Source organism: Hakea prostrata, chromosome 3, assembly GCF_041222555.1.
Source record: "Hakea prostrata isolate BN-2017 chromosome 3, UWA_Hpros_2, whole genome shotgun sequence".
Lineage (NCBI taxonomy): Eukaryota > Viridiplantae > Streptophyta > Magnoliopsida > Proteales > Proteaceae > Hakea > Hakea prostrata.
The window spans coordinates 22,388,141-22,450,275 of record NC_142602.1 but is presented as its reverse complement, the minus strand read 5'-3'; the positions used below and the strand labels follow the sequence as shown (position 1 = coordinate 22,450,275).

At 37.1% G+C, this 62,135-nt stretch overlaps 5 protein-coding genes, 1 long non-coding RNA gene and 1 other non-coding gene across 8 annotated transcripts; 4 read left to right on the top strand and 3 right to left on the bottom strand.

Moving 5' to 3' along the window:
* Positions 1-1,417: 1,417 nt before the first annotated feature.
* On the bottom strand, positions 1,418-23,986 carry LOC149021617 (CwfJ-like family protein / zinc finger (CCCH-type) family protein). 2 transcript variants are annotated; one of them, XM_089149834.1, is made up of 10 exons: positions 23,787-23,986; positions 23,419-23,692; positions 23,198-23,325; positions 22,969-23,090; positions 21,454-21,571; positions 18,778-19,220; positions 18,266-18,551; positions 15,574-15,670; positions 12,744-12,889; positions 1,418-1,982 (listed from the first exon to the last, which is right to left on the bottom strand). In XM_089149834.1, exons 1-10 carry the CDS (start codon positions 23,862-23,864, stop codon positions 1,854-1,856), a joined length of 1,821 nt encoding a protein of 606 aa, XP_089005960.1. In that variant the 5' UTR covers positions 23,865-23,986; the 3' UTR covers positions 1,418-1,853. The 2 variants fall into 2 exon arrangements, with proteins under 2 accessions (XP_089005960.1, XP_089005962.1); XM_089149836.1 differs by lacking the exon at positions 12,744-12,889 and having other exon boundaries at positions 1,863-1,982.
* A 9,395-nt stretch (positions 23,987-33,381) lies between these two features.
* LOC149021616 (pathogen-associated molecular patterns-induced protein A70-like) lies at positions 33,382-34,083 on the top strand. Its single transcript, XM_089147471.1, has one exon. It carries the CDS (start codon positions 33,382-33,384, stop codon positions 34,081-34,083), a length of 702 nt encoding a protein of 233 aa, XP_089003597.1.
* Positions 34,084-36,277: 2,194 nt separating this feature from the next.
* Positions 36,278-36,351, top strand: TRNAV-CAC (transfer RNA valine (anticodon CAC)). Its single transcript has one exon. It is a non-coding gene; the product is annotated as a tRNA-Val (tRNA).
* A 6,234-nt stretch (positions 36,352-42,585) lies between these two features.
* Positions 42,586-43,856, top strand: LOC149021614 (NDR1/HIN1-like protein 13). The gene has a single exon (XM_089147150.1). The coding sequence runs from the start codon at positions 42,922-42,924 to the stop codon at positions 43,711-43,713; it is 792 nt and encodes a 263-aa protein (XP_089003276.1). The 5' UTR covers positions 42,586-42,921; the 3' UTR covers positions 43,714-43,856.
* A 2,127-nt stretch (positions 43,857-45,983) lies between these two features.
* Positions 45,984-47,300, bottom strand: LOC149021613 (LOB domain-containing protein 4-like). Its single transcript, XM_089147470.1, has 3 exons — positions 46,794-47,300; positions 46,568-46,705; positions 45,984-46,466 (listed from the first exon to the last, which is right to left on the bottom strand). The coding sequence occupies exons 1-3, from the start codon at positions 47,298-47,300 to the stop codon at positions 46,440-46,442; spliced, it is 672 nt and encodes a 223-aa protein (XP_089003596.1). The 3' UTR covers positions 45,984-46,439.
* A 5,566-nt stretch (positions 47,301-52,866) lies between these two features.
* LOC149021612 (uncharacterized) lies at positions 52,867-53,646 on the top strand. The gene has a single exon (XM_089147469.1). The coding sequence runs from the start codon at positions 52,867-52,869 to the stop codon at positions 53,644-53,646; it is 780 nt and encodes a 259-aa protein (XP_089003595.1).
* Positions 53,647-54,690: 1,044 nt separating this feature from the next.
* Positions 54,691-59,615, bottom strand: LOC149021611 (uncharacterized). The gene is made up of 3 exons (XR_016172014.1): positions 59,489-59,615; positions 58,431-58,684; positions 54,691-55,454 (listed from the first exon to the last, which is right to left on the bottom strand). It is a non-coding gene; the product is annotated as an uncharacterized LOC149021611 (long non-coding RNA).
* Positions 59,616-62,135: the final 2,520 nt, after the last annotated feature.

Genomic DNA, 62,135 nt, shown 5'->3' with positions numbered 1-62,135 from the left:
TTTATAGAGTTGCATATTTCACAGATAAGTTTGTTCATGTCATCAGTGCTTTCAGATACTTAATGAGAACTGCCCCTCAGAACCAACTCTATGTATGGTTGATTTAAAAGCGAGTAAGAAGAGTCTATAAGAAGAGTCTGTCATAGGGATCATAGGTTGCTTGAAGATTTAGGCCAACCCAAACCAAATCCAGGGAAAATCAGGGCATTTTTATCTCCAGTTACCACTTTAGGAGTAGAGGCATCATAACAGTCTAGAGACTGGACCACTTCAGGAGTAGAGGCATCGTCAGAATCCCGAATGCAGTATGTGCTATCATCTTTTCTTGTAAAGGATTTGTAATGATGGTGATTCACTCTGTGAGATGCTGCAGCATCTGTTTCTCTGAAATTGTTTCAGTCATGCGCAATTAGGGTCAAAGAAAATTTTGAACTGTTGGATCCAAAATTTTGAACGAAATTTGAATTTCAACAGTAGAATCTCAATGATCAAGATCAAAATATCAACAAGATCTCGATCCGACAGGCCGAGATGTACACCTCGACCGTCCTGCGTATTTAGGACTAAAGCAAGTGTTGTTTCTCCCTTGTGAAAGGTAGGCAACAATCAAGTAGACCTGTGAGCTAGCTAGTCTCAAGTTGCATGTAGTAGGAGAGTCCCTAGGGCCTTAACACAGAAAAATAGAGTCCTGAACATCTCTCATCTTTTCTTTTCTTTTTTGTCAAAACGGAACATCTGTCATCTTTAATGCCCTTATGCAGTTATGCTTATGCATTATAGCCAAGATAACTGTAGCAATTTTATTACTCCTTTAACCTAATTTTATTTTACTATGGAAAATACTTTTATTTTCTTCTTTCTCCGCATTGGCCAGGAAGTTTGGAACCATAGCAAACCTAACATTTCTTTCAGGAGTGGAATTCCTAGCTCGTCACAAAAACAAACAAGAAAACAAAAAACAAAAAATGACGCCGGGTACAAAAGGGCATTAAAGATGACAGCAACTGTGACTACATCCATGATCTAATAGCAATAAGAACGAGCCTAATTTGACTTTTCTTGATTGAAAAGCCCTCCGTACCGCCGTTTTTTTCAGTGGAAAGAAAGTTCTTGTTGCTAATGGAAAGTAAAATTGTGCAGTGTAGCCTTCAGGAATTTGATATAGCTTTATACATACAGCCATAGCGTGTGACCCTCCATATTTCAGAGGACCTCCCATAGTTCTATTATAAGAACGGTTCATGAACCAGAATCAGCATCAAATTCCAATCGAACTGCTTCAATTTGCTGTCAATCCGGTTTCTGATTCAACTTGTATTAAACAATCTGCAGATATACAAAGTTCATACAAGCAAAAATGAGAATTCTAGACTACTTTGCAGTGCCACCCCCCACCCCCCACCCCACACCCCCCTTCCCCCAAAACAAAACCCTGGAAAATAAAGAGCCGCTTAAAATGGTGACAAGTGAAAGATGAGTCAAGACACAAACCACGTCTTGGTGCCATCCTACCATCTTTATAGTAGAAACGATAAATTCTATGGCCAAAAAGGACTTTCATTGGGGAACACCAATGCTGAAGGAGGACCCTCTCACATGACCACTCATCGTCACCACCCACCATGGTGAAACCTCACATCACAATGGCTACGTGAATCTAAAATCATGTCCCAGTTCAGCTACTGGACACTACTTGTTAATTCCTTTCAAGTACTAACTAAAGTTACACAATTCATCTAACAGAAAGCTAGCCACTAAACAAGGATTCACGAGGAGCAACCTCCATGACAAACGCCAGTCTTCTTTTGGAAAACAGGTGGCCGAGAAGAGCAATTTCACCAACCATGACAACATCAAGAATTTGGATCAAATTTCTCAAAACGCTTCTTGAAACCTCCTACCATCTTCACTTCATCTTCTTTGCTAAGTTTACAATTCCTCCAATCTGCCTTATCCATTACATTCAACAAACCAGCAAGAACCTGCACAACATCTAATAGGTATTACAAACTGCCTAACTGAATATTCAATTAATAAATAGCCAATGAAGACTAGATCCTTGAGAGGACTCAATGAAGTGATTGATACATCAGCAATTCAGCATGCTCTCTATTTTTATCATATTTCTAAACCAAAGAAATTTCATCAAATTAACCATATCCACATTTTTAAGCAAGCAAATAAATCAGCCTAAAGACAAGATTGTAGCAGTTCCTAGTTTCGTCTAACCTTAAAAATGCCAAACAAGTAAAACAAGATATGGGTACACCTTTATACATGGAACACATGCAGAGGGAAGGACCAACACCTAATCGGTCAATGCCACAGTAATAAATATGCTAACATCAGAATCTGACACAAGTGGGGAACACGTTTCTTTCTAGGCAATATTCTGAATTCAAGTTATATCCCAAAACATAATTGGCTTCATATTCTAGACATGTTCAAATTAAATTTCATCACAAGTTTATGCAAAACCTTTTTGTTAGGGCCCCAGGATCATACCATGTGGAGGAGAGAGAGGATTGGTATTTTTAGGGGATTATAAATAGGGGGGAATTGAGAGGTGTTGGTTGAGTTCTATTAGGAGTTCAAGTTTATTAGGAGTTTTAGTTCGTATGTTTTCCATTTTTTGTTACTCAGGTAAGGGTATTTATGTAATATTGTTCTTTCCACTTCGCTATAAATAAAGGTCATGGGATCACACTGATGATTCAAGCCATTCTACCAACATCATGTTTCTAAACATGGTATAAAAGCCTAAGTTTGATTAGGGAAGAGAAGAAAGAAAGGGGGGGGGGGGGGGGGGGGAGGAAAAGAAAATCTCAATCTCTCTCGCTGATAAAGACCTACCTCCACCGCCGTTGCAACTACTCCATCGTCCAGACCTGCAACTTTTCCAGAAGCCATTGCCGAGACTTCCCTTCACCTACAACTGCTCCAGAAGGCATCACCCAAACCTGCAATTGTTCCAGAAGCCATCGCCGAGACCTCTCTTCATCTGCAACTACTTTAGAAGGCCTTGCCCATACCTGCAATTGTTCCAAAAGCCATCGCTAAGACCTCTAGGATTACCCAAACTGTCCCACACCTATCTTAGAAACCTTCACCCAACCCTGCTTCCACCATCAACCAAAAGGGAGAGGAGAGAGGGGGGAAAAAGACCAAGGCCATTGACCCTGCTTCCACCTTTTGTTCACCTTACTCCTCTTCTTGAGCTCCATCACTTTTCAAGACCTACATAGGCCACGATCTCCTTTTTCTGCACCTTTACCTAAACTCAAGGACGATGCAACCTTTACTTGAACCATACAGTCCATACATGAAGATTTCAGTTTTTTACCTTATAAGCCTCTGTTTAACCTGTAATAACCCATTAGCCCATCAGCTTCTGTTATTTGCATTCTACCCCTCACCACCACCACCCCAAAAAAAGGGGGTTATTTCTTGCCCTGTGAACCCTTTAATCCTATAAACCCTTAGATTTGTTCGGGTGGTCAAGCGAGCTATACCATTCTACGACGTCTTAGTTGTTTCAAAAGGGTGATGACTAAAGAACTGCAGACAGTTTTTTGACATGATAACCACCAATAGTACTACTGCTCTCATTAGGTCCGAACATTATCCCACTCTTCCTCCTCTTTCAGTATGATTTGATGGAACCAATTATTTGATTTGGTCTCGATCTGCAAACCTGACTATTGCCAAAAGAAGACTTGTAGGACACATTATGGACACCACTATTAAACCTACCACCATAGGTGTTACTCAAGATAAATTGATCTCGAATGACTCCCTTATCATGTCATTCCTTTTGAATCCATGCATCCAAATATTGCCCGTGGATACCTATCACTTGGTAAATACGAGTACAAGTATTGAGCCGTTCTCCCTTTCCTACACTTGAACAGTCTTATGCCCTTATTCAGTTTCAGGAAAGCCATCGATTAGCTATGCTTTATGCTCATATTGTGGAGAAATCAGCCCCACAGTTTGTTAGCACCAAATCTAATTCAACTAAGGAGATTGTAAAGCGTGAGCACTATCACAAACCATATTATACCAAGGCCAACTATTAGAAACTCCATGTGAAGCCTGCTAATTTTGAGCAGAAAAGGGCACAACGAAGGGAAAAACCGAAGGCTAATCTTTCTGAGACTGTTCCCCCAACACCCTCTGCTAACATTGGCTTTTCACAGGAAGAATTAGCTACTCTGCAACGTATTATGCAATCTTCTACTACTGGCGCAGCCTCTACTAGCTTCTTCCACTACCCATACAAATTCCTACCTTACTACTTTTAGATAAAACTTTTACAAGCTTCCATGTTTCTTCGGTTTCTACTCCTTAGATCATTGATACAAGAACCACAGATCATGTGACAGGTTCATCCTTTTTTTCCTTACATTATTCTCCAACTTCGGGGAAAGATAAAGTTCGAATTGCTGATAGCTCTTATTCTTCAATTGCTGGAAAGGGGACCATTCAGCACTCTCCATCACTTTCTTTATCTAAAGTTTTATATGTTCTTTCTCTACTAACTTGTAATCTATTAACAGTCTTACACATGACTTGAGTTGTAAAGTGACATTTTTTTTATCTTACTATGTCTTCCAGGATCTGGAGACGGGGAATGAGATTGAACGTGGTAAACTAAACAATGGACTTTTATATGCTATATGCTAGAGCCAGTTGGAGGATCTACTTATGTTGTGGCTGCATCATCTCATCAAATCCATTCAGTAATGCCAGACCTTCATTAGTGGCAATAAGAACTCTTAAGAAAGTATTTCTTGATTTAGTTTCCTCTTGTAATAAGGACAATTTTTTTTTTGTGATGCCTACATTTTTGTAAAGCAAACTCATTCTTATTTACCTTCTCTTCGTAATAGAAAATTTATTCATTTGTGCTAATTCATATTGATGTATAGGGTCCTTGCCGACGTGTGTCTATTACTGGTTATATACTGTTACATTTGTTGATTGTCACTCTCATTCTACATAGATTTATCTTTTAAAACAAAAAAAAAAAAAAAAAAAAAGGGGTTTTTCATTGCTTTTTTGTGATTTTCATAATATAATTAAAACTCAATTTAATGCCACTGTGAAGATCCTTTGCAGTGACAATAGCACGAAGTATATTGATCTTGAATTTCAGAGATATCTTTCTGACTCTGGCATAATACACCAAAGTAGTTCTGTTGATACAGCTATCCAGAATGGGGTTGCTGAAAAGAAGAACCGGCATCTATTGACTAGCCAACCGTCCGCACTTAGCACTTTCTTGCACTAAGTCCCTAAACCCCTGAGGTAAAACTTGCTCAAGAGACCGAAACTTGTATTGCTCACTTGTTTGATGCTTTGTACAATGTCCCTCCCTTATTTATAGGTGGGTGGATACATATGGTTTGTTTGTCAGTGTCTGATCTAATGGTTGGTTTCTTGGGTCTGTATTTCTAGGGATATTTCTGGCAAGATACTTTATAGATGTAATTCCTCTGAATCTCCCTCCCTTCTGATTGGCTGTGTGCCCATTGTGTTATTTCTGTTGGCTCCCTGTGTGGCCCTGAATATTATACCATTGGGCCTATGATTTCTTGTCATTCTCCCCCACCTATTCCGTCGCGTCCTCGTCGTGTTTTCATCGTGGAACCTCCTTATATTTCTTGGCGCCCTCGTTTTCGGTTCCCACTTGCTTCGCTCTCGGCTCCCTTCCACTTCACCAATACTCTCGACTCGGGCCCCCCGTTTGCGCTTCTCGATCCGCCATTTTGTTCCGCCTCCTTGTCTGGATGTTGTTTGCTTGTGGTGCCCTTGTGAGTCCCCGACTGGTCCTCCGCATCTCCTTGGTGGCTTCACATCTTGCTGGGCGGGTGTCTTGGCTTTGGTGGGAGGTCTAGTTGGTGACCTTACCCACTTTCTTCACGTTTTGACGGCCCTTCTCCCGCCGTCCTTTGTGCCCTTTCGCGGACTTGTTGTTGGGGTGTACTTCACCTGCCTGTCCCCTTTGCGGTTTGCGTGTCGTCTTCTATGTCGGCCCACTTCTTCATCTTCTTCGTGGCTTTGTCTGTGACTTGCCACTCCACCTTTCTCGCCACTCCTTGGCGCTTGTGCGGGGCTCTTTCCCGTTCCCTCACTATGTGTGTGGTGTTCGGTTGTTGCCTGGCATCTCTGGGCTTTGGTTGGTGGCCTCGCTTCTTTGGGTTGTTGCCGGCCCTCGCCTTGGCCCATCTCGCTGGTTGGCACTCCGTGCCTCGTTGCTCCGTGTTGTTGACCGTTCGGTCTGTCCTCCGTTTGGGGTGGCTTGTCGTCCGCTGTTCCCCACTGCATTCCCCCCTCCCGGCGTCCTCCGTGTTGATTGTCCCCCCATACTTGACCACATTCTTTAGGAATAGCCTAGCTGCTTCTTCCGTGTGCAATCCTGGTGCTGCCCAACGTGCCATTTTGGTAGCCGATCTACCACCACCATGATTGACCCACATCCTTCGCTTGGAGCCTGTCCTGACACTCTCCCGCCGACTTGGTGTGGCTGTTCCACCCCCGTGGTGGATGTTGTTCCCCTTGTCTTGTTGGCCCGCAGTCCTTCTAGCCTCACATCATCCCTCATCCGGCCATGTGTCGCTTCCAACATGCCGGTCTCTTTGCCCTGGATGACCAGCCCACTTGGTGTCGTGGCATTCACGAATGGTTCTTCCTCGGGTTGTTCCACTTGGACAAAGATCCTCTTCTTCTTGGCATGAGACACCATCCTCTTCCCAAACCCCTTGTTTTGCCTTCCTTGGCTGGGTGAGCGCCCTTAGCCATTGGGTCATGCTCGTATCCTCCCTTGATAAGGCTCAACACTTCTCCTTCCGGTTGGCTAGGTGCCAACTCCGCCTTTCGACTTAGTGCTCCCACCTCGTTTGCTTTCCGGGTTTATACTCGGTGAGTCAAATTCCGCTAGGAAATCTTGCCACCTAGCTTGCTTCGGACTCAACTTCTTTTGGGTTTGGAAGTAACTCGTAGCCACATTATCCGTCTTTACCACGAACCTCGATCCCAACAAATAGTGTCGCCATGTCCTTAGACAATGCACCACAGCGGTCATCTCCTTCTCGTGCACCGTATAGCGCCGCTCGTCTCGTTGAGCTTGCGACTCTCATATGCAATAGGGTGTCTTTCTTGCATTAACACCCCTCCAATTGCAAAGTCGGACGCATCCGTATGTACCTCGAACGGTTTGCCATAGTCCGGCAATGCAAGCACCGGTTCTTCCATTACCGCCTTCTTTAAATCATCAAAGGCGTCTTGACAAGCGTCGGACCACTCCCACGCCTTGTTCTTCTTTAGTAGATCTGTGAGTGGAGCTGCCCTCTTGGAGTATCCTGCAATGAACCTTCGGTAGTAGTTTATAAGGCCTAGAAAAGACCTCAACTCGCCAACCTTAGTAGGTGCCTCCCATTCCCGAATTGCTTTCACCTTGCTCCCGTCCATTCTCAACATTCCGCCCCCTACTTTATGACCTAGGAACATCACCTCTTCTTGTGCGAGTCGCACTTCTCTTTCTTCACATATAGTTGGTTCTCCTTTAGGGTTTGAAGAACCAACCTTAGATGTTGTGCATGTTCCTCCAATGTGTTACTATAGATGACGATGTCATCCAAGTACACGACCACGAACTTGTCAAGGTAAGGGTGAAATATCTTGTTCATGAGGGTGCAAAATGTGGCTGGTGCATTGGTGAGGCCAAAGGGCATTACTAAGAACTCGTATGCCCCATATCGCGTCACGCAAGTAGTCTTCGGTTCGTCACCCTCCGCGATGCGGACTTGGTAATACCCGGACCGCAAGTCTAGCTTGGTGAAGTATCTTGCACCGCCAAGCCTATCAAAGAGATCATCAATCAAAGGAATGGGATATTTGTTTTTGATAGTTACCTTGTTGAGTGCCCTGTAGTCGATGCATAGCCTTAACGACCCGTCATGCTTTCGTTGGAACAACACTGGTGCGCCATATGGTGCCTTCGACGGTCGGATGTAGCCTGCATCCAATAGCTCCTTGAGTTGCTTCCTTAGTTCCTCCAACTCCGGCGGGGACATCCTATATGGTGCCATTGCTGGTGGTTTGGCACCCGGCTCCAACTCAATTGCATGATCCACCTCCCTCATTGGTGGTAGTCTTTTGGGTAGCTCCGGGGGCATCACGTCCTTGAACTCCTTTAGAGTTCTCTGGATCTCCTTCGGTAATGCCGTCTTGGAGACATCCTCCTTGTCTTCCAAGAGTGCCGCCAAATATGTGACCTGCCCCTTTTTGACTCCCTTCTCCAGCTGCATGGCCGAAAGAAGTTTTGGCCCCTCCTTAGTCCCTTGTACCGTCGGGACCATACATGGTGCTCCTTCCTCCATGATGCACACCTTGCTTATGAATGGCATGGGTACGGCCTTGACCCGTCTCATGAATTCCATGCCAAGCACCAATTCGAAGTCATCCATTGTCACACGACAAATCCACGGAGCCTTTCCATGCTCCAATCGTCATCTCGACTCCCTTGGCAACTCCCTCAATAGGGCGTGCCTTCGAGTTGACTGCTTTAAGGCTCCCTCTTTCCTTGCTCATCTTGAGCCCCAAACGCTTTGCCTCCTCCGTCGAGACAAAGTTGTGTGTTGCCCCCGTATCAACCATGGCCCTTACCACCTTGCCGTTGATACGCGCCTCCACGTACATCAACCCCTTTGGCGATGTAGGAGCTTTGTCCCCCTTGGCCTTATGGCACCAAGCTGCTGCACGATCCCACGTGCGCCTCCTCTTCACCATTATCTTCGGTGTGCACTTAGGGCCTTCCGTTTTGGCAATCCCTAGCCCAATGTGGTCCATCACAAAGGAGCACTTGTCTTTGGGCTGGAATTTCTTCTTCTTTTCTTGCTTGCCCCCTCCTTGTTCGAAGAGACTTGTTTGTGCCTTCCCTTGTGTGGTCGGTCTTGACCCCTTCTCTCCCCCACCTTGCCATTATTGCTCTTCTTGGCCTTAGCTCGTCCCTTCAAACTCTTTAAGGACTCCCCGCCGCTTGCCGTAGCAAGATCTTGTCCCTCGCGTTGTAGCTCTTGCGACCCATTTTGGAGCCCATCCATGAGTCGGGTTCCTCTTCGTCATACTGACCTCCAACATGTGTTGAGAACTCCTTCCGTAGTCTCGAATCGCCCCGTGTGCTTTGCCTCTTGTGTTCTTCGCCAGTGCGCATTCTCCGATAAAATTGTTTCTTAAGCTCTTTCTTGAAGTCTTCCCATGTGTCTATGGTGCACGTCCTCTTTGCATGTCTTGTCCTTCGTCTCCACCTGGCTGCGTCTCGTGGGTGGTTCCGTCTTGTCTTGGTAGCTCGTCCTCCACGCGTAGCCTCTCCGCTCCATGTGCCTGGAAGTTGTCACCTCCCGAGCATCTCTTGTTCCCTCGTGCCTTGGCTTTGGCCCTCCCCCTTGGTGCTCCGCCACACACTCCCCCATCGTGGTTCTCCCGCCGTGCTCCTCTCTACTCCTCTGCCCGGCTTCCCCCCTCCTTTCCACCACTTGGGTTTGGGCATCCTTGTTGTTGTTTTGCCCTGGTGTGGGCCCCATGACTCCTGGCTCGTCCATCCGCCATCGGCCCGGTCCTTTGCCCCCACGTCGGCGTTCCCTTGCCTCCCCGCCCCCCCCGCGTGCGCTCCAGTTGCCTAACTTCCGCTCTCCTTGCCCTCGCCATCCTTGGTGTGTGGTCTCCCCCCCGGTTTAGCCCTCTGTGCCCATTGCGCCGCTCGCTCGCCGGTTCCCACACGCTGACACCCCAACCGAGCTCTACCACAATGCACGGCCTTAGTTATGCTGCCCCGTCCCCTGCCTTTCTTGCCAGTCCCTAACCCCGAGGGTGAGCTTGGCTCAGCCGCTTGCTCCGTTGCTTTGTCGGTCCCTCCCTTTTGTGGGGTCGTTCTTTTCTGTCTCGTTGGTTTCTGTGGGTCTTTTCTTTTCCTCTTTGTTCCCCTCCCCCTTCCGCCTTGTGTTTCGTTGCTGCCTGGGGCCCTTTTCCGGGCCTTAAAGCCCCCCCCCCCCTCCCCCCCCCGCCCCCCCCCCCCCCCCCCCTTTTTTCCCCCCCCCCCCCCCCGGGGGGGCCCGGGGGGGGGGCCCCCCCCCCCCCCCCCCCCCCCCCACCCCCCCCCCCCCAAAAAGAGTTTGACCAGGGGGAGACTTCAACCAGTATACCGGAAGACTCTAGTTCTCCCCCACCATTTTCTAAACCATTTAAAGAACCTAGTCAAGGGAAGACCACTCTTGTGAGGCACACCATTGAGGTCTTTCTAAACAATATTGACCAAAATAAGGAGATGCAAAATTATCAGAGGAAAAATTACAATCAGCCAAAGCAGAAAAACAAAGGTGACATGTTATCACTTTAGTCTCTTGCTCTAAAATCAGATTCTACTGTTCTCCTTGAGGTACCTTCTTTTGATATTCCTATTGTTATTAGAAAAGGAACTAGATCTTGTATTAAACATCCCATAGCAAAATATGTTTCTTATGACTCTTTATCTGACTCTTACTATTCTTTTATATCCTCTCTATCATCTGTTTCTATTCCTAAAAGTTGGCATGAAGCATATGCTAATAAGAGATGGAAGACAACTATGATAGAGGAAATGCAGGCAATGAAGAAAAATGATGCTTGGAAGCTGGTTGCGCTTCCTCAAGGAAACAAACCCGTGGGCTGTAAATCAGTGTTTGTGGTTAAACAGAATATGGATGGATCGGTCAACAGGTTGAAGGCTAGACTAGTTGCAAAGGGGTTTACCCAAACCTATGGGGTTGATTATTAAGAGACTTTTGCCCATGTTGCAAAATTGAACTCAGTTAGAGTTCTATTATCTGTGGCTGTGAACAAAGACTAGAACATGCACCAACTAAATGTAAAGAATGTCTTTTTACATGGAGAGTTGGAATAGGAAGTCTATATGAAGATCCCACATGGTTTCTCTAATGACAACATTGCTGGGAAAGTTTGTCGGTTGAAGAGGTCAATTAATGGGTTGAAGTAGTCTCCTAGATGTTGGTTTGGAGCCTCCATAAGGCAATAACCTCTATTGGGTACAAGTAGAGCAATGTTGATCATACACTGTTTGTCAAGAAGTCAAATGTCAATATCACACTTCTCATTGTTTATGTGGACGATATTGTCATCACAAGAAATAATGGTGATGAAACACAAAGGTTGAAGGACTTTCTTAGCAAATTGAGATTAAGGACCTAAGGAAGTTACAATACTTCCTAGGAATTGAGGTGGCTCGATTAAAGAAAGGTATATACCTATCCCAGAAGAAATATGTTATAGATTTATTATCAGAAGTGAGAATGTTGGCGTGTAAAGCATTTGATACCCCTATTGAGGCTGGAGCTAAACTTAAGGAGAACCAGTGGATAAAAGAAGATATTAAAGGCTGGTAAAAAAGCTTATTTACTTGTCCCATACCAGGCCAGACATTGCTTATGCGTAGGAATAGTAAGCCAATTCATGGATAATCCATATGAAGGTTGTTACCAGAATATTCCAGTACTTAAAAGGGAACTCCTAAAATAGGAATACTTTTGTCACCCACCAATAGCCTAAAGGTAGAAGCTTACACTGATGCTAACTGGGTTGGATCTCCTGATAGGAAGTCAATTTCAGGTTACTGCACCTTTGATAGAGGTAATCTAGTCACCTAGAGGAGTAAGCAACAGAATGTGGTAGCATTTATCTAGTACAAAAGTTGAATATAAAGCTATGGTTCGTGGAGTTTGTGAGCTGCTATGGTTGAAAGACCTGCTAGAAGATATTGGAATTCAAGTTCCAAATCCTATGATGTTGTATTGTGACAACAAGGCTACCATTAGTATTGCCAATAATCCTGTGCAACATGATCGAACTAAGCACATTGAAATTGATAGATTTTTTGTCAAAGGAAAGCTGGAACAAGGGCTGATCTGTATGCTTTTTGTGAGATTTGGAGACAAAGTGGTAGATATTTTTACTAAGGGTTTGAAGGAAGGAAATTTCCTTCATATTCTAACCAAGTTGGGCATTACTAACATCTATGTCTCAACTTGAGGGGGAGTGTTGGTTGAGTTCTATTAGGAGTTTTAGTTCGTATATTTTTCTATTTCTTGTTACCCAAGTAAGGGTAATTATGTAATAGTGTTCTTTCCACTTCATTATAAATAAAGGGCTTGGGATCGCACTAATGATTCAAGACATTCTACCAACATCCTGTTTCTCAACATGAGGAGAGGCCATCGAATGTATATGCAAGTGGTTTTTGGGCAGCCTATGGCTGGGGGCAGGCATTGAACGTTGTGGGGTGAACAGCACCATTAACCAGATAACGTTGCCAATCACCCCCACAGCATTCAATGCTGCCCAAAAACAACTCACATATATATATTCGATGCCCTATATTCTCAATTCTCCCCTATTTATAATCCCCTAACCATACTAATCCTCCCCCCCCCCCCCCCAAGATAGTATGATCCTGGGGCCTAACACTTTTTGATAATACATGGTAAGAAATTCCCGTCGACTATGAACTGCAATAATATTTTTCAGCACTTACAATTTAGAAACTAGAATTCTATTTTGCAGTTTCAAGCAGAACCCAAGAAAAATAAGAAAATGCAGATCAAGTTTATTATAGAACCCTGACAGACTGTGAACTAGAACCCTATCTTGCACACCCCACACCCCCCACAAAAAAAAATCATGCTCTTTACCTCACGCCCAAATTGGACTGGGAATTTCTCCCTATCCTTGACAGAATGTGATAGAATTGTACCATCTGGAAGTTCTACAACGAAGAAACTCAATTTTCCATCAAATTGTGACCTAAGTAGTTCTCTTCCTTCAGAAAAATTACCATCTGCAATCAATATGAACTTATGAGAAATATAAGGGGTGTAAGCATTTTAGAAGCCATAACAGAAACAACCCAAAGAATTACATTACCCAAACCACCTTAGCCTCAAATAATTACATTACCCGAACCACATCAACTGAAATGGTTATATCCTCTTAATGGTCCACATATTGAGCATAAGGCTAATGAAAATATCGTCATATTTTTTTTTTCAGTTTGAATCAGCATAAGCCCACCTTCTATCTATTAACACTAAAAAAGAATTTTCTGATGCAGATCTGAAGACTAACACTCATCATCAGAAGAAACCAAAGTACTTGTTTAGTTTTCTAGTACATCCTCATATTTGGTTTCAAATTTATAATTTTGTGTTTTAAATTGAACTGGTCCATAGCTGTTTTGAAGCAGTGGTTAAATAAGTGAATCTAGTAGCTTGTCTTCTAAGTTTTGTAACTGTAATTTGGACCTCACCCCTCTCCATGTTGTTTAGAGAGGGTGTGCTTTGTAATTGAGTCAGTTAGGGCGGGCTCCATAATGCAGTTTAGAACTCAGATATGAGCATCTGAGGCCTCCTTTTTACCCATCAAATTTTGAGAACAACTCTCGAAGCTGCTGCGCTGCACTGCACCTCTCACTTCACTGTTCAAGATATTTGTCCTGTACCTATTCTACCCTCAAGAGGGTATAAACAGGCTTCTATCAGCCCCACAACTCATAAAAGGAATAGGAATAAACTACTAAAAGAAATAGAACTTGAAAACCTACCATACCAAGTCCTCCTAAAAAACTTAAGACTTGGACGCTTAAAAACTGGAACAAAGCACGAGAAAAATATTCTAGCCTTTATAACTTAAGTTGGGCAGAATTTACATAATTATACTAATTGAAATCCTTAACAAATTACTTCCCTATCGAACATAGACAATCATCTTTTAGGCCCATAGGCCCAAAACCCATATCCACCAACCAGAGGTTGATTTCAAAGGGGAAAAGGTCTAACTGGTGCTGGATCTGCATCAACAGTAGTTAAACCACATCAGCAGCAACTAAAACTTTGAAAATTAAGGAGAACCAAGGGATTCCTGCACAACCTAAGAAAGTCATGATTAAACTGTGGGGCTGGATTTTAAAAATAGTCAATCCAAACAACACCCTACCATATCCAACAGTTAGAAGACTCAGAAAGGCTGAATCACCCATTCATGTTGTACAATTAAGTGTGTTCGTCCACCAAATTTTCTAGGCCTGCCCATCAAGAAGCTTTTGCCAAAGGATACTGTTACTTTGAAAATATAATACTAAAAAAATCCACTTCTACAACTCTATGTGAAGGGCAAATGGAATAAAATTGCCAATATGAAATTCAAGTCCATTTGTGAAGTATGTGCTCTAACGAATTTTATTATTATTCCTAATGATAAGACTCTTAGATACTACCAATGAACCACATGCTTCTCCCTGTGGATCAGTGCCTACATTTTGAATGCTGTCCCAAACGGTTGTACACTATACTAAGGAAGGTCATGTTGTGAATGCTGTCTTAGCAGATCGCTAACCACAAGGCCTTTAATGTCTTCCTTGGTTGCACGGGGTGAACCTGCTAAATATGTCCGTATTTCCAAATTTGGACTAATAAGTTAAGTAGAATATGATTTGGTGGCCTTATCAGGTATATGCTCAGTAGTTTGATGCAAATTTCTGTTACTTTGCTGGTTTTGCATACCACAGCTCCTCCAGCGTTAACATCTCTTCTATCATTAGTCATTATTTAAATTTAATTAATGTTTTTATTTCAAGTGTGAAACTACATGATTGTTGGGAATCTGCTCAACATTACATGAAGCAATTTAAAGCTCTTCCAAAAACAACAGAATACATTTAGGACACTAACACCTATATTTGTACCCTACAGAGCACTGCAACCTAACAAGACTAAACAACGCTTAGTTATATACAGTATCACTAAAAAAAATTATGAACGAGGAGACAACATGTAGCATCCAGACTAATATCACATGACAGACATTACAATCAGGTCCAACCCTAGAGGCAACAGTACATGAAATACTTTAGCCAGCATCCACAGCTCCAGGATGATTGGAAAAATAGTACAAAAACCGAAAAGTGCCCCGTAAAAAGAAGAGGAAGCATCCATTTATTTGATATATAACAAAATTAACACCATGTGTTGAAACCTATTATGATTTAAGCTACATCAAAATCAACTGTACAAATTTACAGTTGTCACTATAGTAGTAAACCCAATAAAAAACAAGGAATTGACAAGGTTGTAGATGCAGATATAGCATCCAAATGAAAATCCTTCGTAATACACAAAAAATAGCCACCACTTTTGTTTTATGCCCCATTCTGGACTAGTCATAGCATATTCTCAAGGACTCCCAAGAGCCAAGCCAAACACATTGCAATCCAAATGGCACATTACAATTCAAGGATATTTACTTGCTTGAACATCAAACCTCACAGAGTGTGACCCAGCCATGGAGCCATACTTTATATGTGTGTATACCCTTTTAGAGTGAAAATTGAACTATGCAAGTAGGCATTGTGACATATCATAAACTGCTAAATGCCACAATAGCAGATATGAAGTGCTTTTAAACATCATAACCTAACAACAACTTGCACATAAAAAAAAAAAAATGAAAGTTTTCATCAGAACTTACTTGAATTCATGACTCCAAATTCAAATCCTAACTTTTCAGCAGCTGAAGTGAAACAATCTTGAACAGTAGATGCCTTTGATAAAGGAATGGGAATAACCTGCAGAAGAAATAACCTTTCAGAATGCCAATGGATAAAAAGAAAGAATGTTGTCAGAGAAGTAAGCCCATTATCCAGTGACCCAAATCCTGAATCCAATTTGGCAGCTTGAAGCATTCTTCAATTAAGAGTCCGTAGTAGAATCAAGCAGCAGAGCAAACAAAAAGAAAGAACGAGAGTTTAGTATTTGCCCTCTTGTAAAGATTAGAGCTCTATCACTCTGACATCAAGGGAATTCTTCAAAGAGGAATTATTAACAATTACTCATAGCAATGGGCTTACCACATAGGTCGCTAGTGTATGTAACTATACAACTGGAACAGAATTATGATGGTGATATTTATATAAATAGAATTTGATGGGAGGCCACGTTACATGGATAAGTAGTACCGATAGATCACAGGATGTAGGCCATTGCCAGGTGAAGGCATTTGCAGTAGATTTTACTAGGGACAACATACATGGTTTGTATCACACAATATAAAAGATCAGTGGGATATACATAAATTTCGAACTAAGAGAGGATTGGAATAGATTGTGCCTTGTTGTGCCACTTCCTTCTTGTGGGAGTGGAGGTTCGTTGATCAGCTGAGCATTCTTGTTAGGATCGGGATCATCTCCCTGTCGGGGGAGCACTTTGCTCCCCGACGGCTTCCCAACCACAAAAAAGTGGGGCCCACGGGTGAAAAAAAAAATTTAGAAAAATTATTTCTTCCAAAAAGTGTTTTTCACCATGGGCCCCACTGTTTTTTGTGGTCGGGAAGCTGTCGGGGGAGCTGATCCAGACTCTTCTTGTCATTGGTGACAACAGTAAGTCATACTGGTGATGGAGCAGTATACATGAACGACTTGGCAGAGGTCATATGGCAGTAAACCCCCTCCATGCAACTTCAAAGAAAAAAGGCCCGCAGTCCCTTGTTTCTAGCCCTGAAAGCACTTGCAAAATGCTAGTCTTCAATCTAACAACAAAGATGTCTTATAACTGCCATTAGCACTTGAGAATGAAAGCAGCATTAGAGGGGTAGCCCAAGTCTCATTCCTTTTGACTTTGGTTACTAAATTGTGATTTTATTCATCTACTTGATGTAGTTTGGCTGTCTAAACCATTCACAGGTATAAGGATTTACCTACGCCATCATTTGAATAGATGTAGGGATTCTCCTTACACCAGAACTTAAGTTGTCCAAGTAGTTCAATTTGGCTCCTATTTGGAGTTATAATCCTAATAAGGATTTGACAATGCATCATGATTGGGAATTAGTTATAGCCCTAATTCTATTTTGAGTCTTGGTTTAAGTTTTACAAGTGACAATAGATACAATAATAATGGCATAGTTCAGCCCATGATTTATTGACTTGGAGTTTTTATCTGAGCATTGCTGAAGTGTTGAGATAGATAATCAATTCAGTAAGTTGAACCATCCCTAACTGCAATCTTTCTTCTCCTAATCCTCCAAACCTTAAAGCATAGCTTTTCCCCATCTCCAAACTTAATTCACATTTTTCACAAACCCTAAAAAAAAAATTCCAGCCATCAGATCACACCATAATCGGATTGAACTACCAATTTACCACAACCTTCAGAGTACTTGATCCAAACCCCTGGCCCAAGATTCTCAGCTAAATCCTCAGAATCATAACTGTCACAGAGTCGAAGTGATCAAAGGGATTTTAGGGCAATCAAGGCGCTTAGGCGGTAAGGCGCCCACAAAGGCAGTGGCAAGGTGAGGCAATTTAAGTGTACACACCCCCACCCTCTTTTTCCCCCCTTCTTTTCTAACATAAATACACCATACCTAGGGAGTCGACCTTTTATCCTTCTGATATTATTTTTTTCACCAAATCTATTGGATTCAAAATATGGGATATTTTCTAATTTACAAATGATATCTTAAGTAAATGAAATATAAGATATGAAAACAGTTTCTTAAATGATATTTGGCATAAGCAAATCCCAGATTTTGGTGGGGTACCAATTAAACTAGAGTAAGCACCTTACAATAAGGTGGTAGCCGCCTAAGCCCTATGGATCAGCTTGTACACCTAAGTGGCGCTTTGATCATGCCTAGCAATGCCTAAACAACTATGCTTGGAATCCACTATTATTCTTCCCCCAAACCTGGAAACCTAAACCTAATTTCTGTTACTTCAATTCCAGCATACTTGCACCACAAAAACATCACTAGACCTTCACTATTAGATTCCTCTAGACTCACTTGGCATAACCCCATCATCAAACCTTAGGTCCTCCCAAACCCTAACCTTTTCTAACAAAAAACTCTAATTTTGACCTAGCAAAATTTACAAGTTCATAGTAGATTACTCTTCACACCACAAAAGCAAATTAGATTCATTTTCATCCTTCTCTTCTCCCACGTTGATTTCTATGTTCAAGACCCTACTAAACTTAATGCACCTGTAAGGCATTCTACAAAACAGGGAAAGCTCAATAAAAGGATTAAAAAGGAAGCTCGAAACAAAATAAACGCTAGGTGAATGTAGTGGTGAAAGATTCCCAAGTTCTATAAAATGTCATGATACTAAGGATTTCCTTACAGGATAGCATGACATCTGAGGGGGGGGGGAAATTTTCACCTGAAGATTTGCATGAGTGCCATGCTTGAAAATCCACTCAAAGAAAACTACATCATTGCCTTGGGTGTTGAAATACCTCTTCAAAGCATTTTTCAATCTTACTAATTCCACATCGGTTTCTGGAGACAGAGAAAGGGTATGAGGCATGTGCTCAATTGGTATTATTAGCACATGATCTTGACTCAGTGGACCTTTAGCTAGAGCGCAGTAATAACTTTCTCCGACACTTAAGATGAGATGTGACTCCACTTTGGGGCTTGACAAACAAAACCAGCAATCTTTTGACCTGAAACTCAGTTGAAGGTTATTACAATTAGTGAAATGATACTGAAACTCTATACACTGGAAGAAATCTCAGGACATTATCAGGAGAAATGGATAGCCCAGACAAAGTTCAAAGCAGATAATGAAGAATGATCATATGCTACAATTTTTATAAAGCCAATAAAAATAAACAAAGAGAAAATAAATAAAAAATAGAAAAATAAAAGATAGATGCACACTACACCAACCTGTCAGTGTTGTCAGATCTTTGTCTCTTGCGAGAAATGCTCTCACTCTCATCAGCTAAGCTATGCCTAAAGTTGCAATCAGGACCACGTTCACATTTTCCTTTGTTAAGGAAATCAAAGCAAACATTTCTCAAATATTGCTCTCTTGCATCAGTATCATGCCGAAAGTTACACTTTTCCCCATGTGCACATGACCCTGAAGATGTAAATTTGAAACAAAGCCTTTCACCATCACTTCCTTGTCTTTGCCGTTTTTGAGAAACATCATATCGCCAATATTGCGTGTCTGAAACACCGTCACTTGGTCCCTTTTCAGTTTCATTAGGCTGAAGTGTTTTCTCTACAACTGCATATGGGGATACAGTGGTATCTGGTGGCTTTGCACAGATCTCATCCACAGACATGAGAGAGGCTGGAGTAGGAGAAATTGCATGAATAAATTTCTGAGAACAAGTATATTTAACACAAGTTACAAAACGCCAACAAGCAGAACCCAACTGTCAATAAATAGACAGGACATAAAGTAAATGTTCAACAGTAGAACCAACAGCAAATTATTTCAGTTTGTAAGCCAAATGTACTTGTTGCAGGAAATTTTTGGGTTTTTTGGCTACTTAGGGTAAAATTTTGGGGCAAGGTTTTATGTCATTGAATTACCTATTATAAGAATGTAACAGAGTTCTGAAAATAATGTTCAGACGAAGTAGATTTTGTATGAACAGCAATACTTGGCAATACTTTTATAATTTTCAGGGTTTTGGGCCGTTGGGCTTTATATAAAAAGTGTTTTTATGAGAACTTATTTTATGAGAATTCAATGGGTTAAATACAATTCCTTTATGGCTTTAGATACAGTGACTTAAGTATTTATTAAGTTGTAATGTTTTTAGTATCAACTAACAAGATTCTATTTGGATCTTAACAATCATCTATACGTAGGCACAGAACCCCCCCCCCAAAACAAATCAATGAAATAATCCCCCTCCCCCCCCCCCCCCCCAACAAAAAAAAAAACAATTTTGCATAACTGCTGGCTGGATTCATAGGCCTCTGTACTTCAAGTTCTGGAACAGTTGTTTTCTCCTTTAAACTCCAAAAAACAACACCCAAATTTTGTACAAGCTTTGTTCCTTCTAACCTTCACCTCTTCATGCACTTTTATACCTGTTGTAATATGGGTATGAGGGCAGACTTGTCCAAAAGGCATTACTATAGTTGTACTCATTAATCTATTCTACGACTAACAAACCTGGCCTGTCACATTGACAATCCACCATTCCCTAAATAACAATTCAAAACATGTTATCAAGGTAAGATCCTCCTTGGGATCCAAACCCTAATACCAAAGAACCCCCACCAACAAGCCAAGAGTTGTTCAAGGCCATAGGTGGTGATTTTCTTCTCACTAAGGGTTATTCCTCTTTTCTGATCTCTCCTACCTTGCTTCTATAGGTCTTAGAATTTTCAGGTGACCCTTCATTTTTACAATGAAGATCTAATGTTCCTGCACTTTACTCAGGTTATTCGAATTTGTTCTGCTTGCTATTCTTGCTATAGCATGTGTTATGAGATTTTTTTTCCTCAAAGCTTCACTTGAGATCAACAAACATGTTGGACATAACAACCGCATCAACTGGAAAAGATGAAGTAGGTCATCATGACTTTCCTCAATTCCCTCTTTTGCTCTATCAAGTTGGACAGAAGCATTCACCTGATGTGGTCTTGGTTTTGCTATCCTACTATTCATCTATCAACTCCTATAGTTTTCAGGCATCTGACAAGTGAATTTGAGAAGCCCACCACTACTGGTTGCTCTTCAAAGAAGTAGAGTTCGGAAGATTCTCTGATAATATCCTTATCAATTTGACACCACTTAACCCTTCTCAGACAATATCACCAGCTGGGCTGACTGAGCTTTGCTTGAACTGTTCTGGTCCAGTGCTGGTCTATTTAATCATGCTTTTATGATCTTGTTTCTTATTCTTCTTCTATCCAGCCTTCGGTTTTGCATCAATTTGTCACATTGACAAGCCATCAATTCCCAAATCAGAGCAATACCCTAGTTATTGTACAACTTTTCATTTTACCTTCTAATTTCTGTCCCAGCATGTCAGACCATATTCCAACCTTTCAACCAAACATTACACTTTCCAACCCCAAAAACTCTTTCCTACCTAAGCCTCTATCATCATTCCTCCTAAACCATAACCCTATTCTCACCTTGAAACCTAGTTTCCCACTTATGTTCACGCATATTACATATTCAAAATGGCAAGCTTTTTCTGTCCTTATTCAGCCAAGTCCTAGCATTAATTGACTGAATTCCCATGGAGACTATCTCATATTCTGTATCATTTCTGTATCATAAGAATAGTTTGACAGGTACAAATAGGATCAATAGCAAAGGTCCCAATCCAATCCATAGTCCATACAATGAAGAAACAAAACACAAGTGCTCTACTTCCAAAGTCGCTCTTTTTAGGAGTGACTCCAAGCTACAGCGAGAAAGATCAAGTTAAGAAAATTGAAGTTAACAGAATGGATATGTAAAAAGTCTTTAGCATTCAACTTACCAAGATCAATCTTGCAAAATAAGAATATAAGGTAACTACCACATCCAAATTAATGCAAAGATAATTGATGAAATCATTTAGATCAGTCAGAAAAGAACCACACCTGTTTATCCTTATTTCCAACTGATGCAAGACCCACAAAACGAGTTACATGGACAGCATTGTCATTAGAGTATGGTTCACGTGCATAAAACACACCTTTAGTACCTGCAATATGATAGCTACAAACAAGACAACAATTACAAACACGAAACAACTGTCTCAGCCTGAACATTGACAATACAGTCATCTTAGACTTGAACAAAAGCCATAGGAAAGACACAAACCACAATTTGAAGAAAATATTACACCTATTGTTCAGTGCCAGTAAAATCAAGCAAAGAATAATAAGAAGTTGACCATAAATTAACAACCCAAATAAATAAAATAAATTATCAATGTATGGAATAGAAAGAAGAGGAAATAATTTGCTAAAAACAAACAACAATAAATCATGAACAAGAATGGAAACAAATCAATGCAACACAAACTGGCTCACATACCAATGCGATGTGCTATGTCTATAAGCAAAGAAGATTTTTCACTATGTATTGAAGAAGATTACAATGGAGATATCTCACCAGTTGCCCAAATGGCATTACAAAACTCTACAAAAGAGTTATGTGTATGTGTCAATTAGGTAAGCAAATCATTCGGGTCTTCCACCAAAATACGTCTGTGCGGGTCATTCTTCAAACCCAGGTACCAAATGTCATTTCATACATAACATTACTAAACTAAAATTGCAACAACAAGAGCAACATTAGAAAAAAGGAAAGAAGTACACCCCAAAACATTCCCATGCAAAAATAGACATCTTAGGGCCCATCACATCATTTGTTGACCTTAGAATTAGGAAATAGAATAGGTTTTCTTATGACCACTCCCATTATTTGCCTACATTAAATTTATATTCACTGTGGCACTCATGGTTCTTCTCTTTTACTCCATCAACATATAGTATACTGTCATTCACTTGGCAAGACAGCCTGGCCCTTAGATTATACACCAAACTTGCACAAAATAAAAAAACCAATAGGCAATACCTTAATATTTAAAGTGGGTAAACAAATCAAAAGTATTGCACATTCCACCTGGGTATGGAATTATATTTGTTTCTCCTCTCCTATAACCACTGGATATCCATTCATAAAATTCTAGGTTACCGCTTAATCATTAGAATATTGAAGTTTCAGTAAAGTATATGCTGCTAATAATGGATAAGAATCACTCTAGTTGACGCCTAGGTGTCAGTAGTACAAGGAATAGTAATGTATGTGTTTCATAAAAATAGAATACCCGAATCCCTCATTTGATGGAAGAAAGAAAGCAAAAAATTAGTTGGCACAAAATTTGAATTAACAAATCAAAGAATATTGAATAAACTAACATGAATAGAAACACCCGCACTCCCATACTTTCCTTGTGGTGTCATTGGTAATAATCATTTCAGATTTGAGTGAGCATTCACATAATAGTCAACAGGGAGGAAGAAACAACAAACAATGTTTAGCAACTTCAATTGCAACAGCTATTTGCATGCATATTGATTATCAAGAAAACAACAACCATCACATACCGAGGTTTGATCTCAGCAACTAGCTCTGATACAGTGGCATCAGTACCAGCCGAATCCAAGATCTCAGGTGGAGCTTTAGATGTATTAGCCCCGTTCAAGATTCCACTAGGCCATTCATTAGTGCTAGCCAGTCAAGGAAATGAAGGTATAAACAAATTTCGAAACCAAGCCTACTCCAGCAAACATAAAAATTTGACAGCCAAAGGAGATCAGATATTGAAGGATATGTCAGAAACAGATCAGCTATTCCAGGCTCTTCAGCCAAAGCTCGTAACGCATCAATATCATCTTGACTATACGTTCCAAATGGTTGACCATCAGACGAATGCTTGCTCGATAAGTAGAACACGGATAATCCTACATGAACGAGTTCAACAGATCAGCGTAACAGAAAACCATTGATGCTTCGCAAATGGGAGTTCAAACTCTTGTTAATCGACAAAAGAGTACCATGGAGGTTGAATTTCCCACTTCCTTTAAGCCAGTATAAGCCCTCAGTTATCTTCAAGCCGTCCATCTTGAAACCTTTATTCTCTGGATTCTTTAAAGCAACAGTGAGGACCTTTGCAGCACCAATGCCGTAATCACCGATGAAGTAAGTTGGGATAGGGACTTTCGAGCGCCCTTCGACATACTCCATGAGCTCATCGAGTCGATCAGATGAATCCGCAAAGAACTGTCCCACGCAGAGAAGGGCATCGAATGGGCCGGTTGATTTGTTCAACTTCAAATGAATTCGAACCAAATGAGAGTGTCAATAAAGAGTAAAATCTACGAAGAAACCCTAGAAATGATAACAGAAGATTAGAAATAGATACCGATGAGACTCGCTTGAAAAGCTGATCGAAGCGACCTAGAACATCTCCGCATAGTAAAATCCTTGGAGCAGTTGCCATGATAATTCCAATTAACGCATCAAGAGTGAGAGTGAGACAGTGCGCGAGCGCGGGAGGCGAGAGGTAATGAAAGGCGGGAGGGTGACGCTTGTCGAGAACTTTCAAGTTTCAGAACCAACGCGTTCAGCTTCTGCCATGGGTTTCAAACCCTAAACCGAACCGATCAAACCGACCGGACCTGTTTTAACTGACCGGGCTTTATTTTGGTTTGTTGCCAGGATAATCTGAAATAAATACAATAGGGATAATTATTTTTACCTCGTGTAAGATAGCTTAATTACTAAAATGACCCTATTCTTTATAAAATTACTATTGCCCCCTTATTTTTAACAATGTTACGAGACCATTATAGTTGCATGTTTAATGTCTATTTTGTCATTGTAAAATTAATAAATCAAAACATAATATTGCCCTCATTTATTAAAAAAAAAAAAAACCATATCATTTAATCAAAAAAAAATCATATCAGGTATCAATTTTAGAATTGTATTCTTATTATTTTGAATTTCAAAAAATACTACATAATTGAGAACATCAAATTAAAAATTATTTTGACAGGTCTATCATGATGGTTAATTCGAGAAGAAGAAAAAATCCTCGTTGTTGTATAAAGGATCCCATACAAAATATTTAATTAAGTCCATCTGTTATGATAGTAAATGACATATACACCTAGGGTATTTTTAATGTTCTCGAAATATGAAATCAAACTAATAAAGTAATAATATTGCCTACCCAAGTAACCCAACTTAAATTAAAATTGTGCATGTGTAGGTTGCTTTCAATAATTGGAGAATGGGAATTATAGAGGGTTTCCAACGAACATATATGATAACCAAGAGAATATAGGGTAGTTCATCTACCATGACAGAGGCAACCCTCCTATTATTAACCAAAGAGTCAACTACGCTATTCATTTTTACAACAAAATAACTCTGCTATTAATAGGTCAATGTGATCAATAAACAAATGTTGAGTATATAAATATAAAGGGGGAAAAAATTGAATAACACAATGTATTAAATAACCTGATGACATTTTGGTCCTTTCACGTTCGAAATTTGAATATACTTAATGGTAACTAATGGTGTTAGTTTGTTTGGGACTCACACGTAATATATAACACTGAGAGAACCTAACATTAGTTTGTGGTCCGCTACGAGGACTTACAAGTAAAAACCTAAAAAAAAAAAAACTAGGGATAATTATTGTTGTCCCTCTGTATTATAGCTTAATTAGTATTTTATCCCTTATGCTTTGTGAAATTACTAATTCAATCTTAGATTTTACCTATGATTATTATTGTCCCTACGGTTTTAGTTAAGTGATGATGTGGCAATTTTTATTTATTTTTAAAATAACCATAAGATTTTATTATACTTATTTACATTTTATATTAAATTATATTATTATCTTAATAATTAATAATTTATTTTTTTACGTGTGGATCCCTTGAGTTAACCATAAATTAATATTGAGTCCCCTTAATGTAATATATTATGTATGGTTCAAAGCAGACTAAATAACCTGAGGGCATTTTGGTCCCTCAACTTTAAAATTTAAATATACTTAACGACAACTAAGAGGACCCACATGTAAAAAACTCTTAAGATAAAAATTAATCATAATTTAGCAGCTCTTTATTTTTTACTTTGGTGTTATTTTTTAGTTTTTGTTATTTCCTTCCTAATTTGATATTATCAATTTTAAGAAATTCTTATTCTATTAGGTTCTCATTTATTTTTTATTTAATTTGACATCATCAATCTTAAGAAATGCATTTTCTTAGCCAAAAAAAAAATAATAATTTAGGTAACTATTTTTGGAATTCAAAATGATAAAAAAACAATTCTAAAATTGGTACTTGATATGATTTTTTTTCCCCTTAAATCAATACAGTATTGTGTTTTGACTTCTTAAGCTTAGACTGACACAATAGATATTAAACATTCAACTGTATATAACTAAGGGGAGTAACATTAATTTTATAAAAGTAGGATCTTTTTAGTAATTAAGTTATAATACAAAGAAGCAATAGTTATTATTCCAAACTTTGTGTAATTTTAATGTTACTTGAAATAGATGCTTGATATTTTCATATACAAATAAGAATAAAAGGTTCCAAGAATATGAAGAGAAAGGAAAGCGATGTGCCATGGTCCCCCATTCCACCATATATATGTCCATCTATGTCAAGAACAAATAGTGTTCTGATTTGTGTGCTATGGTCCATCTTTCTACCAAATATGAATAATACATCCCACAACCAAGGGGTGGTTATTAGATTAATGACATCTTATGTCTTTCATCGAAGACTCGAAATTGACAATAATAATAATAATAATACAATAAATAGACAACCAGTAAAGGACCACCTCTTAGAAAATCATTTTTTAAGCTTGACAGCGATTGGGCCCACAAAACAAAAAGACACATCATTGATCATTGTTACATATTTTGGCGAAATGCCCAAATGGTTTTTGTGGTTCTCCTAAACCTCAGATGATACATATGGTAAGGATTTGTCATTGGTTTCAAGAAGATTTGATATCTTGATTTGATATATGAAAGAATGGTCTTTATCAAGGTTAAAGAGAAAATTCTTCACAATACTATGGTCATCATATATTGATCCACACTAGCAAAATAAAAACCAAAAAATACAACTATGCATGATTTTTTCCCGTATTTTCAATCTATGCACAATGGTCGTTGCATACTAATTGAAGTTCTTCGAGTGCTGCTTTTCAAGAATAATAATAATATTCCTTTTCAAAAAATGATAACTCTAAATATAAATCTTAGCTAAATTAAAATTATTTATTTATCCAAGATACAAACCACAAATGAGGCACATTTATCATGATATTCAAGCTCACATTATTTATGTTACCTTAAAAAAACCACATTATTTATCAGAAGAAAGTATTTATCTCACAAAATTGTGGTCCATGGTGCCAACCAATTATTATATGGATAATAATTATCATTTGTATATCTTTCTATTTTGTAGGGTTTTTAGTATCAAAAGTATATTGGAGAATAACTTCTTCTTTTTTTTTCATCTTAATAATTTTTGTTGATAAATTATGTTCCCAGGTCTCAATTCACGTTATCATTAATTGATTAATAATATAAATTATCAATGAATCAATAGAAGACGCCCTATAAACCCTACCTGCCTCCGATTGTCGTGTGATTTCAGACAGAAGAAGCCGCGTTTGTGCGGTCTTGGCCCGTTCGGGACTCGGGTGGTCCTTCCTGTCTTGGTGTTCGGGTTGGGGGTCGCTGAGGCCTCTTCCATCGGTGGTCTTCTGTCGCGCCCTCCCGATCTCTTCGGCCTCCGTCCTCCCGCGTCGAGGGCCTGAGCTCCCTCTCGGGGCCCCTCGTTTTTGCACATTGGTGGGTGCCAGGTGCTATCATGCTGCCATCTTGCCCCGGTTCTTTCCCTAACTGGTCCCCCCTCCCTTATTTTGATACTTTAAGTTATGACCCATCAACCATTGTATCAAGAGCTACATTTTGTTGAAAGTCTTAGTCTTATATCTAGTAGAACTGGGAGTTGTTATCCCACATCGAAAAGAATTAAGAGTTTGTTAAGAGTTTTGGTCATAGTTCAAGTAGATGTGGGAGAATGTGGGATGGAGAGAGACGATCCTCCCAATTCCACATGTATATCATCCCAAAATATTTTATCTTATATAATTATTTGTCTATAGTGGAGTTTTCTCTCTTACATGTGATTTTTTCTCTTTAAGGGTTTTTCACGTAAATTCTTGTGTTATTTTTTTCTCTTATTTGCTAATTGCTCTATTCTGGGAATTTTTTATAACCTGACACCTTTTTATTAAATGAAAAAAAAAAGAAAAAATGATTTATTAAGTTAGAAACATGGGTGGTGGGGTTTCCCGGGTCATATGCAGAAGAAGAGAAGCATGTGTATAGCACATGTAGGAAGCAAGTATTTGTGTTGTTGAGGTGAATATAATATATTAATATAGTTGTATTTAGAAAATTTAAGTAATACGTCCAATAAGTCATTTATTAAGAAAATGGTTTAAATTCATTAATTGACAGATTAACGGTCCACCCAGGTCTCATTCATTAATGTTGTTATAACTTATATTGAAATTGAATGCACTGAAAAGATTTTTGAAAAGAATAGCAAGTCGTGGGGGCGTGGAAATAAGAAGACAAGGTTGAAAGTTTACTATTTATTAATTGAATTCACACCTGTATGTTGTTTGTTCCAAAAATATGAGTTCACACCTGTTCATATCATACAAGTCACTTTGGGCTAATCTCGTTTTTGCCAATCAAAGTTGACTTCCATAATCAACATATATATATCCCCATTGTATGATCAGGCAGAGCTACGCTTGCTTGCAAAAAACTTTTTCATTGCTTTTGGACCGACCAAAAGGGATAAAAGATAAGGAGAAGAAGAAGAAAAAAATAATACCACTTGAAGGTATTTTTGACATCTAATCAACAGCAAGGTCAATCCGCATATCTAAAAACTCTCTGGATTAAAGGAAATGTTGACTTAGTGGCGTATTATAGTGGGAATTGAGCTCAATTGGCTTGGTGGTGTTTTTCGTAACTCAGAAGGGCGTTTCAGAGACGGGTTTGTTAAGAAGATCGCCAAAACCCGTGTATTAGAAGCTAAGATGCATGCAATCTAAATATGGGCAAAAGTGGCTATGAATCATAGTCTCTTGTTTATGCAAATAGAGTCTAAATTCCCTAAAAGCTCTGAATTTGTTGGACCCTGGAAGTGTTGATAGGGGTAGATTTAACCAATAGGTGGAGACTGGTGGGTGGCGTTTGTTGTATTCATGTTGGGCGGGAGGTGAATAAGGCTGTTGATTCGATGTCGAAATTCAGGGAATTTCTAAAAATCTCTACCTTTAATGTCAAGGAGTCCTAGAGGTAACTCAAAATATATCTCTAACTGCTCATCACTTTACTTTCAAACGATTGAGTAGCACAGGTTGTTGGGTTTTCTTAAATAATGGAATGATTTGTATTTGAGTCAACAACCAATCCATCTATGGTGTTAGACTTTACAGTGGAATTTGATGCATTTGTTTAAATCACAAAATCTTAAATATTTATTCCAATTCTAATAATGTAATTACCAGATGATTAAGTGGTCTAATCACAATTTAAAAACAAAGTATCAAATCAGACTTAATAACGAAAAATGTCAGTGTCAATTATGTCCAATATCAATACAGGTGTCATTTTTTCTCAATAAACAAACGTTCCTAGACAAGACTAAAATAAAATTAAGTTCCATAGACATTCGACTAAAAAAAAATTCGAAATAAAATCAAAGGCCAAATTTGATCACTTTTTTAGAAACAAAGGTTGAGATATAAAAATTTTCACATATCAAAGAAATTTAAAAAAATTTAAAGGGGATTTTAAAAAATTTTGAGGGGAGGGGGGAAGAGTGTGGATCATTTCTCTTCACGGAACTACAAATTATATGAGACCACAAATAAAAAATAATAACGCATAAACAAAAAAATTTCATCACCTAAACCCTATGGGCTCCCCGTATAATTTGTAGTTAATAGTTGTCACTGGAGATGATCCGGACGGACCCCAATGTAGCTTTGTTCTCTGCTCATAGCATAGACGTATAGAGCCAGTAAATGGTATTCGACCAAATACTTAATGCCTCATCTAGCCGGAGTCGAATCGAATAACCAAAACTTGTCATATCACACAACAACCTTACGTGATTATTATTATTATTATTATTTTGGCAAAGTCTTCTCTATTTGGTGGATTAACATGGGGTCTTCCTGGGTTTGATCTTCTACAAAAGACTATGAACATGAACAGTCCATGACGTTACGGTGTATACCCACCATTAAAGCCTGAAATGGAAAGTGGAAGACTCGATGGTGTGAAAGCTAGAACTAAACAGGCTATGAACAAACACTGAACATCCTCTATTCCTCTTGCATGTATAATATTAGTGTTGGGTGATTATTTTCTATTCAAACTGATGACCGACAAGAAAAGTACAGAAAAACGACTAAACTCCAAATTCAATAATAATAACTTGTGTGACTATTAATATATAAATTACAAGTCAAGACAAACATCAAGGAAAGATGATAACCTTTCAAAAATGGAAGAAACAAATAAATATATAAAATTAGTTACCACATAAAATCAGTTATTCCATGAAAAATGACCATGATCGAGAGAGCTTGTGTTTCTATTGGAGACCACGTAGAATAGAGAGAGATGTTTGAACATTCAAGTTAGTTGTATATCTTATCTTGACATGAAACTTGAACGGCTAGTGAAACTGCAACATGGCACTAGTGAGTGAGCAAGTCATTGTCACCCCATAGATATAGCAATATCATTTCCAAACTAGAAGAAAACCTAGATAGAATTTAGTGCCAGCCATTGACTCATATATGAGTGTGATATAAGCTTCAATACTAACCCGGGAGGAAGAGAAAAGAACAGATATATACAAGCTTAGTAGTAGAAACAGACCAGTCCATTAATCATCATTTAGCCTATGGTGCCAAGGGTGAGTTAAGAGGCTCAACCCTAGGTCCATATATTGAAGAGCTCGGGAAGGCGTCGTAGTCATGGTGCTGATTCTCGGGATTGGGGGGGGGGGGGCACGACCTTGGACCTTAGAATATAGATCGAGAAGTAAGAAAGACTGGAGTTCAATAATGGATAAGCAAACCCTGTGAATGGCTCATCCAAAGACCAAGGCTTTGTGTCGACAAACTCGCTAAGTCTATACACACAAAGACAGCTAGAGAAGACATTGACCATCTTGGATGTTTCTCAAGCCCATGCTAGACAAAAGATATGTTGACCGACTTGAATGTATGTCTTGGGTGATGCATCTCTTGAATTACCGATTAAGTGAATGGGGTTTGTTATGTTATGTTGTTGTTTTCTCATGTTAAAGCTGTTGTGTTACATAAGCCAACTCATGCATCCAACGTGTTGACCTCAAATGAGATGCTGGTCAACTGGAGGATCCGACTAGGGGCAAAGCCAGGACCCAACATTGGGAGGGGGGGTGGACAAAGTTCAGATAAGCTCTTTGTTAGGGGAGAACAATATGGTCTCCTGACATTTCTTTATCATACAGTAGTAGTAGGGCCCACCTACAAATACTAATGAAATAAATCGTAGGTGGGGATGGGGACCCAGTCCTTTTTTCATTTTTTGAAGTAAATTATTAAAAAAATAAAAAAATACAATAATATTTTTTAGAAGTAATAAAAGGAAAAATATGAAGAGAAAAATCTTGGGGCCCCTAGCCCCAGGGGAGCTCTACCCTTGAACTCTACCCTTGAATCCAATGATCTCGATTGATGAGGTCACATTATAAATATCCTGCACCTACCTCTTTTTATGCTAATTGTAACTTGCTTTCTTATTGCCATTCAACTCATAACTCTAAAATCCCATCGTCACAGTAGCATTGTAATTAAGTCTGACTTGATCGTCAAAGATGGCTTCACCACCTTGGTTATCTCATTCTTACTCTTCTTTTTTTTTTTTTTTTTTTTGGCCAAAATGAAAAAGCAACGATTATATTAAATGAAAGAGTTTAGGTCAAAGGACCTATACAAATGAGAGGATTCCATAATAAACAAAGGTGGTATACTACACCAATATCTGTCTAAAGATAATCTGCAAGCACCCTTAGCAAGAAAATCAACAAAGTCATTGTCAATTCTAGGAATATAACTAAAAAAACCCTTAAGAAATAAAGAACAACGCTTCAAAATATCCCACTCTTACTCTTGTCAATGTGAATAAACACCCACTTGCCTAGCTAGGGTTCCAACGTAGTTTACTTGAATGGGTCAAATTTAATTGCAATGCTTTGATTTCATTTAAATGCATAGCTGGTGTGGTATCCTCATTATCATCATTGATAGAGGACCATTGTCAAAAATGTGGGCTTAAGCTGGTTAGGTGACCTACCTAACCTAAATTTGATTGGCTAATTAATCTAATTTGCGAGTGATATGTTTATGGATTTGAAATCTGATCGTTAGGGTTATTGTTATTATTGATATAATCATGTTATCTACTGGTAATAATTGATTATCCATTTATTTCTAATCTAAGGTGTATAGTCTCATATTTGATTCTTCATTATGACATCTTTGATTCAAAGTGAGTGATTGTGATAATTCATTGCTATATTAATTTCTCCTATGGATTATAAATAAATTTATCAAGCTTACACTCAACTTAATTTTGGAGTTACTCTCTTTTAATAGACTCTGGTGATTAACAACGATTGCCACAAGGGATCCAGTTTTTATGGACACCATTAATACTAGTAAGTTTGAATAAAATTTATTAAAAAGATTTACCGTTAAATTAATTTATATTTTAATTAAAGGATTGCATACCAAAAAAAACTGAGTAAGACCCCAATAAATAATAATAATAATATAACATAATAAATGAATATTAATTTAGAGTTCAAATAAAATAATTTGTCCAAAGATATTTATCAATTTTAAATATCTAATAGTTTGTGATTGTATAAATCCGTTATCCTTTAAGATATTAATACCGTAATCCAGTTTCTCTACTCTGGTGGTAGAGGTTTCAGCTCGTTTTACAATTTTTCATCACACAATAAAATTAGGGTCTACATGAGGTCTATTGAGGGTTTTATTTATTTCTAATACATTTTATCAGTCTTCAAATATGGGTCCTAATGGGCCCACCGATTTTGTGGTGGTAAAACTATCAGGGGAGCACAAACTGATTTTGTGGTGGTAAAACCGTCGGAGAGCGCTCTGTGCTCTCTTGACGGGGTGATGATCCGAATTCCAAACTTTTACCTTGTAGAGGATCCAAACTCTTAATGACAGCGTTTTCGTTAATCACCATGGCACCATTGATGTTGATGTTGCACAAAATTTGATTAGGATAAGAAAATGTAAAGGCTTTTAAGCAAAATAATAAGTAAAATGTAAAACACATACGTAGTAAAAAACTAATAGTGGAAGAACCGTCTGGCCCGCGTGTCTTTTGATAAGTGAACCGTTCGTATCCAAGCGAATCTCTGTCAGCACCGAGTTCACCATCTTTTTTTTTTTTTGAATAATACAAAAATGCTAGGTTCCCCCCCCCCCCCCCCCCCCCAAAAAAAAAAAAAAAAAAATCATTGACCCATGGAGTCTTTTATTATAATTCCCTTCGTCTCCCCACCCATTTCGGTATCTTCCAGAGTCCTCCGTGTCTCTAAAAATGATATTTCCATTATTCGAAAAATTTAACGAATGGTGTAATGACTCTTTTACCCCTTACCTCATTTTGTGGCGACAAAGCGACAAGGGATGGTTGAGAATGAGATAAAATCCCTTCTACCTCTCAAAGCCCTTCAGTCTCTGCAAGCCACACCCTTCAGCCTCTTTGAGTTCTGCAACTCTGCATTCTACTGCACTGGGTAGGGTAGAGCCCAGATTTTGCCAACCCAAGAGTGAAAATGCTTGAAGAATCACTCCCAGCGATCTGGGCTTCTTTGTATAGTTGGTGTACCCCAGCTGTGCTCTTCGTTCTACTCAACCTGATGATCGGCACCATTGCTGTCTCTTCTGGGTTTGGAACCAAGCACAATCAAAATCAAGCCAGAGAAGTGAAACCACCTCCATTAGCTCGAGCTCCTTCCGTTCTGGAACGGCTCAAATCCATCAATCTCTACCGCTACAGATCCGAAGATTTAAACCCATTTCCGTCCGTCACCACCACAGTACAGCCGCCAGAAGCCATGACCCATCAAACGATGGAGCAAGAAGCCCAGGAGGAGGAAACCCTAGATCATGATCTCGACCCAGAAGATGAACACGAAGAAGAGCATGTCGATGGGCATCATGTCACCAGGTCGATGTCGGACACTAGACCGGCAGCCGGCGACATCCCGGTAAAGCTACCGAAGAAGATGAAGAAATCCGCGAGTTCTAAGTCGGCCTTTGGCCATTTCGAAGAAGAATATATTGTTGATCGTCGTAGGCCGTCTACTGTGAAGGAAGGGAAGAGCAAACCAAGCGAGTTACAACACTTCGGAGAAGACGATGAGGTAGATGCCAAGGCTGACGATTTCATCAACAAGTTCAAACAACAGTTGAAATTGCAGAGGCTTGACTCGCTTATTCGTTACAAGGAAATGCTTAGCAGAGGAGCCAAGTGACATCAATTGACAAGTGAAGTAATAGTAACCTCTTTCTTTTTTGGTTTCTCTTCATTTTCGCATTTCAGAATCTTAAAAATTATTAGGAAAGAAAAAAAAGATATCTCAGCCGTTGATTCCAGGTTCCAAACTTCTGTATCTAGGGTATAATTGGTGATTGTAGATCCAAATCATCCTGCATCCATCGATTGACTCTCTGTTTAATTACTTACTTCTGGATATTATTGTGTTTATACATATGCCCCCTTGTTAAAAATCCTTGATTTTTGGGACTTCCACACCTGGGTTTTTTTTTTCTCTGAGATGGATCTTTCATTTCATCTCTTTGAATTGATGTTGAACCATTTGGAGCATTTTTGCTTGGTCCATATCATCTGTTACAGTTTCATTTATGGACAATCCTTAAATGGCTTTAATAATAAAGGAGTAAAGTTATGGAAAAGGGCTTGCATTTTGATTGATAAAGAGAGAACATGTTGAGTCAAGTTGGGTCTATGATGAGCATCTTCAGGTTGCTTTAATGGCTTTATCGTATATTCCGCCGCGAAGCTGGTGGTTCTGGTGGTGCCGGTGAGATAAATAAGCAAATGGGGAGGTGGTGTTGGTGTTGGGAAGAGTGGTTATTTTTGAGGACCACTTGCTTGCTTGCTCTGCTCCTTTGGTGAGGAAGGGCTGGTAACTTTTGAATTTACCGAATTAGCACGTGATAGTCTATTTTTACTTTATTTGGTAAATAGTAAATACCGGCTCAAAAGGATATCCTACCGGGAGATTCCCCCCTGACAAAGTGATGGAAGCAGGTAGCTTTCGAAGACAATCGACAGGTTGGTCGTGATACTCGTGTAGGCGAAGAGATAATCTCTTCATCAGTCTGGTGATAGTGACATTTTGATTGGATTCATCATGAAATTCATGGGATTTATCATGTATTTTTTTTTAAATTTCGGCCAATCGTTTTCCCTCATTTTGTGTTAGTATTTTTATTGGCCAAAGTTTAACAGTAAAACGAGTGGTTGAGATTTTGTGTCAGACTGTGGAGCTTACAAGTAAAAAGTAATAAAATATTTTTAAAAAATAGATCTTATCATTTAATCCTGTAGGTTCTCCCGTAATTTATGCAATAGCCGTCAGGGGACGATTCGGACTCTTGCACAGTACCTGAGTAGAGCTCATGTAATAGAGGTGAGTTCTGAGGTTTATGTGGGTCATGGGATCTATCAAGGGTTCTGTATCTAATCCATTGTGTGCATTCTAAAGTGGGTCTTACCTTTATTATGTAGTGAAAAAGTGTGAGGTGAGTAATGAGTATAAACATCTACCTTGGCCGATAAAGGATACTGACAAGGGGAAGTTTTCATTTTTTCCTTCTTACCAAAACGATTGATGTTAACATTTTTCTTTTCATTAGAGGAAAAGAGAAAAAAACCCCTTCAGCAAATAATGTAACACCGACTCACTGAGCACCTAGCTATTCTCGTATATTTTTTTTGAAAGGGAAAAAGAGATCTATCATAGTTGGACCCTATTTCATTTCTTCAAATGAAGAATATAAAATTTTTCTATATACATATATATATAGAAACTAATTGGAAATCTTTATTATGGAAAATCTCAAAAATTAGGGCAACACAATAATGCGAGGAGCGCTCATCTCCAGTCTCCACTCCTAATGTATGCGAATTTGCATCCACATTGTGGAGAAGCTGTTTTATTTTATTATTTTCTTTGGGCTTTTCAGTAACCCAATCACAAGAAGAACTTGAAGCCCATAAACTTAGGGTAGAGGGGGAGAGGAAGGATTTCGTTGATCTTGTATTTCCTATATAAGGCTGTCACCATTATGTACGTAGTAAGTCCAAAAAAAAGATGTTCTCTAAGTCAAATCCTTAAGTACTAGATTGTAATAGAGCAGCGGCCTTTCAGAAAATTGAAATACGTTACATAAGGGGAGAATCTCTCTTTGAAATAGAAGAAGGGTTTTGGAAGAAATCATTAATTTGGCAAAGTGTGAAAGTATGGTTGGTGATGAATATGAAATTCTTCTTCTTGTTGATTGTTAAAGGAATCTTTTTTTTTTTTTTAATATAACAAAAAAGTAAAGCATTTAAAGAAAAACAAAAAACAATCATTTCGTACCATTAATTCATTAATTATCACTTACTTGTTAAAAAACCCTAAGTTTGAGTCAAAACTTGTCTGGGTGGTGTAGTTGGTTATCACGTTAGTCTCACACACTAAAGGTCCCCAGTTCGAACCTGGGCTCAGACAAATTAAATACATTTTTGCGGTCATCATCTCATCAATAGAATAGATTTCGACTCTGACGTTAGTACAATGTGGTGCTCTTCATTTTGTGTATGGTGAGTGTTTCACATATAAAGTTTTTGAAAAGCTTGAAACTGAAAGAATTGGATTTCTTGGAGTGACAGTAATTGATAACTTCAAAATGATAAACTTGTTGATAGTGTACTACTTTGAAAGAGGACGTAGCAGACAACTGATCTACATATTCTATTTCTATGTCCTCAGAGTTATGTGGGGCTTCTCCTCCACTGAGAGTGGGCTCTCAAATGAACGAATATGCTTTGAACAGTTTCTAAACTATGTTCCAATGGTGATGTGCCAATGCAGTGACCAAGATTTTTTTTGGCTCATGCAAATCAGGGGTATGCATATAGAGACTTTATGTGGGGTATGTGGAGAGTGGAGGAATCAATTGAGCATGTCTTATTCAATTGTCATTTGGTACGACAAGTGTGGTGTGGTTGCCCTCTAACATGACACATTAATGAAGAAGGAGGATCGTCCATGAAAAAATAGATTAAAGTTTGGGATCACAAAGACACTAAGAAGTCTTAGTGCCTTTATTGTATGGAAGCTATGGGGGGCAAGGAATGATAGAGTTGTTGGTGACTGTACATGGACAGCGGATGAGGTTATTCGTATTGAGCCCACAAATGCACAATCCAACTTAAATTGAAGTGTGAACAATGATACAAAAGCTAACCCATTACAAATGTTTTCCCTGAGACCAAATTCTTTTATGATCAATACAAATGCCTCTTGGAAGCCAAAAGAAAAACAAGGTGGCTTGAAAGTTCTTATTAGAGGAGGTGATGAGAACCCTCTCCTAGCAATCTTTAATCCACAAAGTTTCATATCCCCATTGGAAGGTGAAGCCCTTGCTATGCGCGCTGGATTTTTGAAAGCAATTGGAGAAAGTTATGAACATGTGGAGGTTCTGATATCCTATCTAGGGATGCAATCAGATTACAAACCGGGTTGAAACACTGTTGCTTTCAGCTCAATGCTCTTTTCAAGGTTAGCATCCAATGAATTTGCTCATGGCAGCAGCGCAAGGCTTCGACCATGCAAAGGAGGTTCAACTTAGAATTGCCATGCAAGATGTAGTGTAGCTCTATTCCAGAATAGAGAATTAATAGATTTAGGTTTTGTGAAATGAAAAATTCCTCATCAACTCTGATGACATAGAATATTATATAAGGATAATTACTATTGCCCCCTTATACTTTGGTTTTATTACTAATTAAACCCCCTTCTTTGTGAAGTTACTATGGCCCCCTCACTTCTAAAAGTGTTAAGTGGCTGTTAACATCAAATATGAAATGTCTATTTTGCCCTTAAAACTAAGAAGTAAAAATTATGGCATTACCCTCATTTATAGAAACTATATTGCATGTTAATTATATCCTTAAAATCTTATATTTTAGAATTACTTTTGGATTTGGTGGGACCATATACTTATGATTGTTGAAACTTTCACATTCCACTTAAATTTTTCATAAGCACCATGATGGAAGTTTTACAAACAAATTAGCATATAAGATCTAATTGATAGAAAATTTGGTAACTTACATAATGGTCAGCATATATTAGGTGATTTTCAATTTTCAGCTTTGAATTAAATTTGATATTTCTTAATATTTTAGTTTCTATTTAATTACATCTTTCCTTTATTTGGTGATTTATTTTTAGAGAAAAAAATCACATCTTTCCTTTATTTGGTGGTTTCTTTTTAAAAACAAAAAAGTGAAATTAAATTAAATTTTTCCTATTAAGGGTAGTATTATAACTTGAAAAAAGAGCAAATAAGTAAAAAGATAATTGCAGGGTTATTTTTGGGATTTTGAAAAAAATATATAGATGCCATATCATCAGTAAACTGATGGAGCTTAATGGTAGGGGGCATTAGTAATTGTTGACAAAGTTAAAGGTTGGAATAGTAATTTTAAAAAGTATAGAGGATAAAGTAAAAATAAAATCAAAGTACAATGGGGGCAACAATAATTATCCCATAATACATCAATAACGTATAAATAAAGGGTACATAATATGAAACACTAGGGGCAAGACGGAACTACAGTGGGGCCCTGGTCTCCCCAGTGAACCCTAAATTTCTTTCTATTTATTTTTTCCTTAATTCCCAATTGAAAATTAATTCATTATCCCTAAATTTCATTTTTTGGTGTCGGAGATTCTTTAGGGCCAGCTTGTGCGCACTTGATTACATCCTTTGTGGAAGTTTTGTTAGCTTTGTCCACAAAAGTCAAACCCATGAACTCTCCATTGAGAAGTATGGATCTTACCACTCTATCAACTCTGCATTGACATATCATTCTCATCCCTAAATTTCTCTCTATTTATTCTCTCATCTTCCCTCGTGCATATTTTTTTTTTCCTCACACAGGACAAAAGGGAATACTTGAATTTCAAAAAGCTATATTTTCTCCAAGATCTTTTCTACAAGACTGCAGTTAGTTATTTTTCTATTGATTTTTTTCTTTGATGCTTTCTCATTCTTTTTTTAAATGTTGAATATATATGAGTAAGAGTATCATTGTATGAAAGTTTCTTTGTTTTTTTTATTATTAATTATTATTTTTATTTGTGATTGACTAGCTGAAGTGAGAGAGCATACATTTTTAATTCACCAAATTAAATTTAAATTTAAAATTCAAACCCAATAAAATAGATACTCTATACTAGAATTCAATGCAAAATAGAATAAGAGAGTTTGTAACTTTGTATTATATCTAGACTCTAACACTTGCAACATTGGATAAGATTTTTTATACTTGAATTTTAAAAGTTTGTTGTAAATCAAATAACAGTAGAATATTTCCACAACCAAATAAATGGTGAAAGAATTAATCATCTTTAAGTCTTCATCTAAACTTTAAATTCATCATTTGAATTTTATCTATATTTGTTCTCTAATCTTGAAAATAGACAAGAAAAGAAACTACAAGCAAAATACAGTATAATAGGTTTATAAAACATCTTTTAACAGTTAAAAAGTTAAGGAGAATTTTTTTTTTTTTTTTGGAAATTGAGTGAAAATAGATTACAATTTTACTGGTCCAAGATTAAAGCGTAAGAAAATAAGATTGAAATAAATTACAAGTATACCAAAATATCGATACGATTTTGGATATTGAATCTTGCGATTTTGCTTCAGTAATGCACATGACCTTTGGATTCGAAATACTAATACAAAAGTTGCGATATATTACGCTTCGATTGGAATATCTTGCAGTTTTAGGATCATAACGCCCTACCGAATACAAAAGCTGCGGCAGAGTTTTACTATATAACGGGTACTCTTCTCTCAACCATAAATTTGTAGTTATCTTCTTGTTGTAAGTGGGACCCAGTGGACATTTTTTTTGGGTAGAACCCAGTGGACATCGGCCGTTGATATCCAAAATCAATCAAAATCTCAGTGTCTCTTGAGAGTTGAAACCTTAACATATGGTGTTCCCAGAGGAGTTCGATTCTACCAAAAAAGAAGAAAAAAAAAACAGGAGTTCGATTGGGCTGATCATCCACCTAGTGCCTCACTCTTCAGTTTCTGTTTGAAGCCATGAAACCAGGTAGCTTCTTCATCCCTGTTCGCCTTGGAGATTTTTTATTTTTGTCGCTCTGGTTTTGTCTTCTGCTCCTCCTCTGTGTAGCAGTGTCTCTTTTTTTTATAGTACTAAAAATTTTGCCCCCTGAATTCTTCCGGGTCTGCCATGACCAAAGGTATTCTAGTCAATATGTAAACAACAACATCATGTCATGCTTTCTGGTTTACTCACCAGTCACTAGAGACACAAAGTAAGGAATCTCAGAAGTTCTTTTCTGGGATTTGGGAATGGGATTTCAGGCTGATAACTTTACCTATGGAGCTGTTCTTAATAATTGTGCCAATTCAGTTGCCAAATTTTCACCAAGTGACACAAATACGACTCCTTAGTTAGTTGGAAGACTAGCAAATTACATTCATAACATGAAATAATAGATAAATCAAATTTAACAATTAATCTTTTTAACAAAATACATACCTGTGTTTTGTCTTGAGCTTCAATAAACAATATATAATACATAAGCTAATTATTAGATACAAGGGATATACAACAAATGATTTCAAATCCTATTTACAAAAATGAGGACTGCATTTTAAAGGATAAGATATCCACAATCCTATAAAGTGTACTGATTAGAAATCTCTATGAAAACCCAGAAAGTCTTTGAAGAAAATGATAGAGAAGCAGAGAGACAAAAGAATTCTGTAGCAGCTGGTGGAACGGAGAGGTAGTCAGTGGAGGAAGGGAATAAAAGGGAGGAGGGTGCAGATTTCATCCCAGCCAGCTTGAATAAAAAACTTACTTCCTGGTATCACCTGCTAGTTTGTTTCAAAGAAAATTGGTATAACCATAACCTGGTTGCTAAGTGCTAACTAAATCAGATAGAGACCCAATTCGAAAGTAAATTGGGAATAGGGTTTTGGTCAACTCAAACCAGTAACCCACTTAGTCACATTTTTCATGCATCAACATTAATTTCTCATTTCTACCAAACGAAAATGTATATATATTCTAGAAAGGTACTCCACAACTGTAGTTGGTAGAAGTAAACTAGATGGTCTCATTATTCCAATGGACAAGATAGTGTTGAAGTCAAGACTTCTTTGATTTTACATTTTTACTGTTTTTACAGAGGAAGTTGTCACCATAGTGCTAGAAACGCATTCACCTTTGATGTGTTAAGACTTATAATAGACCCAGCTACCATATGATTAATTGGTTGTATTTATCTTGTTTTATATCCAATTGTGATTTAATAATACCAACAACTTGGTGCTTCGTTTTTTGTTTTGATTGAACCACAAATCACCAATTAGTTAGAATTGCTTAAACTAATATTTGCAAATCATCTCATGATATGGGGTTTGGCTAAGGGTGTCAATTACGTACCAAAATCGTTTAAACGTATCGTTCAAAATTTGGTACAGTTCAGGTTTTAGGTATTCATACTGTCGGTATGTACCGAAACTGTACCGAATTGGTACCATACCAAATTAAATGATATGAATGTAATTTTACAATTAAAACACTTTACCTTTACCCTATCCATAATTCTCTATTTCAAATTTTCATTTTATCTTTGACTCATCTTCTTAGATTTACTTGTTTTGTCTCTATTAATTATATTTATTTGCTTTGTCTCTGTTAATATCAAATTACATCAATTGTTTGATCGCAATTTCATTAGAATATTAATGAAATGATAACAAAAGTGGCATGGGTTTGTTTGTACCAAAAGTGTACTGCACTAAATACCGTGTTTAAACCCTTTTCTCATACTGATTTAATATCAAAACCCGAACCTTTTTACAAATACCGAAACCGTACCGTGTCGTATAAATTTGGTACGGTATGATTTTAGTTTTCGGTATTCAAAGATGGTACCGTACTGAAACTGTACCAATTGACACCTTTAGGTTTGGCCCTCCATGGATTTGAAAATAACAAACAATTGGCTAAACCATTTTATTTGAATCAGAACTTGATTCTAGCCACATAGAGATATTCTAGCCACATACAGATATTCAAGGGTTCAAGGTAAAACTTGTCCGGTTCTAGTCGATTTTCGATGACCCATAATGGAAATGGTTACTAGCTGGACTCAGATGGAATTGCAATTGATGATTCCAATCAAAACCAAAACCTTGTATTAGTGGTTCAATTCGATTTATGACCGATTTTGGTTTGGTGTATTAGCCTGGTTCAGAGTTGACACCCTTAAGGTCCTAGAGTTCGAATTGTCTCTCCCGACAGGGAGCACAGACGGATGGCTGTTGACTATGAATTATAAGGGGGTACAGGGTTAGCGTGATGTAATTTATTTTTTAAAATATTTTATTATCTTTTAATTGTGAGTCCCACATAATTTGTTTGTAATGCAATAGAGGAGCATAGAGGTTTTATTCTAAAACCCTAAATCCAGTAGCCAACTCACTTAAAGAAGAATTAGCTGGTGCCACCTTTACAAACTTGCCCGAAAAGAACAAGTGCCACTTGTAGTAACAGCTTGATCAAGACCTTGCAATTGAACTATTGGAATAACCCACGCCATTGTAAGTTCGCCTTTCCCAATCTGTCCTACGCCCAACCTTAAAATACAAATCTTCCCTCCTTTTTTAAACCAATTTGGATTGAAAATTGAGATTAATTTAACAAAAATAGAAAAAAGAAAGAGACTTGATTGAGATTTATTTAATTATTGGATTACCATAGAGCAGGTGAGGAGGAAAATCAGGGTTTTTGGGTGAAGCGTTATTGTCTGGATTCTTTCATCTCTACTGGTGTCTCCTGCTTTCCCTTTCTGGTTTCAGTTTTCTTCTTGCTTAAGTTTTATTTCTTTCCTTGATTCTGATTGCTTTTAAATATTCTCATCTGGGTCTCACTCTAAGAACCCTGTACAGTTCTGCTATAGCTTTGGTCTTCGCTTCCAATTAGAAACCCCTGAAGTGATCTGAAAGTATTGATCGACATGATGACAGAGAAGATCTACCCATCAAAACCCATTCCAAACCCTCCCCAAACACTGAAGATCAATGGCAATGGCAACCCAACTTTTCCGGCGACCAAGGGTCAGCTCTACACCCGCCCGATGTACCGTCCTCAGCCGAAGCCAGAGCGACACCGCCGGAGTCGCTGCTGCTTTTGTTGCTTCTGGACAACACTATTCATCGCCATTCTGATCATTCTTGCTGCCATCGTCGGCCTTATTTTCTGGGCTATCTACCGCCCCCACTCCCCAACCTTCTCTGTGACTTCCGTTCGGATCTCGCAGTTCAACATCACCACTTCCTCTGATGGGTCCTCTTCCAAACTCAATTCCAATCTCGATCTTACCATCGTCGCTCAAAACCCAAATAAGAAATTGATTTTCATCTATGACCCAACTTATGTGACCATGAGTTCCAGTGGTGCCGATGTGGGTAATGGAACTATACCAGGTTTTACTCATGGAACACATAACAAGACTGTGTTGAAGACAACTTTGTCGAGTGTCGGTGAAGATCTGGGTTTGTCGTCGGCATCGACTCTGAAATCAGATCTGAAGAAGGGTGGGATTCCTTTGGTGATTGAGTTGAATACGAAGGTGAAGGTGCAGATTGGAAATTCGAAGACCAAAAAGGGTATGATCAGGGTTACCTGCAATGGGCTCAAAGCAAATCCTCCAAAGGGAAAAACTCCGGGCACTTTGTCTTCTTCGTCTCAAGCATCTTGTGGTGTCAAGCTTGAAGTCGTAATCTTTGATTGGACTTTCAGTTTCTAATTGATAATTGCTATTCCTTTTTCATATTTATTACTGTTTACTGTTCTTGAATCGAAGTTGTATGTCGCTTCGCTTCTGTGTGTTGATTTGTAAATGGAGAATAATTTGATAAAAATTTGAGACAGAAAAAGTGAAAGTTTCCAAATCTGTTCTATCATTATTTTGGAATTTTGATGTTTTCAACTCTTTTTCAACTTGATTTCTCTTCCTTGTTTGTCATATTGGATTGTTAGGTTGATATCATAATCTTGGATTTGTGGTTAAGACTTTAAAACGAATCCAATCAGTCAATAGAGACCTTAATGTGGTCCTTTCGTTTTATCTACCAGAAGTTTTCAAGATCAGTTTGTTATGTTTTCTAGTCACAGACTCACAATCAGGTTGTTACATGTGCAGTTTGGTTTCAACTATTTGATTAGGTCTAGATATGATTTGAGGAACCTTGAAAAATAAATTATAAAAATCATCAAAGTTGATCAATTGGAGAATAATAAGATTACTTGCTTGGTTTGGTTTCGTATATGATTCATTTTTCTACCTAAGAAAAATATGTAGATAATTCATTTAAGTATATTTTACCAGTAAATAGTATAGAATTTAGGAAAACTTACAGTGTCAACCCTTGAGTTACCCTTGAATATTAATGCAACTCATAAGTTATTCATTTATCAATAGGCCTTTTATTATTAATATTGTTAGTCTCAATTAGTTTTTACTTGTCTATTTTCTTATGTTACTACCATATTCTAAGTTTAAAAATATTATTTATGATGTGTATCTTCTAAACTTTGTGAAGATTTATGATTGGGAGTGGGTGTAATCATAAATGGTGGAGGATGAAGAAAAAATGAATCAAGGCTATTCTTGTCTTTTTGAAATATTTAACTTACTTACATCAACACTTAGTTATGATTCCCTAACGACAAGGAGTGTGTTTGATATACTTTTACGTTGTAGGGGATCCAATTGGTAAAAGTTAGAATTTCGTTTAAGAGAGAATTCTTCTACATTCAGATTAGTGAGTGGGAGATGTATGTTAATATTATATGAATTACAATTCAAACATTTGAGTTCTGAGGGCATCTGCAATGGCCTTGTATTTAGATTTTAACTCATGACCAAGTTATTGTGGACTATTTGAATGGGAGGCGTGCATTGGAACCCCATGATAATAGTAATCCATGATATAAGGTTTCTTTGAGATAACAAAGAATTCTTTTCACAACCTGCTAATGCTCAGCTATTGTGCTTCATCATCCTTATTTCAAGATCCTAAGAAAGTTTGGGAACATCATTAATGACATGTGTCAAAAATTAATACCAAATGGACATGTCCGTTTCCTCCACATTAAATGGGAATAAAATCAAGTAACCGATTGGTGCTCAAGGATGTTGTGTGATGAAATGGAAATCTGGAAGTCCTACAAAAAATCACCTCCAAAATTAGATGAATTTTTTCAAGCTGATATGTTGGTTGGGCCAAATTAGTTTTTTTGTTTTGTTTTCTGTTAGGTCTTGCACGACCAAGGTTTAAAGTATCAATATCGAGTATCATATCGGTCAATTGATCTTAAGAGACGTATCGTTCAGTATCAAGTATTGTATCGCTGTGACTAATGTATTTTAATATAATTCAATGGAAAGACGTATCAAGATGTATCGTATCGGTTGGGTCAAATATAGATACGTATCGGCTAGTATCGTATGGTATTATGGGATACTTTAAACCTTGTGCATGACCAGTTCTTTTTACAAAAAAAAAAACACACTTTTCTAAAACAAAAATGGAAAAAAGCATTTTAAATATTTTCAATTAATTGCCATAAACAAACCAATTATCTGCAAGCTGACTGCTGGACCCAAGCTTAAAAATATAGAACCAAAAATGTTGCAGAGTATTTGTTGAATCAATTATCTACAAGCTCTGGAGACCTCAAACAACCTTTTGGTCTTTGAATTCTCTAAGGATCCAAATAACAAAAACATGAAAGCAGAAAAATGATGGGCTGAGTCAAATCCCTTGAAACTCTACTAAAAAGGATCTGGAATACCCAAAAACAAATTGTACTTGAGAAACTGAGGAGTGAAATATCCATTATCATAAGAATTTTCACCCAAAAAAATCATCTCAAGAATAGTTTATATGATAAATACACTCACATAAACAGCTTAAAAGTAGACAAAATGAGACTAGTTCTATCTACACTGCACCAAAGGAGAGAGAAAATCAGATAACCAGTTCACTTAATTACCAACCATATGTACTTTACTCTCAAAAGATGATGATGTTGCAACGTTGATGATTGGATCTAGATAAGCAAAATGTCAGTTTATCCAATCTCTGTTCACTGGAAAACCAAAGGTAGGTAGAAAGAATAACAATCAATAAATACTATTCCACTTACTAGTATCAGATGTGACAAATATGCATTTCAACAATTGCTGTCATCAAAGAATAAAAAATTTGCACATCTCATACATATATTCCTCTTCAGACTTTTGCTGATGTAGCTCCTGTGCCTTTAAGAGTGGTAGTATCCTTTCAAGAACTTCTATCCGAAAACTAAATAAAGAGAAGCAGCTTTCGGAGCCGAATGAAGTTCTAGGGTGAATAGCCGCCCGCCCTTCTCTTCAACTCTGCAATTCATTTGTTATTTTTTCAATCTTAATGATATAAATCATTCGGTTCTTCATCTTCTTTATTTTCGGTGATTCTAAGTTTCTCTTTATGTTCTTCGGTGATACCGTTGTCCCTGTCATAGAAAACATTCCGAAGTGATTAGGTACCCATGTCATGCATTCAAACCAAGATAGGTGTGTAAGTTTAGCCAAACAATGTGAACCACTATCATACCTGGATACCAAACTGTTGAGATTGTGATATTTTTTCTGCGTCAGTGATTTTAATATTAGGCTTCACATCAAAATATTCAGGATAAAATTGAAGATAATTGGATTCCTCCTTTAATTCATTCATGGCACCAGAATTGACCTGCAAAACCACCCGAACAAACTATTACAAATCAAAACAAGTTTATCATCCGAATCTGTAGATTCAGGGGAAAAATGATTAATCATACCAAGCTGTAATCATGTGACGCGACCTGCATTTGAGGATGAAAGTGATTATCAAAATAATAATGCTGCAGCAAGGGTGAAGGACCTGAAGGTACTGAGGAAAGAGATGATGAAGGAGCATGTATCGGATTGCTCGGTCCAATTTGTAGTCTATTTTGTTCATAGTAAGAAATCTGCTCATTGATTTTAAGAAGCTCATTTCTGTAGAAACTAATCTGATTTCGAAGATTTTTGATAATACCCACTATGCCTTCCACTGGATGATCCTTCCTTGCCTTGGATTCAACAATCATAGATTTAACCGCATCGTTTCTCTTACGAGGATCAATGCTCTTCAGGATCTTCGTGATATTTGCTACCCCGAAAAGTCGATGGGCATTCATAAATTCTTCATATTTATGAGCAGGAAAATAAGGAGCTAATAAGCAATTCTTGTCACACTTCCTCCTCTGATGTTTGCAGGAAGCACAAGCTTGCCCAGATGAAAATTCATGCTCTCTTACATTCATTGTATTATATTATAAATTTAAAAGAATACAATATATAAAAATCAAAATTGAAGACCAGAAATATGAATCAGAATAAGATTTCTAAGGAATGTAAATGAGATGGAAATGAAATACCTTACAAGCACAGCAGACTCGACCGGGATAAAGGGTTTTGACAGGGAAGATTCATATGTAATCAAGACTAAGGAATTTGATAGATTTTTTTTTGGTTTTCTTCAATGAATCTCAGTATCTAGACTTTGCAAATATAAATCTTGAACCACCAAAACCAGTTAAGAACTTCCCATGTTTGGAAAGTTTATGATGAAGGAGAGAAGGAAAGATAATCAACCTCAGATTTTGTAGTGTGCAAATCGTAAGTGACTTAAAAGGAAAACTCAATGAATTTATATCACAAGTCGTTGAAGATAAGCTGCAAAATCGCTTGAATCGGTTTGAGTTTGAGAAGGTATTCTGGACATTCCTCCTGTTTATGAGGGTATTTATGTCAATTTATGATGAGGGTACTTATGAAAGTTTTGGTTGCATACATGAGAGCTTTTTTCAGAAATGCATCTATCAAATATCACAAGATTGATTTTCTGAACAATTTAGCTTGCCCTGGGAAGCCATATTTCAAGTTCATTTTGAACAATTAAGATCCCTAAGTCTGAACTCAGGCAAAGAGTCAAGTAATCACTAGTAAGGGGGTGGAATGTGTCCTTAAAGATGAACCAATGGGACATGTTAATGGCAAGGTTTTCAGTTTTTACTCAATCTAGTTTGTATGAAGATGGAAAAAAAAATGTCTCTTAAAGATGTTTTGGGCAATGTAGTAGCATTATGTTCATTCAAAAAATTTTAAAAACTTATGGTAGAGAGGTCTCTTTATGCATGATAGGGAGAAGTCCTCTTTGAATAAAAATTTAGATATTTCTGAAGAGAATTTGGTTGAAACTTCAATTATTTCAAAATCTTTTGATTCAGTTAGAATCAAAATTATAAAATTTAAATATTGTGAAAAGTGCAGAGGTGAATGAATTGTTGACTCTTCAAGATAAGAGTAGTTAGAGTTAGTCATCTCCAGAAACTCTAATAATTCAAAGAAAGAGAGATGATGTGGACTCAAAAGTTTTCAAAAAAAGTTTTTAATTTTGAAAGTAGAGAAACTTTTGATAGTGTTAGAGGGGTTTACACTATGTTAAAAGAGAGTCTACACAAAACAATTTACACAATAGGGGAATTTTAAAAATTCAATCAATGGGAAGAACTTGGAGTATACCACGTATTCAATTGAGGGCCCCACATAGAGGCCCCTCTACACGTGGATGTGAGTTGGCTATTGTTAAAGTGTTTCATGATTTAAAGGTTGATCCGACAATTCGTTTGGGTGTTGCAGTGAGGAGAGAAAAAAAATCAACTTTGCTCAATTTCTCTAGTCTAGATATAGAAAGAGAGATCTCAAAAAACAGGCGAAAGAAGATTGTTTTTGAAACAATGCAAAAAATTGATCCCCTGATAGAAAAAGAAAACAATGGAACCAACAATATAACTTAGATTATGAATTCCTATAATTTGGAAGCAAATTTTCTCTCTTAAGATTTGGTATGATGATGTTTTTTTTTTTTTGAAACCAAAGAGAATATATAAATATATATAAAAGGAATAATACAATGATATTACAAAGCAAATTATAGTCTCATAAAAACTCTCCCACCAGCCTCCTCAGCCACAATGGCTTTGAGGCGTTCAGGGAACCCTCCCGGATCAAAAATCACCTCCTTATTATCATTTATCAGAAATGCCAAGAAGTCAGCACCTCTATTCGTCTCTCTAACTTGATGAACCACCTTACATTGTTGCAGCTTCCCTATGGAATCCCAGATCTCTTCAAGTAAAAAAAGGACGTTCCAGTGAGTATTCACCACTTTCTTGACCATGTCTACGCAATACTTCGAGTCTGAATAAAGCACCACCTTACTATATCCTTGAGAGACAACCTCCCTAAGGCCACTAGCCATCCCCATGAGCTCACAAGAAATGATATCCTGCACCTCAACACCCCCTGCTATAGCAAAAACACCATCACCAACATGGTTGCAGCATAGAGCACCATAACCACCCCTATTATTTTTAACCGATCCATTGGTATTAAGGACTAGCCAGCCATTGTCCGGAGGATTCCAATGATGAAACGTTGGCAATTGAAGAACATAAAAAAAAACAGAAAGACCCCACTTCCCAAAAAAGTCACGATGAGAAGAGGTATCTTCCACCAAAAGCGCATCATTGGAAAGCGCATCATTAGAATATTAGGATTTGAACGAAGAAACCTTACATTGGGCACAGAAGTACAAAAGAACACATATGACGGATGGTCAACACATATTTCTATGTAATATAGTCCAAGAAATATTTTACCTACTTATCAGTGGAGAGGTCAACCCTTGCGAACAACAAAGCTCCTCTCCTGAGGATGTAATCGAGGTGAGTGCAAGTTGGCCCGGATGAACTCAAATACAAAAATAATAATAATAATAATAATAATAATAATAATAATAATAATAATAATAATAATAATAATAATAATAATAATAATAATAATAAAATAAAAAGAAGAAGAAATATTTCAACTATGGCTAACTTGAGTACCGTTTAAACTTATGTTTATTTCACATACAAACATAAAGAGGGTATTTGGTGTGCTTTATTTATTTATTTGTTATTATTACTATTTTTTTGTGTAAGAGTGCTTTATCTATTTGAAATAATTCAAAATGATACAAAACCTATAACGGGATGCACAACTATTTGTAATTTATGGGTACGTTTTATCTTATAAATTTATAAAACAGCTTTATGCCTAGTCAAGGGAAAGAGATAACTCTTACCTCCTAGTTTTTTTCAACTCCCCAAAACGTAGGAAAGTAAATATTATTAAATCTCTTCATATTTCTTGGATCTTTATCTGTACTTTTCCTTTTCACTTGCAACTCTTTCATAAAAACAATCTCAATCTTTTAATCTTCCTTCTCATTCAAATAAAAACACATATTATCGAATCAGGTAACGGGTTATCCCAACAAATTAGACTTTTTTGGTGGGGAAAGGGCTCTCAAAAGGGTATTTCCTAGGTATCATGGGAGAAGCTATGTAAATCAAAAAAGCATGGTGGTTTAGGGTTTCATGATCTCTACTTTTTCAATAAAGCTCTATTAGCCAAACAAGCTTGGAGATTACTTCAAAATCCTAGTTCATTGTGGGCCAGGATTATTAAATCTAAATATTTTCCTAATGATGGTTTTCTTGATGCCAAGTGTTCTAAGGGTTGCTCTTGGGGTTGGCGTAGTTTACATGTTGTAGTTTGTAGTTTACATGTTGGGAAAGAAGTTCTTAAAAAGGGTTTGATTCGAAGTATTGGTAATGGTTATCAAACAAAGGTATTTTCTGGACCCTTGAATTCTGTTAAAAAGGGTTTGATTCGAAGTATTGGTAATGGTTATCAAACAAAGGTATTTTCTGACCTTGAATTCCTGATTTACCTTTGAACCGTATTTGGAGAGTTTCACCCCACTGACAGTCTTATATGGGTTGGCGAATTACGTATTTGGAGAGTTTCACCCCACTGGTAGTCCTGTATGGGTTGGCGAATTAATACATTGGCCCTCAAGATCCTGGGATAATTCTAAATTGCAGCTTTGGTTTTCGGCGCCTGAGATTAATGCAATTCTTAGGATTCCTATTTTATCTGAGGCAGTGCAGGATAAATGGATGTGGAAACATACTCACACAGGTATTTTTAATGTTAAATCTGATTATTTTGTGGAACTAAAACTTCCTATGATTAAGATGTTTCTCTGGAAAGTAGGTCATAATGCTCTCCCTACAAATCTTCATTTGTTCCAAATAGGTGGTTGCTATACTCCTTTGTGTCTTTATTGTAAATGTGCCCATGAATCAATTGTTCATATTTTATTTCATTGTCCTTTTGCAAAACTTTATTGGAAGATATCTCCCCTTCGGTTGGATACAGATCTTTTCCATGGTCATGATATTGTGGACTCGTAACTTTATTGAATCGCTATTTCAGCATATTGGTAATTTACATTGGGTGCATAGTATTTGGAGTGTAGTAGCTTGGTTAATTTGGAAAGCTAGGAATGTTTATTTGTTCGAAGGACATGAACCCAACATAAATACTTTTCTTTGGTCTCTAAATGGTTTGCAAGATATAAGTGGTCTCTTTTTGGAGGATGCTTCTACATCGACCACATCTGAATTGTTTGCTTCTCATATGTTTATCGTTTCATCAGGTATATTATTAAACGGTGTGTCTCCACGAACAAGAGACGATATCAATTTTTTTCATGTATTCTTAGATGGCTTGTGGGATTCATCATCTTCTCGTAGTGGTCGTGGAGGGCTAATCACGAGATCCTTTGGGTCCTTTATAGCTGCTCGTATGAAATCGAGTTGGGCTTTGTCTACACAGCAAGTGGAGCTGGAAGCGATGTATGACATTCTTTAAGTTGCATCTACAATAGGGATCAAGCATATCAAGCTTTTTTTCTGATTGTCAAGCTGTAGCCTCTACTTTGGATTGGAATTGTTCAAACTTAGTTAAGCTCATTAGGAGCTTGTTGTTGGGGTTTGACACTTGTGTAGCAATCCATATTTCGAGAGCATATAATGTTTCTGCAGATTTCCCCAGACTTGTTTCTTTGAATGAATTTCTTTTTATGTGTTTGGCCAAAAAAAAAACACATGAAATAAAAACTGCATAATTAACATACCGAACATATTTTTTATTATTTAAATCTGTTATCTCTACTAATAATATTACTTAGAGCAAATTTCTATAACTCTCTCATACTTAAATTCAATTTTTTTAAACAAAAAATAAAAAATAAATAAAAAGAAGAAAAAAAACACTATTTACTAAAACTCATCTATTTAGAACTTTCACATATGATCCCCCCATATAACTAAACTCTCACTTCTTCTCTCCTAACTTGATCTCAAACTTTTTCCTGATTGTCGAGCTGTAGCCTCTACTTTGGATTGGAATTGTTCAAACTTAGTTAAGCTCATTAGGAGCTTGTTGTTGGGGTTTGACACTTGTGTAGCAATCCATATTTCGAGAGCATATAATGTTTCAGATTTCCCCGGACTTGTTTCTTTGAATGAATTTCTTTTTATGTGTTTAGCCAAAAAAAAACACATGAAATAAAAACTGCATAATTAACATACCGAACATATTTTTTATTATTTAAATCAGTTATCTCTACTAATAATATTACTTAGAGCAAATTTCTATAACTCTCTCATACTTAAATTCAATTTTTTTAAACAAAAAATAAAAAATAAATAAAAAGAAGAAAAAAAACACTATTTACTAAAACTCATCTATTCACATATGATCCCCCCATATAACTAAACTCTCACTTCTTCTCTCCTAATGTTTTTAAATGTTCAAGTTATCCATTTATTATTTGCTTTAAACCTATTTTTGAACTATTGAAACTATTTTATATCTTTCCTAATGCTAATCAACATTGTTTGCTTCTCTCTTCAAATCTCCTCAAAGATGGCTGAAAATTTTATTACTTCCACCAAAAGTATGGCATCTATCCTTTATGTTATGGATTGGATGAAGTTGAATTGGCCAGGTGAAAAGCAAGGTCATCGAGCAGGGCTAGCAGCCTTGATTTGTTGGCAACTATGGCTATCAAGAAATGAATTAATCTTCCAAGGGAAGCAAACCTCTCCACAAGATGTAGTACAGAGAGCAGAGGCCCAATTTGCTGAGGTATGTAACTTCAAGTCCTTATCTTCTCGCCCTTCAATAGCAATGGAAGCAAAGAAATGCAAAATACAGCATTGGCTCCCACCTTCAGGGGAATATGTGAAGCTCAACTCAGATGCATCTTGGTTGAACTCTAAAGGTGGATTGGGTTTCATTATAAGGAATTCTAGAGGTGAACAATTGGCTGCAGTCTCTATTCCTACTGATTTTTCTGAGGTGATTGAAGGTGAGGCCATGGCATTAAGAGAAGGACTTCTTCAATGTCTAGGTGAAGGCTTTTGGTGGGTGAAAGCGGAGGTGGATTGCCAACCCTTAGCCAACTTCGTCAATGGTATAGCGGAGGTTCCTATATCCATTCACAATGTGGTTAAGGACATCAATTTCTTGGCCTCTAAATTCTTAGATTGTGTGTTTGTTTTTTCTCCAAGGGAGACTAACAGCTGTGCTGACTCCCTGGCTAGGATGGATGTCTCTGTGCCGAGCAGAGTTCACTGGCCAAGGTCCACTTCTTGGTTATCCAAGCTTTGTAACTCGGATGTTTGTGCTTCTTTGGTTGAATGAATTTGAATTACCAAAAAAAAGTATGGCATCTATCTCATTATTTTACTGTTCTTCTTTTCTTTTCTTTTTTCCTAAGATGTGTTCAAATCTACAAATTTCTTCTACATCAGAGAACATCTCAAAACCCATAAATAAAAAATGAAAATAAAAAGAAATAGAATAACAACGAAGAAATTGCATCACTTCTTTGAAAGTCCAATGAATAAAGTGTTTGAGAAGCAAGATTAGATGTAGAAGCAGTTTTTTTAGTTTTTCTTTGGGGGTGGGGGGAATATAATCAACCGTTAAAGAGGGAGAAAGCTAGTGACTTGTCAGGATTGGCTAAAGTCACATTCCCCCTTCTTAGTCTATGTTTTCAGATTTGAGTAGGAATATCTTTTTCATTCTTGAAATCTGATAGCATTGCCCTGCAGTGTCTCCAAAGATTTTCTTAGGGTCTTCTTCTAATTGTCTCCAAAGATTTTCTTAGGGTCTACTTTGTTACATGAATCCAGAGATTTCATGAAATCTCTGGATTCACAAATGGGAGATTTATACCCGTTTGGTTGTGTGAATCTCTGGATTCATGAAATCTAGAGATTCACCTTTTTACACTAAAAACGTGAATCTGAAAATTTATGGGTATAAGGTGAAATCCAGAGATTTCATCTCTACTATAAAAATGTTAAACATTTGAACCATGACTTTATAAATGTTTTTAAAGGATGAATCTATAGATTTCATTCCAAAATTCAGGCTAACCAAACAGTTAATTTTATGAACTATGACTCCATAGATTTGAAATCTCTAGATTTTTAAAATCCTCAGACTCAAGTAACCAAACAAACCCTTATTCTTTCTAATCTGCATAGGTTGTTTTCCCCCTATTCTTAGAGCTTGATTGTTTGCAAAATTATTACATAAGAGGAAGGAGAGAAGGCAATGGATGCTACTTCTTCCCCACAAAGACTTGTTCTCTAATTGATTTCTTTCTTTGATTCTTGATAATTTGGAAAGAAATAAGTTTAGAACTTTAAAACATTCAGTCAAACACCTTTACCCAGGTGGAATAAAACCCTTTAAAAGAATCCAAAATAGAGATAAACCCTACAAATAAGAATAATCGTCAAGGGCTTTTTAGTATTAATTCTTATTTTCATTTGTTTAGTGTGTTTGATATTTATTATAAAATTCTCTTTTTATTTAAAGAAATTAAAAAAAAAAATCTCTAAAACTCATGTAACCAAACATACCCTTATGGATTCTGGGTTAAAAAAATTATTATATTCATTTTTGTACAAGCCACTAAAAATACAATGCAAATTGAATGTATAATAGTAAACTGTAAACATATATTCTTTTTATGAAAACCTTATTGTTTTTCCACTTTCTTACTCCCAAACCATGGTTTCAATTTATATTATAATATTCTATCAAACTTTTTATTTTAACATCACTAACTTATTTTAATTTTATAATTTAGTCTAGACAAAAAGTATCAATCATTAATCATTTTTGACAAAAAATTAATTTTTATATTTATTTCTTTTAGATAGGCAAAACAGAGAATGATAATCAGCATTTTTTGTTTCTTTCAATTTCTATACGCTAGACCAAATAAAATAATAATAATAAGATACAAATGGAAAATCATCAAAACACTTGCAAGAGATGAATTGAATATGGAAGAATTGTTTCTTGAAGAAACCTGATCAGTGGTAGCCTAGGTGAAGACAAATCTTGTTCCCTCCCGTGGACATAGAAGTTGAAGAGCCCTTGCCATGATTTACTTGCTTTTTCAGTATTTTTGCTAATAACTCGTCTTTACACTACAAAAAAAATCATCAAAGGGGCAAATACTGTCAAAATCTCATCAACTATGGGAATAGTCTCCACGTCCTCTGCAACACCTTTCTTTAATGCTTCAACCACGTATGTACAATAAAAGCTATTAAATATCACACATAAGTAGTTAAGTATCCAAGTCAAAGCATTACCAATGACCTCCATTGGTGGTATGTCAATATTGCTAAAAGCCTTCTATCAGAAAAAAAAAAAATAAAGGACACAGCAGCTGATGAACACATAGGCCACATAAAGAACTTAATTTTCGGAAGAGATTTCAGGTTCCAAATCAATTTCCGAGTCATTGAATCCTATGGTCTTACACTAGAACTTTTGGTTTCCTTCATATAGTTAACTTTCAACAACATAGTATAAGCACTTTTAAGTGAGCATAAACCATTGGAGAAACTTCTCCAAACTTGTCTTATGCGTTAATTATATTTGGGCTAATTCTGAGGACGACCATTCTTCGTCAAAGGAGAAGACATACAATGAGATCCTCCTTCCAACGTAGGTTAGCATTGAGCAGTTCACTAACCCTCCATTAGATTACAACCCACAAGTTTGAGGCTATAAGGGAAAAACTTAAAGCTACTTGGGATCCAAGGACCATCCCAAATACGAACTTTAGTGCCATCACCGGTTCTCCAAATTACACCTTGCATTGTATGTACCATCCTTCAAGCAATGGTTTGGTTTGGTTATCGCTGTAACTACTAACTATTGTTAATGCGTCAAAATGAACAGCGCACAACTTGATAGGCAAAAAATTCAAATTTTTAGATTCCAAACCCAAAATTTAGCCATAAATCCATAAACCTAGCAAATTCCAGGCAGACTGCTACGATTATATTGGGCACAAAGATGTTTAAATTTCTGTGAGACGTTTCAATTAACACTTTATATAAAATCAAAACTTGACGTCAGATGTGATCTTCCAATTCTCAACTGCATATATGGAAACCTTTGGCAAACACTCAAAAGTCTATGCTTTGTTTGCATGGCAGGTTTTCAAGACTATATGAAATTGTTAAAGGAGCCTCTAAAACTATTCTAACCAAAACAATATCCGAAAAATTAAGTAAAATATTAATCAACATTAAGGTTCTCAATTAGGAGCTTACCACATAATTCCCATTAGCATAAGAGGGATGCAAGTAAACCTCGAAGAAAGGTTCTTCAAACTTGAAATACCTTGCTTCTCCAGTAATTGTAAAGCACCATGCATGATTGCATATTTATATTGCAGGGGTTTGTGACTTAGTTGTCATTGTTTCATTTCCATGGGTATGTATCTATCTATCTATAATCTATAAACATATATAGTGGCATGTTGTTGATGAGGTTATTATTGAATATTTAACTGTTATACTTAACTTGGATTTTTGTACCCCAAATGGGGTTTGGACCTATGGTATGAACAAACCTTATGGGTTTAGGTGAGCGGTTCCAATGCAGTTTTGGTGTTTTTGAGAGATTACATTTGAACTTTCTTCTATTGCAAAGTGAAATGTCTTCAGCTTCACCCGTGGAAATACATGTTGCATTAGCATGTCTCTATTTTCATTTCTTTTTGTATTTCCTATGGGGTTCGTTCTAACATCAAATCCAATTTTGATAGCTCTTTTTTGCTTCTTAGTCATTCTTTGGTTCTTCTTCATTGTTGATCTTGGTATTACAAGAACCTGAGAAACACTCGTCAATAACCTAAGATTGTTCTTCTCTGTTCTTATATATAGATAAAATAAGGGATTCTCTTTATCTGAAGACTACTAATCTGTGGTGCTAATATATCCACAGTTCTTTAAAATCATTACCTGAGGAGCAATGTTTTTCAAGCTTCTGGGTCTGGAAAAGGTAATTGCAAAACTTGACACCCAACAGTTAGAAGCAAACTACAATGTGGCTCGTCCCATAACTCAGGTTAGAAACAAACTACAGTGTGGCTGGTCCTATAACTTAGGCTCAACATATTGCTTTGCACATGCAGTGGTTGAGCAAATGTGGCCAAAAGTTTCTGTAATGTGTGATCTACTATAAACAATCCATTCTTACAAGAACAAACAGCACATTGAGGTTGACCACCAATTGTGAGAGATGGTGCAATAGCAAAGTTGACCTCTATTCCCTTTGCTTGCTCATGACCAACTGGAGGGTATCTCCACAAGACCTTGTTTTGACTCTCTTTTTTCTTTTTTTCTTTTTTTGATGAATATATAATTTATTACCAAATGAAAGGAGGGGGAAAGGGGGACCTTGTTTTGAACGTTGTTTCAAGCTACGAATAACCAAGTAATAGTTATGCAATATGCTCCTACACTTAAAAGGGTCACAATATGCTCTTCACTAAGGTTGTTGCAAAGACCTCAAAATATTCCTAAGCTTAGAAGGTGGCTTCATTCTTATGAATTACAGTGTCAATTCATTCTTATGTCCCTATTGGTTCTTTCTCTTTTCACTGAACTAAATGTTTCAAAACTTAGGCTCACACTCTTTCTCAGCCTTATATCTAAACCATTTTATAAGTCACCATCACCAGGAAGCATCCATGATTGTGACCAGTAACTACTACACAAATCAAGGAAAAGGACACAAGTGTAGTTAGAACCATCAGCATTCCTCTCATCAATACCAACTAACAAGTTCCAACTACAAGTTTTCAACTGATAACTACATCTATAACTTGGATCTAGTGTCTATAACTTTTTTGGGTGAATTAATAAATATAATATGAACACCCCCCTAAAGGGAAAGAAAGAAGGTACAGAGGGGGAAGAGAGGGGGAGGGAGAGGCCAGCCTAAGAATGTCTGGCAGAAAATGAAGAGCTATCAAGACCCCAAGTAAAAAAATTATGCCTATAACCACTCTATGTGTGATTTTCACGCTATTTGAATAACAAAAAAATACACAATTCTACAATATGGGGGAAATAAATCACCAATGACAAAATTATACTTACCAGAATTGCAAGGTAGGACCACTTCTTCAACGACACAGAATAATGACACCTTAAACTCAATTTCTCCCACTTTCAAGAGCTCAAAGACACAAAAATCTCCACTGCAGCAGCATGTTATCTTGAAAAAATTTGTTCAAAGTATTGCATTTTTGAGAACAGAACCGGACAGACCCATTTCTTCCATTAGGAAGCTGGAGTATGATATCGTGTGCTCCCTCTTTGAAATGTTCCCGGACAAATACAAGCGGAAGATTCTATGCAAGCAAAAGAACTGCATTACAACCTTATGGAATATCATGATTTCCAACTGCAAAAGAAATGCTTTTTTGCACCAAATGATGCTATAGATATCATCTTGACTTGGGAAACAGGGGCACATAAATGTAGGCAGAAGGCAACGCAAATCAATTTCCAAATTTCAATCAAAATAAATTAATTTGAAGAACTGATGTAATGCCACCAATCCCTATGAGACAAAACACCATCCTTCTGCTGTTGATTTACTGCTTATCAAACGTCTTATTGCAGAAACATCAAAGCAGAACCTTTTGCAATTTCTCCAACACGAATTTGTAAATATTGGCAAAAAATCTTGGTTTCCAAAAGCTAGAATTAGAAACCAATTTAGCAAAAATCTACAGTGAGCACCCTGAATTTTGAAAGATTGCAGATAACAACATCCGAATACCTTACACTATATCTTCCACAATTATCAACTCGTAACATTACTGTGATTCTATCAATGTCCCACCATCACTTATAATCGGAGATAATGAGGATAGATGACACATGAGTATAGAACCAATACAGCCAGCCTTTAGGCAAATATAGAAGGCACAGGGATAGGGATCCAGTGCCAAGATAAAGTGTTTGTTTAAATTCACTGCTTGAGAAGGAGATAGCATAGGTGTAGAGCTGCAGTAAGAGGGAATTCTACCTCATCGTAGAAGAGCATATGAATATACAGTACAGAAGAATAATCTAATCTAACGACAACTAAAACATACAATAAATTGAAAGTAGAAACAACCTAATGAAAACAAAAGGTCTGTTCTTACCTGAGATTCAGCGAGCAAAAGCAAGAGAACCGAGCAAATTATCTTCTGATCCCATACCAAACGAAGCCTCTGGATGTCTCCTTTCGAAAAACGCATAATAGGGATTCCGAGAGAGAGACAGCAAGAGAATTAGAGGCATTGAGAGAAAGAGAGAGAGAGAGAGAGAGAGAGCGAGAGGAGAAAAAAAGAACCAGAGAGATTGCGAGAGGGAGAGCGAGAGAAACCCTAGCAGGGTTGGGCGAGAGAATGAGAGAATGAGAGAATGAGAGAATGAGAGAATGAGTTCGTTTTTCTGACTATTCGTCATTCCGAAAAGTTTAAATAAAGCGCGGGGTTGAGCGGGAGGAATTAGGGAAGGATATTTTCAGAACATTTTGGGGGCGGTTTTACAAAATATCGTGATTTGCCTCCATTCATTGTAAAATCGCTTTGTAATAACAATATAACATACTATTTCGTGGCCGATATATAAAAACCGCCATTAAATGTGGTGCTTTTTGTATGGAATGGTTCGTTGCTTGTGGGTTTTAACCCATTTCTGTCCATTTAAAATAAATCACTACTAAATATATATTATTTATGGCCGTTTAAAATAAACTGTCAATAATTAAAAATTAAAAGGTCACCAATTACCTTTTTCTTGTAGTGTTATGTTATATTCAAATGCATCGGATTTTATCTGTGCTATAAATTACAAACAGAAATTAACTATAAAGGCATGCTAGGGTGAATCCGTATCATTACTCCGTCGGTGGGCCCCACAGCTGAGAATTATTTTTTTTAAAAAAATTCTCATCACCCACCTCTGGGCCCCTGTATTTTGGGGTGGAAAAGCCGTCGGTGAGCACAAAATATAGTTAAAGCGCTCCCTGACGGGGTCGCAGATCCGGACTCTACTAGGGTGAGGAGTTGACAATCACAGGAAGCGAATGTGAATCGTTTCGAACCATAATGATAAATAACACGAATAAGATGAAGCGAAAATTTGAAAAGCCCGCAATTTTTTTTATGTTTTTTCCTTTTTTTGGAAAGAGCATGAATTTATTTAAATCCCGAATTTATAATCTAAATTATCAATTTCTTTTCCATGAGTTTGGATTATCTTCACATGGATGACAGTGTGTTTTCTTTTTTTTTTTGTGTGTTTGATATTTATTTTAAATTCTCTTTTTACGTAGAGAAACAAAAAAATGTTAAAAATCTATAATAGACATTTTGTCTATTATGGGTAAAAAAACTTGTTGTATTCATTTTTTACAAGTCACTAAAAATACAAATGCAAATTGAATATATTATAGTAAACATATATTCTTTTTATGAAAACTTTATTGTTTCTTCATTTTCTTACTCCCAATCCATATTTTCAATTTATATTATCGTATTCAATCAAAGTTTTTATTTAACATGTCTAACTACTAACTTATTTTCATTTTACAATCTAATATAGATAAATATTATCCATCATTTATCATTTTTTACAAAAAAATATTTTTTATATTTAGTTCTTTTAGATAGGCAAAACAAAGAATGATAATTGATTTTGTGTTTTTTTTTTTTTTTAACCCTATACTGTGAAAAGGATTATTCATCAACATTTTTTTTTCTACACCAAACCAAATGAAATAATAATAATTATTATAAATAATATACAAGTATAAAATAATCAAAACACTTGCAGGAGATGAATTGAATATCGTTTATCGAAGAAATCTAATAAATGGTAGCCTCGGTGAAGACGAATCTTGTTCCCTCTTGTGGACATAGGAGTTGAAGAGTCCTAGCCATGATTTTTCTTGCTTTTTAAGTATTTCTGTTGATTACTTGTCTTTATCCTGGATTCAAATGCATCCGATTCTACCTATATTAGAAATTACAGATGGAAATGAACTATAAAGGCATATTAGGGTGATGAGTTGACAATCACAAGAAGTGAAAAATATTAAAAAAATAAATAAAACCTTGTTAAGAAAAATATGAGGTGAGAGATAAGTGAATGAAAATAGAGAACAAGCTTGCTGAAGTTTGAATTCTCACTTTTCATTTAGGGAATAGGATTTCAAAAATTGAGCGGACAATGTTAAAGTCAAGAGAATCTAAGCGGAGGAGAGGATAAAGAGATGAAAGCGGCACCTTTCTGTGAGATTTTGAATATAAAATATTTTGAATCAGAAGTAATAAATACCACGAATAAGATGAAGAGAAATTTTGAAAAGCCCTAAAAAAAAATGTTTCTATGCTTTTTCCTTTTTTTGGAAAGAACATTAATTTATTTAAATTTAAATCCCTAATTTAGAACCTAAATTATCAATTTCTCATGTTTTTTCCATGAGTTTGGATCACCTTCTCATGGATGACAATGTGCTTTCTTGATGATTTTTTTAGTGTGTTTGATATTTATTTTAAGTTCTCTTTTCATTTAAATAACAAAAAATCTCCAAAATCTATAATAGACGTTTTGTCTCTTACGGATTCTAGGTAAAAAAAATTATTGTTTTCATTTTCGTACAAGCCACTAAAAAAACAAATGTAAATTGAAGGTATTATAGTAAGCATATATTCTTTTTATGAAAACCTTATTGTTTCTCTATTTTCTTAATCACAAACCATGTTTTCAATTTACGTTATTATATTATAACAAACTTTTTAT

Coding starts and splice junctions, on each gene's coding strand:
- LOC149021617 (XM_089149834.1), bottom strand. CDS start 23,864: ATGGCAACTGCTCCAAGGATTTTACTATGCGGAGATGTTCTAGGTCGC. Junction 21,572..22,968: donor GTTGCTGAGATCAAACCTCG/GTATGTGATGGT, acceptor TCTTGTTTGTAG/CTATCATATTGCAGGTACTA. Junction 19,221..21,453: donor TTGGAAATAAGGATAAACAG/GTGTGGTTCTTT, acceptor ACTTGTTCTCAG/AAATTTATTCATGCAATTTC.
- LOC149021616 (XM_089147471.1), top strand. CDS start 33,382: ATGCTTGAAGAATCACTCCCAGCGATCTGGGCTTCTTTGTATAGTTGG.
- LOC149021614 (XM_089147150.1), top strand. CDS start 42,922: ATGATGACAGAGAAGATCTACCCATCAAAACCCATTCCAAACCCTCCC.
- LOC149021613 (XM_089147470.1), bottom strand. CDS start 47,300: ATGAATGTAAGAGAGCATGAATTTTCATCTGGGCAAGCTTGTGCTTCC. Junction 46,706..46,793: donor CGTCACATGATTACAGCTTG/GTATGATTAATC, acceptor GTGGTTTTGCAG/GTCAATTCTGGTGCCATGAA. Junction 46,467..46,567: donor CTCAACAGTTTGGTATCCAG/GTATGATAGTGG, acceptor TTTCTATGACAG/GGACAACGGTATCACCGAAG.
- LOC149021612 (XM_089147469.1), top strand. CDS start 52,867: ATGGCTGAAAATTTTATTACTTCCACCAAAAGTATGGCATCTATCCTT.